The 71,819-nt window shown below is 43.9% G+C and overlaps 2 protein-coding genes, 2 long non-coding RNA genes and 1 pseudogene across 27 annotated transcripts; 3 read left to right on the top strand and 2 right to left on the bottom strand.

Moving 5' to 3' along the window:
• The first annotated feature begins 34,311 nt into the window (after positions 1-34,311).
• On the top strand, positions 34,312-44,474 carry LOC123077153 (cleavage stimulation factor subunit 77). The gene is made up of 23 exons (XM_044499366.1): positions 34,312-34,504; positions 34,623-34,695; positions 34,838-34,900; positions 34,990-35,099; positions 35,478-35,578; positions 35,849-35,910; positions 36,007-36,147; positions 36,416-36,544; positions 37,565-37,611; positions 37,956-38,019; positions 38,378-38,498; positions 39,567-39,625; positions 39,740-39,808; positions 39,891-40,031; positions 40,789-40,853; positions 41,319-41,415; positions 41,697-41,756; positions 42,142-42,294; positions 42,751-42,823; positions 42,921-43,031; positions 43,170-43,280; positions 43,577-43,753; positions 43,957-44,474. The coding sequence occupies exons 2-23, from the start codon at positions 34,645-34,647 to the stop codon at positions 44,127-44,129; spliced, it is 2,178 nt and encodes a 725-aa protein (XP_044355301.1). The 5' UTR covers positions 34,312-34,504; positions 34,623-34,644; the 3' UTR covers positions 44,130-44,474.
• Positions 44,475-46,114: 1,640 nt separating this feature from the next.
• LOC123077150 (putative disease resistance protein RGA3) lies at positions 46,115-52,327 on the top strand (annotated as a pseudogene).
• A 2,731-nt stretch (positions 52,328-55,058) lies between these two features.
• Positions 55,059-58,555, bottom strand: LOC123077152 (uncharacterized). 4 transcript variants are annotated; one of them, XR_006436461.1, is made up of 5 exons: positions 58,460-58,555; positions 57,726-57,931; positions 56,896-57,251; positions 56,641-56,778; positions 55,059-55,930 (listed from the first exon to the last, which is right to left on the bottom strand). It is a non-coding gene; the product is annotated as an uncharacterized lncRNA (long non-coding RNA). The 4 variants fall into 4 exon arrangements; XR_006436462.1 differs by lacking the exon at positions 56,896-57,251; XR_006436459.1 differs by lacking the exons at positions 56,641-56,778; positions 56,896-57,251.
• A 43-nt stretch (positions 58,556-58,598) lies between these two features.
• On the bottom strand, positions 58,599-61,785 carry LOC123077149 (uncharacterized). Of its 19 annotated transcripts, none has more exons than XR_006436449.1 (9): positions 61,176-61,785; positions 60,852-60,918; positions 60,679-60,783; positions 60,372-60,459; positions 60,220-60,288; positions 59,463-59,831; positions 59,240-59,309; positions 58,826-58,942; positions 58,599-58,633 (listed from the first exon to the last, which is right to left on the bottom strand). It is a non-coding gene; the product is annotated as an uncharacterized lncRNA (long non-coding RNA). The 19 variants fall into 19 exon arrangements; XR_006436457.1 differs by having other exon boundaries at positions 60,679-60,740; XR_006436455.1 differs by having other exon boundaries at positions 60,892-60,918; positions 61,176-61,784.
• A 2,017-nt stretch (positions 61,786-63,802) lies between these two features.
• On the top strand, positions 63,803-69,600 carry LOC123077148 (putative disease resistance protein RGA3). 3 transcript variants are annotated; one of them, XM_044499364.1, is made up of 8 exons: positions 63,803-64,118; positions 64,295-64,390; positions 64,485-64,591; positions 64,678-65,172; positions 65,310-65,655; positions 65,752-65,857; positions 66,042-69,143; positions 69,255-69,600. In XM_044499364.1, the coding sequence occupies exon 7, from the start codon at positions 66,170-66,172 to the stop codon at positions 69,137-69,139; it is 2,970 nt and encodes a 989-aa protein (XP_044355299.1). In that variant the 5' UTR covers positions 63,803-64,118; positions 64,295-64,390; positions 64,485-64,591; positions 64,678-65,172; positions 65,310-65,655; positions 65,752-65,857; positions 66,042-66,169; the 3' UTR covers positions 69,140-69,143; positions 69,255-69,600. The 3 variants fall into 3 exon arrangements, with proteins under 3 accessions (XP_044355299.1, XP_044355298.1, XP_044355300.1); XM_044499363.1 differs by having other exon boundaries at positions 64,295-64,591; XM_044499365.1 differs by having other exon boundaries at positions 63,803-64,591; positions 65,467-65,655.
• Positions 69,601-71,819: the final 2,219 nt, after the last annotated feature.

Here is a 71,819-nt window from a genome sequence, read left to right as displayed (position 1 = left end):
GTGTTGATCCTAAAAATATAAAAAATAAAAAAAACTGGGCTCGTGTCCTTCTGGTGGCGTGCATGGTACACACATTAGGCAACCCCAACCAGTCGAGCCTCCGCGTTTCGAGTCGAAATATCTGGCGGCCAGAATTCCAGCCCTAGGAAATTCCCCTCATGTCCTCGGTCCATAATGACTATCGATGAACAACGGAGGGATGCTTTAGTAACTAGACAACTTTGTGTTCAAAAAAAGTAACTAGACAACGTTACCTACCGTGCCGAGCACGGTTCAATTCCCTCGGTCGTCGCTCGCCAAGGTCACCCATCAACTGCATTGCCTAGTAGTACTACTACTACTACACCAGGATGAGCACAGAATTGAACCCGTTTGTTCGTGCCTACTACTTGAGTTAATATATCAGGCAATGTACTGGTACGGAGGGATTATCCTTTTGCTCTGCATATATAACTTGTCTGAAGTCTAACTAAGCAAAATGTTTGACCAAATCCTTTCTTAAGAAATACAACAGGACAGATGTATGGCTTGAAAATTTATTGCATGATGCAGGTTATGATATTGTTTCGAATCCTGGATCTTAAATTTTGGAAAATCTAAAAGTGACCATAAATTCTTGAAACTGAGCATGGTCACGTGATATGGCACAAATATTACTTCGTAATTTTTTTTCTTCAATTTGAGACAAGCTGCTTATGACAAGTTGCACAAATGAAGAGCCAAGGTATTTTGGAACAAAGACCTGTCACGTTAAGGCGAACGCTTTCACTATCAAAACCGTGGGCGTTTACGTGCCGCCACGAGTCCCGCTTCTCATCGGCAAGTGCCGTCCGAGCAAGCGTGTGAGTCGACGGGAGGCGTGCGAGCAGACCGCTGCACCGGCTGATAGGGAGGCGTACGAGCAGACCGCTGTGCGGGCTCACCGGGAGGTGAGCCCTTTGACCAGGCTCCGCCGCCCACCTTCGTCCCAACTGCTCCCACTTTTAATGTCGCCGGCGTCGTAGTTTAAAATCAACCCCGCACTACCCGGTATCGCTACAATCTTCTCTCTTCCTCTCCATTCTCCTGTCGTCTACCTCCAACCAGCCTGACCTAAACGTACGCCATGACGCATCACGATGGTCTGCCCTTAGTCTTCCAGTTTCCTGAAGAAAACACCCAGCCGGAGTCTCAAGAACATAAGGCGCTTTGGGGCGAGCTTGAACTGGCCTTGCGGGAAGGCGCCGCGCCTATCCCCGCTCCCGTTCCGGCTCCCGTCGCCCCGACTGCGCCAGCGCCCATCCCCGTGGCATTGATGGGCTGGGAGCCGCACATTGTCGCCGAGCTTGATGCCACGGGGTTCCACGAGGTCCCCGCTGACTTTCATGCGCCCGTGCACCTGCCAGCGCATGCGCCTCCACGTGCACTGACGTGCGTACCCGTGCCGGTGCCCGTGCACACGAATGTCTCCGCCGCGCCGTTGACAGCGCATGTCCCCGCGCGGGTGCCAGTGCCCCCCTCCGTGGCATGGATAGCCGCCGTCGACCGCTTCCTTGCACCAACGCTAGTCGCCTCCTCCCACCAGTTGACTCGCTCCTGGAGACCGAAGTCCAGAACATTGTGGCCTTCCTTGAAGCTAGGGCCAACATCCACGAGTATGCCAACAACGGCGCAAGACGCCGCCGTCGCCGTCGGTCAGTGGCTCGACGACACACAGAGCACGGCAGAGGAGCCGCTTCCCACCACAAGACGCCCCCGCGCCGCCGCGTAATCTAAATTTGCCATGAAAAACGTTCGGATTGCCATGCTTAAAATCCGAACGTTTATCATTTCCGTTTATTTTAGATCGATCGTCGTATAATTTCAAGTTGGAGTCAGACTGAACGAAATCTATGGTTTGATCGATTGAATGTTCTGCTAGAGCTGTATCAAATTAAATATAAAACGTCATCAAGCCACATGTATTCCTTGTCATCCAACGACCTAGACTGCTTCAATGTCGAGCGCTCAACACGTTTAGCGTGCAGTTAATTTCATGCCAAAAATAGTGCTAATCACATAATAACACACAAATAATATCCAACTTAATATCCGCATGCACATAATATACTTCCAAATTAACGTGCATTGCACGTACACACTGACTAGTGCTGCTAGCACGTGAAACTGGTGCCGTAACTTATGAATGCGTCCAGATATGGTCAACGGCAACATCGCCCGCGAGTTCTTCGTGTATCCCGTGCGTCTAAACGCAGAAGGGGAGGAGAGAGAGAGCACACATGGAACCCACCAGTAACTGAAGGCGAATAGTACTAAAAATAATATTACATGTTATCAATTAAATAGGTTGTGATAATATAAAAACATTATGTGAACAAAGGGAGGTACAAGAAACATTGTTGTTCCACGTATGTTGCCTATTGACGTGCGGCTTGAAGGCCCTGGTCGCATGTTCGATCCTCGTCCTTTATTTTTTAATTTGTATATGGGTCCAAATTTGTTTCATGACATGTGGACCCCTCGGTGTGTAGTTTGTAGCACTTTAATTTGTGGGTCCAAATTTGTTCCATTCCAAGTGGACTATCGGTGTGTAGTTTTGTAGCTTATTTATAATAATTAAAGAGAACAACAGAGTTTTTTGCAATAATACCATGGTGCGATGTTGAAGCCGAGAAAGGACGTGCGAGAGAGCGATGACCGAGCCAGAAGGAAATCAACTAGGGGAGTTGCGGGGGTTGCAATGGTGTTTCGAGTAGTTGTGGGCCGAATGCTACGAAAATATAATCTAAACCGACCGGAATAAATGCCTACACAAATTAATCCAAGGTTGGAGTGCCCCTCGCAATGTAAATAGCTCCGGCTTTGCGAGGGATGGAGAGGTAGCTTCAATGTGTGGAAGATACGGCGTGAGAAAGCGAGGTCAATCGAGAGACATATAGATAGAGAGACAAAGTGAGTGTGGTCCGACATTCATGGAACAAATATATATGCTCTGGAGAGATATTGTCCGATTGAGCTTTTGGCAAGGGTGAGGGCTATAAGATAGAGCTTGAGAGATGATCCAGTCACAGACGTGTAGATATATTTTGTGCGTGGGAGGAAGCAAGGTCGATCGATCACATAGGGTCGTCGTGCGATCGAAAGAGTGAGACGGGTTGGAGAGAGTGACCTAGATAGACAATGTGCGTGACAGAGTTTACAATGTGAATAAGTCGAATTGGGCTCAAACATGGTGATATATCGTTTTTGTCCGAGAAAGAGCGAGGTCAATCGAGACATACACACAGAGAGAGAGAGAGAGAGAGAGAGAGAGCGAGCGTGGCCCACCATGAGGTTGAAATAGTGGGGGCGTCTTCGATGGACTGACCTAGATAGACAATCTGTGTGAGAGAGTATAGAGTGTGTCGATCGAGGCCCGAACAGGGAGATATATCATTTGTGTGTGAAAGAAAACGAGGTTAAATGAGACTTAGATAAAGAGAGCGAGACTGAGCAAGTGTGGCCCGCCGTGCGGAAGAAAGAGTGAGACCGTCTCGAGGGAGTGACCTAGATAGACAACGTGTGTGCGTGCGCACGAGAGGTTGGGGGGCTAGATAGGCAATGCATGTATTTAGCGCGAGAGGGTGAGAGGGAGAGGGAGAGAGAGAGAGAGCTCGGCATGGGGTGCAATGGCGGGTGTGTGAGGTAAATACATTTCGTAACAGAGTGGGAAAAGGGGGTTGTGTAGTTGAGAGAGTTAGAGATCGAAACATGGAGAGAAAGAATGGATGTGTGTTGGAAACCGATAGCTTCCTAAGGTGGTTAGGAGAGGAAGATTGACCGATACAGGAAGTATGTAGCGTGTGTGCGGGGGGGGCTAAAAACAACATTTGAATGTAGCTAGTACCAGACTTAATATCGATGTTTCAATTCGGTGTACATTGTAAGATTTGAACTGAGGACCATGCATATGGGTAATTATTTCGAATTCGTGCCATACTAGGTTTCAAAAAGTTGACATTGACTCGATTTGTTGTGCTATTTTGTAGGTCATATGTTTGAATCCATCCAAAAGTTTTCTCACTACCATGGTGTTCATCATATACATATGAATTTGTATTAAAAAGTAGCGTGGATACAGTGAAATGCGAAATCCACGTTAGAATTGGAGATCGCTATGTGACACACACTAATTCAAATAACTAATTATGTGACACACACTCTAATCCACGTTAGCGTGGATACCGTTTCGATTTTTTTCAAATAACTCCTCATTAATTAATTTATAGTGTCTCGTTTCGAATGACTAATTATTGCAAGGAAAACACGGGCATGGTAATACATACAGATTCGTTTGCAAATGAAAGAAGATTCGTTTGCATTCTCAAATGTAGGCGCACCAGGGTCGTGTCGTGGTGGTCGCGTGTGTCGGGCGGACGCGTAGCACCCAGCCACCCACCCAAAAAAAGGACGACGACAAAATAAGTTTGCGCTTCCACGTTTCGGATTGAAATATCTGCCGGCCCCAATTCCAGCCCTGCAAAATCTCCCTTCCCACCATCCCCTTCCGCACCCAGATTGCTCAAATCCCTAATTCGCCGCCAACCCAAGCAAAGTTCGAATCGCCCCTCGTCTCGTCTCTTTCCCCACCTCTGTGCCGGACGACGACGACGAAGACGACGGTCGCGCTTCACCACCGCACCGGAGCTACCTCATCTACGCCCTCGTCCACCGCACCGGGTGGTCCACCGACAACATCAGCCACCGCAACCGACGTGCCTCACAGACACAGACTTCCATCGCATCAGGTGCGCTTCACCGACGCCGTCTCCCAGCTCACCGGGGCTACTTCACCGAGCACATCATCGCGCCTCCGCCCCCCGAGGCCGCTGGGGCTTCACCAACGGTCTCATCCACTGCATCGTAGCGCTCCGCTGCCACTCAAGATCTGCATCCGTGCACGGCCAGCCAACGCCACTGCATCACCCTCAACGGCTCTGAAGTGACCCGCACTCTAGCTAGGCGAGCATGCCCAAACGCCGGCCCGAACTAGGTATCCACACATCACTCCCTTCACTGTTCCGACGATGTTTGGATATCCTTTCACTGGTCTCTTAGCTTACACGCCTATCCAACTCTGACTTTAACTCTTATTTCTTCTAGAGATATCATCTGAAACAAGCAAATCCATTTTTTAGCGAAGCATGACGGCGCTATGGGATCTGGTACACATCCTGCACACCCGTATAACCTTGTAAGTATCTGTCCTCCGGTACAACAGCAAGGTCGATTCCTCTTATTTGATCAGCCATTCGCCGTGTCAAAAATGCAGAGGGGGATGCAAGGAGCACAAGGCCTGCACATCCAAGCAAGTGGTAGCATGGACTTGTACATGGAACATCCCAAGCGCAAGCAAAGCTGCAGTGAGCCTATACAACGAGCTAGCGTAAGTCCCTGCATTTCATTTAATTCATACTGGCATTCGTGTATGATTTTTATGCAGTGGCGGATCCACGAATTCAAGTTACCAGGGCGAACATTTAACTTAAAAAATACGAAGGCACTTGCACTCCGGAAATCAACATAACTTGAGAAATGTGAAGCTACATGCACTTTGAAAACCAGCTAATGATCCAAAGTAGTTCAGATTATAAACACTAAATGATGCAAGCACCAAAAAACACAAAATACAACATGGTGTAGAAGGACTACAAACATGGTCTGAACCTGCTTGAATTATTCGTTCTCTGGCTGAAAATAACGAAGTGTAATTGCACCTATAACCAGTGCGCAAACTGCATATCAATATATCTATCCTGCACAAGTATGCCAATAGTTTCAAACAACAGATTAGAAAAGTATTTATGCTACGTTGTCATGATACAGGGACTTTCTGGTAGATGGCCTCGACGTTTCCTCAAGCCATGAAAATGCACTATAATTTGCTTGTCATCAATGCCTGCAAATCTCTATGTCTCTCTCAACATAGCAGATCATCATTAGACACTAAATCCTTCAATGGGAGCTTGCAAAATGCTTGCATTAGATGACTCATTAGACACTATATGTTCATCACCAGGAGCATGTAAAATGTTTGCATCAAATCCTTCATTAGTAGTCTGTTCATTAGACACTTCAGGCTCAAGAACAACATGAGCTTGGATGTTTGCACTAGAAACTTGATTAGATACATCAGATTCAGTCAGTTCAGTATTGATTGGGGGAGTTATAAAATAAGTAGAAATTGGTTTCATTTTCTCATAGATTCCCTACATACAAGCAGTTTTACAACACCGTCAGGTTTAACTATTGGCCAGAAATTGAAGAGTTGAATTAGATATAATCAGGGCTATGATGTACCTGCTCGTTGCGCATGCTACTTTTGCAAGCTGCGACTGTCCGTTTGCGCAAGCTCGATGCCATGCCCGTGCTGCCGCCGCTGCCTCCCACGCAGGCTACACCCAGGGTTGGATCTTCATCTTCTTATCCTTCCGTTTGCTTGAAGCCCGGCGACTGCCCTCCAACAAGGGCGCGAGGAAGTGCTGTGTCGGTCTGTCCAGCGACGGCTAGGTTAGGAGCGAACCAGACTGGAGGCTGGAGCGGATGAATTGGGATTTTTCCTGGTGTCGATCGATATGGGAGGCGCTCGTTTGGGCCGCGAGCCTGCTATAGGGCCTGCCTTGCACTTATGTTATTGGCCTATCCAAATTGAAACATTTTTCTTCATTTTTTACATTGCCTGCTCATGCGTTGGGACGAACTAGCCTGGGCCAACCTAGACGACTCAAACTAGGTGCACACTTTCGAGCCACCCGAGGCGGCCACCCATACCAGCCCCTATATATGGTGGCGTCGCCCCTTTTTGCGTGTATGATAAGGGTAGTGAAAAAGAAGTTGCAGTGCGCCAATCCATACCAGCTCGTGCTTCACACTTTCGAGTGGCGCTTTTGATTTACCCATAGAATGGTTGAATTGCTTGTTTCTATGAACTGAGTTCGCCAATAATGTGAAGGATGCCAGTCTTTTCATCCTATTGTAGATTGCTTAGATCTCGATATGCCAAAAGTAATCGCATGAAATATACAGTAAAAGCCAGTGTGATGTGTGTGGCTACAACTAGTCTGACTACACGTCCTCATATAACATATCAAGGACGCACCATCTTACCAGATTAACCATTCAACTTACCAATGCAGTGTGGGAAGAAAGAAGTATTGGGACTGCGTATCCAAGGAATTGATGCCATGGACTCCTTTGTACAACCTTGTAAGCGAAAAAGAAGTTGCAGTGTGCCTGTACAAAGAACTAGCGTAAGTTCAGTTACCTGCTTCTCGGAATTTTAGCTAGCCACTTATTGCAAAATTGTTCAATTACGTTGCTTGGCTTAATTTAGTTTGCTACTGATTACATAATGCCACAGCCTGTTAATCCTATTATAGACTGCACCTATCTATGTGTTTGATACTTACTGTTAAGAATTACCTGTTTGCCTGAACTTAAATAGCTACTTGTTTGTTTAACTGCTTTGCTGCTGCAACAACGGGTTACAATGATGTTAATAACTACTTTTCAGCATCGAATTGAAACTCTTTAATTCCTTGTTTGTTTAATTGGTTTGCTGTTATAACTCCCAGTTGAGATGTTTTGCTAACTTCAACTTTTCTGAATCCAATCGGAACTTTAATGGCAAAACAGGTTAGCCCAAGATCAAAGAGCGAGGTCCCCATGGACGTTGTATCATCCCATAGAAGTGGCACCGGCCCAATCGTGCATTATGAATTGCCAACTGCTGATGCTCTAGAGGCTAAACTAGTGGTAGAAAGAGATTCTGCTTCTGCACTTAGAGATGAAGTTGACATGTTGAGGAAGCAAACAGAACAATCAGTAGCAGTACTCAAGACAACCATTAAATATTTGGTGGATTTCAAAACGAAGCAAGCTGAGACTGACCACATTGTTAAGGTCCGGAAGGAAAAAAGGAAATTAAATTCCCACTTGGTAAATCATAGGTGAAATGTTCTTTCCATCGTTGAATAACCTTTGTGTTGTTTGTTCATGTAATCAATCAAACCATTTGTTTTAGAGATCATGTAATATTTGTTTTTTGTTTTTTGGTTTGTAATTTTATTTGAGCACAAGTCTGTATTAATCGATAAGACTTGGAGACATTTCATTTTGATTGTTGTGCCAGACCTACAAGTATGCCAATCGGGCTGAATGTGCATTCAGCAATAATAGTAGTATAGATGGACCATAAGTGGCACGCATCGGAAAGGCCCAAGATGCTGTAGTAGCTTGGCTAAAAAAAGGATGTTGTTGTAGCAAAGGAAAGTATACAGCGGCCTGGCTTATGTATGTTAGTTGATATTATTGATCCATATACTCTATAAGTGTTTATATGTCTGTTAGTTCTGTACATTCTTGGTTGATTCACTCGGTATTTGAATCTTGATACATCGCTTGTGTATATCTAAATGGGAGTACACATTATGCTGCGTGTGACATTTGAGTTGGACATGAAGTATTTCGAATATTCGAATTCACCTTAAACTGGATTCTAGCTTCTGAATTTGAGTATCGGCATTTGTAAACCATATTCATATATGACAGTGGAATACATCTTTGTCATCCTTTTAAAGATATATAAAAACACATAGAATGATTTATAAAGATTCGTATAGGAATACAAAATGGATTCGAATTTAGTTACCAGGGTAAACGTGGATGCTTATTGTCCCAAAATTCGAAAGAAGCGGCAAAATGTACACTCCCACATCGGCTGCCCGAAGCCAAGTGTTTGGGAGATGGAAATTACTGTCTACCCATTACACGGACAATCCATCGGCCCGATTTCCACTTCTCTAAATAGGGGTAGGATAGTAACTTCAATAAGACGTGACACGACCGCCTCTGAGCCCATCCGACACGGTGGGTGCCAAACATGGGCGGCAAAACCCATTTGATTCAAGCCCGTCTGAAAGACCTCTGTTTCTCCCTCCATTTCCCCATTCATACAGGTGAGCGGCAAAACAAACTCGACTCGGCCGAAATCGATGTAGTCAAATATTTTCAATAGGGGCAGGTTTGTAACTTCACTCAGACGTGACACAACCGCCCTACCTGTCAGCCCTGTTCATACACCGTGGGCGCCAACCATGGGCGCCAACCACCCTCTCCTCGCCCGAAATCTCTTTGGGCAAATATTGGCGAGATGCGAGATTACCGTCGTATCCCCAACTGACGAGACGTCTAAATTTTAAACGGGGGCTAAGTTCGTAACTTTCCCATATTTCAGGCAGGCGCATCCCAAAAACATGGTTCCCCGTACCTCTCCCTCCATTTTCCCATTCATACACCGTTCGCGCTAGAACACCATCCCCACACCAGCCTCCGTCCGCCACCCCATCCATCGCTGTCGTCCTCCACCACATCCATCGCCGCCGTCCTCCACCACATCCATCGCCACCGTCCTCCACCATGCTGGAGAGCCTACCAAGACCGCATCGTCCACTGCTAGAGATGGACGTTTCTCATCCACGACGACGGACCAAGAGCCTTGCATCACGTCCTCTCGCTTCATCTGCGTCGTCGTCCTCTTTGCCGGGGCCACTCACATGACCTTCTCTTCCACCACAACGGGACTTATCCCCCGATGCACCCGTCTACCGTCGCAGATCTGCTTCAACGCCACCGACAGCCATCGCACCCCCGATGCCTACACGGCGCCGCAAGAGAGGTGGTACTTCATATCTCTTCAACTTTTTGATCTCAACCAGAAAATAGATCTTAACTTGGTTACTCTACTTTCTTTTCAGCTCTTAGAATTTAGTTCTTAGTTCGAAGCAAACAATGGCTGCTAAATATCATTTCTCCAGTTTCCCCCTTTTATGATCACTATACGATCAGAATACGTGCTTCGTGCCATAATAGCACTGCTCGACCCATCAAGCTAAACAAGCTTAGTTGTTCAAATACGAATCTGATATTATTAAAACAGATTCGTTAGTTGGTCAGCTAAATGTTCCTAAATTAGTTTCGAAAATGCATGTTCGTCGCTCGGGTGTGTATCTCTACAGGGTGCCCACGGTGGGCCGGCCCCCCTGGGATTTTGGGTCGTCCCAGGCCCCGATTCCCCTTTGTTCTGCTGCCCGCTTCCGATCTCTACTCGCCCCCAGCCGCCTGCCTCGCCGGCAACTTGCCGTCCCCAGACGGCATGACTCTAGGAGGAGACACCGGACTAACAGGAGGTCAGGAGCCGCTCGCCCAACAGCATCACCGCTGCCCGGGCACGCCGCCGTGCCTACCTTCCCAGTCCGTTCAGGGCTCAGGCATGCAGCACCCACTACGCCAACCCGATTTATCCTGAGATAAGTCCTCAACACTCAGTAGACACTCCTCATCACCCATTTTCTAATTGATTCATTACTCATTAGGCAGGACTGTCATTAGGGTTTGTTGTGTGCTCAGTGCTACCTACATTTAATGGTTCAGATGTATTTCGGTAATCTTTAGTACCTGTAAAGTTCACAGGGTTTTCAAAATTCCGGCCCTAGGAACAGACACTAGTCATTTTGGATTGTTGGTCGTAGTGACATTGACCCAGATTACTACTGCAAGCCAGGTTTGTTGAAAATTTTACTTGTCCTTCTTACTCATTTGATATAATATCCAATTATTCACGTCGATTAGTTGCAAACAATAAGTGCTAGACAAACTTCTTGATTCAGATTTTGGACGGTCTCTTACTGCAGTTACAATTCTGCATACTTGTCCTAGTGATCTCACAAGTAAATGATTGATTCACTACATCTATGCTTGCCTTGTCATATTTGTTGTCAATATTCTTTTAGGGTGGACCACCCTGTTTCTAAATACTGCAACCGTAGACATGAGTGAATGGTATTTCTCTATGTAATCTCTTCCATCATGTGTGGGCAACGAACACTGCATTGTATAGAAAGAAAGTGTCATTTCCAGCTTTTACATAGGCTTCGATCTTTCACAGGGAATACAATCTGCCTACTTGCTTTGTGTCGCACTACCAACACTCCACCCTTGAAGCTAAACATTATGCCACTCATAATTCCTTAGTTTATTTGTTCAAATACGAATTTCATATAATTCTAATGTTCCTACTTCAGTTTTGAAATGTGTGTCTGCCTGTTATAGAGACGTAAGGGGTTTGTATTTCTGTGTGTGGTCTGGTCAGCACGGTTGGGGGTGAACTTTGCATATGCAGGGGTTTATAGGGAGACACTCTTCGAGTTGAATCCGCAATGCATTCCATAGATAATTTGACTACTTTTTATGTTTTCATGAATCTCAGATTCTGAACAGCATCATAATGATTATGAGCTTGCGCGCATGAAAAGAATAAAGCAGGACAATGCCATGGCTGTCAAACTTGGCATTAAGGGACTGAAATCAAGTCTGGATGCAATGCAATGCAAACGCTCTCCACCTACAAATTCATGCTCAGAATATGATCCTAACAGTGATTCTGAGCTAGAGGGAGACCTAAGTCAATGTAGCTCCCTAGTGGAGGAGTCAGAGGAAGATGCCCTATCTTATTCACCCATCAAGGTGCTTGCTCTAACTTTCCAAGGTTATATTTGTCGCACATATCTTGCAACTGATGCTTTGCATTGCTTCTACTTTGTTGAACTGCCATTAGCTTAGTTTACACATCGTGTATAAGAATACGGCCTGCCTATCCATTTTCAGTACATATTCCATCTGTCATCATACCATATTTATCCATTCAAATGTTGTTCTTGTGTATCAGACGTTCAAAAGGAAGAGGGCGATTGCTGATCGTGGAGGAGCGCAAGCAAAGTATTTGGAAAAGGTAGTGGCACCTGATAAATCAAATAGCCCATTAGGTGTAGTTGCAATATCACCTGACCCACAAAACACCCCAACTCTAGCAGACTCTAGCCCTATTACACTGGTCATTTCTGATGCCCCAACTCAGCAGACCCCAACTGCAGCAAACATTATGATTATGCCAGTTGACATAGCACCAGCTCTACGACGCAAAACCCCCATTCCAGCAAAGAGTACACCAAATCCAGTTGCCAAATCCCTTTTCGAACCAGAGAGAGCCCCAATTGCAGCAAATAGGACCCCTGTTCCATTTATTCCCAGTTTAGAAGACAAAGCTTATATTGTTGTCAGGAACTTTGTGCGCATCTTTCCTTCATGGAAAGATTAAACCGCAAACACAGAACAATTTCCAGTCTTCCTCCGCAACTTACGCGTAAGTAATGTACTAATGTTATTCATGGTCATTACTGCATGTTTCTGCTGACAGAAGACACAAGATTTCATTCTTTTAAATAGGCGAGGACCAAACTGGATTGTGAAGACGAGCAAGGGTTGGTTGCGCTTTTCAAGCACTCGTTGATGAAGTATCGTTCCTACTTGAGGCAAGCGCACTTCGATGGCAAGCCTCTAAACGAAATTTCTGTGAAGTCTCCGGTGCTACATTTATCCGATGGTGACTAAAATAATCTTGTTACACATTGGTCTCGGCTGCAGCGTAAGGTACTATCTATGATATCACATCACAATTTGAACTACATTTCTGCATTTGCCTTAACGTCTCACTTGTACGAAAACTGTTAGCAGGAGAACATTCGTTCTCAAGGGACCATAGAATCTCGCAACTATACTGCACACTGCATTGCTCTTGTGAGTACCTCTTGCCCTGTATGACCATACTTACTTTCATAGTTGTTTGATTATGTAGCATCACTGCACATGTTAGCCTCGTTATCGTCCATTTGGTGGACATTATAAGATCCATATGGACTCTTACATAAATTTAGAATCAACCCAATGCTTTTGAAGAGGTTTAGCTCTGCAGTCCTCTTGTAAGGACTGAACGTCGTCTATGACTGTACTTACATTAACAGCTACTCCCTCTGTCCCATAATATAAGAACGTTTTGTACAGTACACCAGTGTTCAAAACACTCTTGTATTATGGGAAGAGGGATTGGTTCATTGTGTATCATTCTGCATCTTATCTCCCTCGCCCACCATTTACTAAAAAAGATCAGATCTATATTTAATCTTACCAAAAAGTAGAATACACAGACAATGCTAGTGCAGAAGTGTAGCCCATTGCTCTTGTCAGTACATTTTGTCCTGTAATGCTTGTACTTCCAGGGATTGGTAGTTGATTATGTAGCATCAATCTACATCTTATCTTCATTATCCTCTATCCCTTCCAATATTATCATATCTATAATTACTCTCTACAAAATGTAGAGTACAGGCAATGCTTATGAAGAAGATTCTGTGCTGAAATTCTTGAGTTATCCTTCCCTTGACATGGAGAAGGGCATTATAAAGCCGGTGTTAACTGTTAATGTAAGTCAGTCCTTCTAAAGCCTTTATCCTCAACTGTTGTTTAATTTGCTCATACTCCCTATCGTTTACTGCTGTTTAGTTTGATGTTTCTACCAAAATGCATGTTCGCAAGAACCGTAAGTTCTAAGTTTAACCTGTAAAACCAAATTCCTTATTCATACCATGCACATTACTCAATACTCCCTATATGTATGCTTGTTTTTTGTGGATCTATAATCCAGTGTGTGGTGAAGCAGCCCACGTTTGCACCTTGTCATCTCCTGTTTTATCTTACTGATGTGGCTGATGATATGAACAACATGCCATGCACATTAACCAAAATAGATATAATGATTTTCTTTGCCCTTCATCTATGCTTGTTATGTTGACATGGTAATCCAGTAGTGTGGTGAAGCTCCCCGCATTATGAACAATGCCAAATTATGCTATTGATATTTTGAACTTACTCTTTATTTTCTAATTTGAAATTGGATGGAATTGACAGCACAGTTATCATCTTTGTTTATACACGTGCAAAACCTGTCATCTCTCTGCTTTGTTTCAGGGTGATATGCATGATGGCATGCACAAGTCTGTTGAAGGCTGTGCCACAAACCCAACATATATTGCAGCAAAGAAGGCAAAACATCTTGAAGATAGCGAGACAACCCCAAAGTCTTGTCTTGATGCAGTGTTCAAGTTACTTGAGACTAGCAGTCAGACAAGCTCACGGAATTCGTTGTCTGAATCAGTTCGACTTCTTCAGTCCCAAGTTCTAGCAGAAAGGCATTCTGCAACTCAACTTCGACTTGAAGTCCTATCTCTAAGAAAGATTGCGGAGAACACCAATGAGAACCTCATCGCTAAACAGCTACACCTGGAAGCTATGACCGACATGCTAGGCCGGTCTCACAGCCTTGCTCAGCAGCTTGCGCAGCAGTTCCCGCGCAAGGCTAACCTTTCTTGAACTGTCTTGGAAGTGGTCTCGGTTCAATATTATTTTGTTACGCTACAATGGTGCCCAGTTTTTGTAATCTGCTTCTTCGTTGCGCTTTATGATCACTGGTGGCGAACTTCGATGCCCAGTGGATGTAATATACCATAAATCATTTATTGTATAGTGTAGGTTTATTCTTAGTTACTATGTCGTAATTTCTTTATTGTATAGAGTAGGTTTGTTCTTAATTCCTACTAGTTACTGCCATCATTTGCTATCTAAAAAAATCAGATGTAGTCGACCGGGCCGAAACATTCGCCTCTAACGGGCCTGGTGATTAGCGGGCCACAATTGGGCCGGCCTGCATCATTCTTGGGCCCGAATGATTGGGGCCTTCACACTTTACGCGAGGCCCACAACTTACACCGGCCTATATTTTAGTTGGGCCTTTTTATGGACCCAACGCTTAGTTTGGCCCAGGTAGCGTTGGGCCATTAACATGTTGAATATTGTATTGGCCTGTTACGGCCCAGATGAAACCATGGGCCTTTAGCAGGCCGAAATGCATATTGGGCCTCAATTTTCACTAGTCGTCGACGGGCCTTCAGCAGGCTGAAATGTAAACCGGGCCTTTTTGGGCCCAGTTATATCACGAGCAGTTACCAGGCCGAAACATATCTCGGGCCTTTAAGAGGCCGAAAGCTTAGTACAAACATCAACGGGCCGAATTATGGGACGGGCCTTTAACAGGCCCAAAGTCACGTTGGGCTTAACTGTTGCCACCTTTATCACGGGCCGTTAGTGGGCCCGATGTCCCGTCAGACCATATATGGCCCATGGGCAGCACGGGCCATTCCCAGGCCGAAAGTCACACCGGGCTGAAATGGGCCCATGTCTACATCGGGCCTCTAAGAGGCTGAAAGTCACTAGGCTGTAATTGGGCCCAAATATTCGGCGAACAATTAACGGGCCAGATCTGGCTTCGGGCCGTAAATGGGCCCAAATATTCGGCGAACAATTAACGGGACAGATCTGGCTTCAGGCCGTAAATGGGCCTTTATTAAGCAGGCCGTTATTGGGCTGGCCCACTAGTACCTGAGTAAGTACTACGGGCCTTTGACTGGGCCGGCCTTTTTAACCTATATGGGCCTCTGTTGGGCCGTGCCATGTGTCGACGTATCATAGGCGCTTTGGGTCCAATGAGTGGATGACATCTGTCCCAACGGTGAGCCGACACGTGTTTCCTCCAGCCAATGATGATTTTACACGTGGAAAATCCCCATTGGTCGGGGCTGTTAACGGGTTATCGGATCCAAAACCGGACCCGATAGCTTAACGGCATTCCGTTACAGTGGATGCCACGTGTCGGTCACCCTTGACGAAAGCACTTCTGTGACGTGCAATTTATCGTCATGGAAGTGGACACTTCCGTGATGATAATTTTGGTAATGTCATGGAACACTTCTACGACAGCACAGATATGACTATCTTGATTCTGTCATAAATTTGTCATGGATGTACATGCATGACAAAAAACATGACCTAGTGTGACAAACACGTATCATCACGGAAGTGTATTTTTTTGTAGTGCAAATCAGCCAACAAGTTCTCAATTAGCTTACTAACACCTTCTAGAATATCTCTAGATGAAGAGATTCTTCCGCGAGAAGCAATTTGACGGACAATTATAATCCTAAGATCTAGTAACACACAAGATGACAAGGTATCACCTACGAAAGCATTTCAGTGGCACCTATTGCCGAAAAAGTTATTTGGCCCCTACCAAAGGTATAATCCTAAGATCTATAATAAGTTATCTACCAAATCAAGGTACCACCTACCAAGACACATTTCATCTAATTTGGCCCCTATTGCCTAAGATAACTGAATAAAAAAACAAGTGGCAAATTTAATTGGGATTAACTTAGCACTTGCAAACTAAATACTTGTATCAAAACCAATATCTAGCAGATCATAGTACCACCTACCAAAGCATTTCAACTAAATTGGCACCTAAATTTTGCAAAAAAATAACTTATTATAGAAAAACAAAAGCATCTAGTTATCCATATGAAATTCGTAAGCCCTCGCTGCATCTAGGTAGGGCAGCCCTCGGGGGGTGCTGTCGAGGAGGGGATGGCATGGTGACATCGGCCGGGGGTGCTGACGAGGGGAAGGCCGGTGACTTTCCTACAAGAGGGGGCGACGACAGCGGCCGACAAGGGGATCGAGGGCGGTCGGCCAAAGGCGCCCGGCCAGAGCTCGCGGGCAGCGACAAAGAGGGCGGCGAGAGGATGGAGGAGCAGCGGAGGGGCGGCGAGAGGGGAGGAGCATTACCTGCGGCGGCAGTGGCGGAGGAGAAACCCTAACCGCAGTTGTCGGCGTCGGGCGGAGGGGGACGATTGAGAGATGAGCGTGCGGGGGGCCGGTCGGGCCGCGTGTTTTGTTTTGATTTAGCAGCAGCGAGTTTTGAAGAAAAACGCTGCTACTAAGTACTTTAGCAGTAGCGCATCTAGGGGAAGGGCGCTACTACTATATCTAGCCTGGAGGCAACGCCCTGGCAATTATAGTAGTAGCGCTTGTTTCACCTAGAGCGCTACTGCTACTGGGCTATTAGTAGCGCGGTTTCCTGAAGCTCGCTACTGCTAATTAGCAGTAGCGTTTGTTTTTAAACCACGTTGCTGCTAAGATTCTGTGTATAAGGTTTTCCCTAGTAGTGTATGGGTGTTAATCACATGACGATGTGAACTATTGGTGTTGAATCATATGGCGATGTGAACTAGATTATTGACTCTAGTGCAAGTGGGAGACTGAAGGAAATATGCCCTAGAGGCAATAATAAAGTTGTTATTTACATTTCCTTATGTCATGATAAATGTTTATTATTCATGCTAGAATTGTATTAACCACTGGTGCACGTCGGTCCTAAACAAACGGTTTTTTACCCCTTTTTGTGACGGCATTTGGAACCGTCGCCAAGTGAGTGTGTGCGATAGGGTGTCCTTCCCACACGACCCAGAAATCGTCGGGGATAGGCCCTCCTAGGACCCAAGCTGGGGCCGTGTGCGATCGGGCGAGGCATCGAAACCCAATCATTTCCGTAGGTATGTACATCCCACACGGTAATCCGAGGAAATCATTTCCGTAGGTATGTACACCCCACACGGTAATCCGAGAAAATCATTTCCATAGGTATGTACATCCCACATGGTAATCCGAGAAAATCATTTCCATAGGTATGTACATCCCACAAGGTGAATCCCAGAAAAACATTTTCGTTCGTATGTATATCACACACAGTCAATCCAAGGAATACATTTCCGTTCTTATGTACATCCCACACAGTCAATCCAGGGAAAACGTTTCCGTTCGGACATAAATCCCACACAGTTTTATGTGTAGGCTCGTGTGTGAAAGGTGTAACTATCACACACGGTCTTCCTTGGTTAACTGTTTGCTTATATCAACTATATCACACACGATCTGATGAAGAAAACTGTGTGGCATTGGGCTATCCATCGCAAGCGCTTTTACTGCTAGAACCGTTTGCAAAGGTCCATGACACATTTAGCAGGTTTATTAGTTTACAATTAATAATTCTAGTATTACGCAAATTCACATTTCATATCGAACAGTTGTTTGCCAATTTCATATCAGGCACATAAATATATTATAACATCACACTACGGTAGCTACATGAAAACAGCACAGTACAACATATAGCTAGTTCAACTTCATAAGAACAATATATTCATTTCCCTAATCAAGATCATCCAGGCTCATCTTATCCACCTCTGCTTTCAGTTCATTAAGAACCCATTTTGCACGAGCCAACTGGGAAAGTGCCTCCTCCTTCGCCAACACCATCTTAGCAAGTCTGATTTAAAAAATCTGAGCTCATTCTCCACCTTCAACTTTTTATCCTGCATCTTGAAATATGCTTCAGCGTTGACAAGATTTTCTCTAAGCCTACGTGTGTTCACTTCCTCATACATGCTCCAGAGCTTCATTAGGCACGTCTTCAAAGACTGTGGCCACTCTTGATCAACCCACTCCAAGTAAGAACACTTCCATTCATCCTACAATATTTAAAACTAGATCAGTAACAATTATAGGAGAAATAGGTTTATAGCAACATAGAAAATCACCAATTCTTATTTTGAAAAACTGAAGAAACATGTTAATTGTGACATATCTTCTCAAAAAGATCAATGTGCAAATGAAATAATTGGTACTGAGACAACAACCAAATTCTGGAACATCAGAAGCTATAATTAACTACAACGACGCTACAAGTTCTTACTCATGTACAATAAATAACAAATTGAACATTTTATGAGGAAGGTAAATATAACTGCAACAGCATAGCGACAGTGTTTGGATGACAACAAATTGATACTAACAGGTGTGTACATGCACAAATTTAGTAACATGGAACTAATAGCACTAAGGCCGTCCACTATGTATGCCAAAACTGGTGTAAAGACAACTGTTGCTACATCTCGCACCGGTGCCCTGAACTGGCGAGATGATGCAGCGGAAAAAAATCAGGGACCCGGACTCCAGAGCACGTAGTTGCTCCGATGCCCAGTTCCTTCATGCCATAAAGATTTAGTATTTTACTGCTTGGCTGCTCGGATGTGTGGACCAAAGTTGGCTTCACAAACTGCTGAAGCAGTGCCAAATAATTTTCTAATGGCACCGCTGATGAGATGGCAACAATTTAAGATACTAGGTACAAACTGTGACACTGTCTTAGGATGCGTTTGGTTGAAGGTGTGGTATGAATGGGTTGGGACCGTGACAGTGTCTGAATCACATCTAACAAATGATTTCTAACAACAGAAGAGGGTCTAACCTTCTCTGCACATGCCAGAAACTTTTTCCCAGTGTCCACAGAATCAAACGCATGTAGCTTCACGCATGGAGATTGATGGTGACAACGAGCAGATAGATCTTCAGCCACCCCGTTCCATTCGTTGCCACTGATGGTCTTAGGGAGCTACAAGAGGAAGAAACGACTCAAATCAACCTCCGGGTAAAAATCCTGCATTCCAAGTCATAGCCCGAGAGAGAGAAGAGAGGCATACCCGGGTGGTGAAGGAGTAGTCGCTGGAGGAGGAACCGCTGGAGATGTCTTTGAAGAAGATGATGGCGACCCCGGCGGTAGGATGCGAGACAGCGAGAGCGGGGAAGCGGCTATAGCTTAGCAAGGAAGGAAGGAGGGAGGAAACAGGGGAAATGTGACTTGTGGTCGCGGAGAAAAGGGGGTGGGGAAGGGGGCGGGGGTAGATATTTTGGCGATAGGCCAAAATTTTGGAAATGTGGAGGGAAACTTTGCGCGTGGTGCCGCCGGACCATTCACTTTGAACGATTGTGTGCATCGCAAACGATTCTTCTGCTTTACGCGCATGGGATGAGTTTGATAATTAAAATTTTGGTCTCAAGGCATGGGCACATTCACTTTGAACACGCGCGGTGCCGCCGGACCATTCACTTTGAACGATTGTGTGCATCGCAAACGATTCTTCTGCTTTACGCGCATGGGATGAGTTTGATAATTCAAATTTTGGTGGAAATTTCCCCGGGTACGTCATTGCATAATTTAACATCGCTTGCTAATTTAGGCACACAAAAGAGCGTACAGCAAACAGACCACGCTTACTGAATCGAGCAATTTTAGTAATTACACAGAGCCAGTTGACCTAAACATTGCTCTAACAAAAGACCAGCATTAAAAACAAAGCCTAAGTACGCATAATTAAAAATCAGCCGCCGCGCCGGCCTATGCATCGCCGGTGTGAGATGAGACGTCGATGACTTGTCCTGGTGACATGCCGCCGTTGGTGGACTCCGCGTCCTCCCTGCTGAAGTCGACCGCGTCCTCGTTCTTGTCCTCGTCCTCGTCCTCGGCGCCGCCCTCAAGGTTGTAGTACTCGTAGTAGTGGTTGTGCCAGAGCTCGCGTTGGTACTCCACTGCCGATTCCTCGACGGACAGACTCTTCTCTACCTCGACCTCGGCCACGCGCAACTCCTCCTCCCGGCGCTCCTCGATCTCCGCCGCCTCCTACCATCTCCAGCTCCTGCTCGGCGACCTCATGAGGAAGCAGGTGCTCCATGGCCACCGCCGCCTTTTCAGACGTGGGCTGCATGCTGGAGTCCAAGGTGGCCTGGAATATCTTGGCGTGTGCATCCTCGATCTTGGCGTGGATGGCCTCTACCCAAGCCAGGGCGACATCAGCGGCACGGACGGCAGCTCGAGCACTCTCGGCGTTTGCAGCCGCTGTCGCAGCAGCGGCTGCAACTGCCCTGTCGGCTGCCGCAGACGCCCTCTCAGCAGAAGCGGCCGCGCTCAATGCAGATGCGGCGGCACTCTCGGCGTAGGCGGCCGCGCTCTCGGCGTAGGCGGCCGCGCTCTCGGCGCAGGCGGCGGCGCTCGGGGAGACGCGGCCATCGTACGGGCCTTCATGAAGCGTTTCCATGGCGTCATCTTTGCAAGAAGGGGGTGCGGGAATGGGGATCGGGATTCGTGGATTCGGGGGTTGCCGGCACTAGAGCAGACGAGACGGCGAAGCTTAAGGAGGGAGACTTAAATAGACCTAGATATTTTTCATCGCGAACGGTTCCTAGAAAACAACTGTGTGTGATGTTGTAGATATTTTTATTAGCTATGAAAGACGAATTTGGAATAAAGTGCCAATGGATGGTGTTTTAAATGAACGAGAAATTTTGTAGTACTAATACAACTGTCATGTCAAATTTTGGAAAATTCCAGGGGTCATTTGACCTTCTAAGACATTTAAGTGATTTTCTAGCTATTTAATGACCGTAATTGAAATTTGAACTACATGTACATGCAAAAGCTAACCATAACGGTTTGAAAACTCATATTTTGTGTACTTGTGTGCGATTTAATTCCATGTGCAGTAAATTGGAAGGAATTTTCAAACATATTGGTCTAACGGCTATGACACAATTAAGCATGGAGTGACATGGCATTTTAATTCCAAAAAAATTTAAAAAAACAGAAACACATGAAACCTTGGTTGATGTAATGTCATGTCACCAAGATGATGTAGTAAAAAATTGGCATGTTTGACCAAAGTTTGGACACACACCCCTCACAAACTGGAGCAACTCACTAGAAGGCTCGTGGTTCCGAGAGGGAACAATGCATGTTTGATGACGAATGGGAGATAGCTTCCTCTTACGGCCTTCAATTTTTTTCTACATCTAATGTGTAATACTACAACTGTAATGTGAAATTTTTGAAAATTCTCGGGGTCATTTGACCTTTTAAAGACATTTAAGTGATTTTCTAGCCATTTAATGACCGTAATTCAAATTTGAACTACATCTACATGCAACGCGTAACCAAAACGGTTTGAAAAATCATATTTTGTCTACTTGTGTGCAAGTTAATTCCATGTGCAGTAAAATAGAAGGAATTTTCAAACATATCTGTATCACGACATGGACACATATGCATGAATACGTATGCATGGAGTGGCATGGCATATTAATTCCAAAAAAATCAGAGACACATGAAACCTTGGTTGATGCAATGTCATGCCACCAAGATGATGTGGTAAAGAAATTGGCATGTTTAACGAACGTTTGGACACACACACCCCTCACAAACCGGAGCAACTCGCTAGAAGGTTCATGGTTCCGAGAGGGAACAATACATGTTTGATGACGAACGGGAGATAGCTTCCTCTTACGGCCTTCAAATTTTTTCCTACGTTTAACGTGCACTAATACAACTCATGTGAAAATTTGGTAAATTTCAGTGGTCATTTGACCTTTTAAAAACATTTAAGTGATTTTCTAACCATTTAATGACCATAATTCAAATTTGAACTACATCTACATGCAACGCCTAACCATAACGGTTTGAAAAATAATATTTTTGTGTACTTGTGTGCGAATTAATTCCATGTACAGTAAACTAGAAGGAATTTTCAAACATATTGGTGTCAAGGCGTGGGCACATGCATCAAGTGCATGCCATGGCATTTTAATTCCAAAAAATTAAAAAATGATCAGAAAAACATGAAACCTTGCTTGATTTAATGTCATGCCACCAAGATGATGTGGTAAAGAAAATGACATGTTTGACGAAAGTTTGGACACACACCCCTCACAAACCGGAGCAACTCGCTAGAAGGTTCGTGGTTCCGAGAGGGAACAATGCATGTTTGATGACAAACGGGAGATAGCTTCCTCTTACGGCCTTCAAATTTTTTCTACGTCTAACATGCACTACTACAACTGTAATGTGAAATTTTGGAAAATTCTAGGGGTCATTTGACCTTTCAAAGACATTTAAGTGATTTTCTAACCATTTAATGACCGTAATTCAAATTTGAACTACATCTACATGCAACGCCTAACCAAAACAGTTTGAAAAATTATATCTGTGTACTTGTGTGCGAGTTAATTCCATGTGCAGTAAATTATAAGGAATTTTCAAACATATTGGTCTCACGACATGGACACATGCATACGTATGCATGGAGGGACATGGCATTTTAATTCAGAAAAATAGAAAAAATGATCAGAAACACATGAAACCTTGGTTAATGTAATGTCATGCCACCAAGATGATGTGGTAAAGAAATTGGCATGTTTGACGAACGTTTGGACACACGCCCCTCACAAAGTGGAGCAACTCGCTAGAAGGTTCGTGGTCCCGGGAGGAAACAATGCATGTTTGATGACGAACGGGAGATAGCTTCCTCTTACAGCCTTCAAATTTTTTCCTATGTTTAACGTGCAACTGTCATGTGAAAATTAGGTAAATTCCAGGGGCCATTTGACCTTCTAAAGACATTTAAGTGATTTTCTAACCATTTAATGACCGTAATTCAAATTTGAACTACATCTACATGCAACGCCTAACCAAAACTGTTTGAAAAAACATAGTTTTGTGTACTTGTGTGCGAGTTAATACCATGTGCAGTAAATTCCAAGGAATTTTCGAACATATTGGTGTCAAGGTATGGGCACATGCATGGAGTGCATGCCATGGCATTTTAATTCCAAAAAATAAAAAAATGATCAGAAAAACATGAAACCTTGCATGCTTTAATGTCATGCCATCAAGATGATGTGGTAAAAAAATTGGCTTGTTTGACGAAAGTTTGGACACACACCCCTCACAAACCGGAGCAACTCATTAGAAGGCTCGTGGTTCCAAGAAGGAACAATGCATGTTTGCTGACGGACGGGAGATAGCTTCCTCTTACGGCCTTCAAATTTTTTCCTGTGTTTAACGTGCACTAATAGAACTGTCATGTGAAAATTTGGAAATTTTCAGGGGTTATTTGACCTTTTAAAGACATTTAAGTGATTTTCTAACCATTTAATGACCGTAATTCAAATTTGAACTACATCTACATGCAACGCCTAACCAAAACGGTTTGAAAAAACATATTTTTGTGTACTTGTGTGCGAGTTAAAAAAATCATCACACGATGTAAATATCTGGTGTTCAAAAAAGAAAATATAAAGATCTGGCAAGACAACCGGCCCCCACATGATTGGCACTCTATCTAGTAGCTCGAGGTTTGGTAGGTGATTGGCGGGTATTAATCAGACACGGTTCTGTATTGGAAATCGTCAGCTATTATGTTCGCACACGGATTTGCTGCGGGAATTGTGTGTAATTCAAACTACAATACTCATAAAATTCGGCGATCGGCGTGTGTACTGTCCCCGTCGATCTAGATTCCGACCGCCAATAAATACTACATTGCTCACGTCGTCCCGCCTGCATTCTCATCTACATCCTCCCCTCGCTCGCCCTCTCTCTCTCTCTCTCTCTCTCTCTGTCTCTCTCTCTCTCTCAAATCCCTGCCATGGCGCCGCCGGTCTGCCCACGCACCGATGAGGAGTCGCCGCCCCCCGAGGACGCTCACTCGATTAGCAGCGACGAGGACCCCTACGCGCCGCCTGACGAGGTTGCGCCGGACCACCCAACTTTCGATTGGTTTTGGGGCCAGTACAATCTTTGTCTATGGAAGTCGCTGTCGCCGGCTGAGAAAGCCAGGCAAGTGGCGTTCAAGAAGGAGATGGCGGAGGAGGAAGTGAGGTACCAGGTGGCCTATGAAGCCCGTGATGCCACCTGGAAAAAGGAGGCGGCAGAGCTTTGGGGGCGGGCGCGTTGTCGTGTCGAGGAGGTGTACGAAGACGGGTACTTCACGAGGAAGGTCATAGGCGTTGGGCGCCTCGTCGCTGCGTGGAGGTGAGCCGATAAGCTCCAGTGTGCCACTGACGAGGAGCTCCGGTGGGCGCCCAACGAAATGGCAAGATCGGTCGTGCGCGTCCGCCAGCAAAAGGCAGATCGGTACGTCAAGCGCTGCGAGGCGGAGGAGTCGGAGTACTGCCTCCGCACTGGGAAGACGCCGCGCACCAGGGAGCTGCTGGCGAGGGGCTGCCGGAATACTGGCCCCAGGAGGGATTATTAGTTTTAGTATTGTTCGTTTTCAATTTTATGCATTGTACCTAGTAGTTAAGTATCATCACGTATATGTGATGATATTATATATATATATATATTATGAATTCCATTTTCTATCTGTTTTTGTATACTAATTTGAATCTAGTTGTTATCATCCACATATACAGAATGGAAAGCATATATACACACATTGAAACAGAACATATAAGAATGGAAAACAGAGTACACACATTGAAACAGAGCAATAAACATAGCAATAATATGATTGCTGTGAATACATAGCTATCCATGTCTAAACGACTTTCCAAAATAAAATGTGTCCATGAGACCATGACCAGCAGCCCTTGCCTAGGGTAGCTCTTGGCTCTGCCTGAACTCATGCAGGCGTTTGTCTAAGCGGTCGACATGCTCGCGGTACATCTGGAGCGCGATCTCGAGCTCCAAGTTGGCTATTTCATCGGAGATCACCAGCTCGAGGATGCGACGGCCATGCTCCTCTATTGCGCCCAGGTGGACACCTGGGCCAAGGAGGCGGTCGAGTCTACGGACCAGCGCGTTGGCATTCAACGGGCCGTGGACAAGGCGAACGGCGGCACCCACGCAAACGGCGCGGCGGGCGTCCGGTGCAAGTACGGCGCGGCCGACCTCTGGTGCAAGTACGGCGCTGAGGGCCTCTGCCCACTCCTGGCGAGGAATGGGGGTACTGACGGGACGTGTACCCAATTGCGACGCCGTGCCGACAGTAGGCAAGCGCCGATGGATCCGCTGTTGTTGTGCGGTGCGCCGCACCTCTCGCTCTGCGGCGCTCCAACGGTCTCGCCGTGCGGCGAGCCGCAACCTATCGGCGCGGACACGCCTAGCTTGCTCTGCGGCGCGCCATCGATCATGTTGTGCGGCGAGCTGCAGCCTGTCGGCGCTGACATGCCTATCTCGATCTGCGGCGCTCAAGCGCCATGCACCAAAGGTCTGCTCAACCCTGGCGATGACCCGCATCACAGCGTCGTCCATCGCGTTGCCGGGGAGCGCCTCGGCCTCGACGGGCAGTGGCGCCTGCTCGTTTTTCTCGTCGACGAGGTTGATGGCAGAGGCGGCGCTTTGGCGGGTTGGCATGCTTGGAAAAGGTGGATGTGCTACAGGCTGCATTGTCGCCTCCATGCGTCGTGCGCCCCCTATGCGCAATATAGCAGGGTGGCGGGAAACAGGTGAGGAAATGGCGGGAAACGATGGCATGTTCATAAAACGCCATCAATTAATGGAAACTTAGCATCGAGCTAGCACAAGTCGTAGATGATGATCAGATGAACACGGACCACACTAGGGAACCCGTCAGTGATGAATTCATCAATCCCAAACGGTTGAATACTAGCAAGCGTTTGCCCACAACACACACGGCCTATTCCATCACAAATAGGTCGGATGGATCAACTGTATGCCACTTATCGCACATTGTCAAAAAGTAATGCGGTAGACCTTCTTTAATTAACATGTGTTTAAAAATAAAAAACAAGGACCTCGATGTTAAATTAGCTGAGGGAATGGGGCATTTCGGTCATTTGACCGAAATGACCCATCCCATCAGGTAATTTAAAATCGACACAACTTCCCATCCAGTCACCCATCCGATGGCTGCTCCAGCCTGAGCACACTTAACTTGGTAGTTTTCTTACATGAGCTACTGGTGGAACAGCTAGTCCTTGCTGATAGGAATGCCTCTTCACATCCTTATGGCGTATCCGGATGACCTCCCATCCCACAGTGGCCAATAGATGTTGTGTAGACAGAGCATATCACATACGTCTTATTAGAAGCAGTCGTCTGCGTTATTATCGGTCTTCGCACACATTTCTGATTACAGACCTGTTTGCCACGTATCACACGCATCTTGTTATATTGAACCGTTTCTGTTCTCTTGCCTAATCACAAACAATTCATCCGAGTGAACCGTATGTTGTATATCGCACACATTTTCATCTGGCTGCCCGTTTCTTTTGTGTTGCCTAATCACAAATAGTTCATCCGAGTGAACCGTATGTTGTGTATCGCACACGCCTTCATCTGGCTGCCCGTTTCTTTTGTTCCTCCTCATCGCAAACAGTTAGTTGAACTGAACCGTATGCCCTTCATCGCACACGCAACTAAAACCTGAACCGTGTTTGATGCATCCGCCATCGCAAACGTTTTATACATTTCTGACGGTTTTTCGTACACCACCGTTTGAGATTATGGCATCGCACACAGTTTCTCGAGGGGTCTCTGATTGTAGTGTCGCGTTAGCAGCATCCTGCAGTAGTGAACCGGAAACTTAGTACATTTGTGAATACATAGACAAACAGAGTGTCCCTAGTATGCCTCTACTTGACTACCTCGTTAACAAAGATGGTTATGTTTCCTAGCCATAGACATGTGTTGTCATTTGATGAACGGGATCACATCATTAGAGAATGATGTGATGGACTAGACCCATCCGTTAGTTTAGCACTATGATCGTTTAAGTTTATTGCTATTGCTTCCTTCATGACTTATACATGTTCCTCTGACTATGAGATTATGCAACTCCCGAATACCGGAGGAACACCTTGTGTGCTATCAAATGTCACAACGTAACTGGGTGATTATAAAGATGCTCTACAGGTGTCTCCGAAGGTGTTTGTTGGGTTGGCATAGATCAAGATTAGGATTTGTCACTCCGTGTATCGGAGAGGTATCTTTGGGACCTCTCAGTAATGCACATCACTATAAGCCTTGCAAGCAATGTGACTAATGAGTTAGTTATGGGATGATGCATTACAGAACGAGTAAAGAGACTTGCCGGTAACGAGATTGAACTAGGTATGTGGATACCGACGATCGAATCTCGGGCAAGTAACATACCGATGAGAAAGGGAACAACGTATGTTGTTATGCGGTTTGACCAATAAAGATCTTCGTAGAATATGTAGGAGCCAATATGAGCATCCAGGTTCCGCTATTGGTTATTGACCAGAGATGTGTCTCGGTCATGTCTACATAGTTCTCGAGCCCGTAGGGTCCGCACGCTTAACATTCGATGACGATTTGTATTATGAGTTATGTGATTTCATGTACCAAAGTTTGTTCAGAGTCCTGGATGAGATCACGGACATGACGAGGAGTCTCGAAATGGTCGAGAGGTAAAGATTCATATATTGGAAGGTTGCATTTGGACATCGGAATGATTCCGAGTGGTTCGGGCATTTTTCCGGAGTACCAGGAGGTTACCGGAACCCCCCGGGAGAAGTAATGGGCCTATTGGGCCTTATTGGAGGAGAGGAGAGAGTCCATAAGGAAGGGGCGCGCCCTCCCCTTGCCCAAACTGAATTGGAGTAGGGGAGGGGGCCGGCCCCCCTCTTTCCTTCTCCCTCTCTCTCCCTTCCCTTTCCCTCCGGCGGAAGAAAGGAAAAGAGGGGGAGCGAATCCTACTTGGACTAGGAGTCCAAGTAGGACTCCCCCCTAGCACGCCCAACCTGGCTGGCCTCCTCTCTCCCTCCCTCCTTTATATACGTGGCTAGGGGGCACCCCAATAGCACAACAGACAATCTCTTAGCCGTGTGCGGTGCCCCCCGCCACAGTTACACACCTCGGTCATATCGTCGTAGTGCTTAGCTGAGGCCCTATGCTTGTAACTTCATCATCATCGTCGCCACACCGTCGTGCTGATGAAACTCTCCCTCGACCTCAACTGGATCAAGAGTTCGTGGGACTTCATCGAGCTGAACGTGTGCTGAACACGGAGGTGCCGTACGTTCGGTGCTTGGAGTGGTCGGATCGTGAAGACGTTCGACTACTTCATCCGCGTTAGTAAACGCTCCTGCTTTCGGTCTACGAGGGTACGTGGACACACTCTCCCTGCTCATTGTCATGCTTCTCCTAGATAGATCTTGCGTGATCGTAGGATTTTTTTTTGAAATACTACGTTCCCCAACACACCGCCTTCGCCGGATGACAACCATCTCCACTGTCTTAAAAAGACATATGAAGATGCACGACAGTGAGGAACTACTTCAAGTGACAAAAGGTTAGCAGATCGAAGAAGTGGAAAAAAATTCCCCAGCTCAGAGAACAGGAGAACCAATCGTGCCCCCCGCTCAAGGTGTCTAGCGACATCGTCGCAAATCTGCGGGGGATGTTGCCCGGTACCAATCCTGGTGATTACCTGCCCGACGATGTACATTTTGATACAATGGAGGTGGACGAATTCAAATACCAGTACGGGAAGCCTCTCTTCAAAGATGGAAGTCCTCCTCTAACAACGATGATGCGAAGATTCCATCAATGGTACATGAAAACCTGTAGGGAGTTTGGGAAGGATGCTTTGTCGATGAGAATTAAAGAGGACCACGACTTCATTGGACAAGAACTGTTAACTGTTGATTTTGACGAGTTTTTCCAGTTCTACAATCTAAAGGCCCTCGACAAATCACTCGTGGCTTGCTACTGTCTGTAAGTACTACTTTCTGTAATTAAGTCTCTCTATATATAGCTCAGCTCTTTCATTGCATGTATATATAATTATCCTCACTATATTATGCAGATTGAAGATCGTCGAATGCAGAAAAGCACAAATCTATGACGTTGGGTTCATTAACCCAAATATCATACATGAATGGACGGTTAAAAACAGAGTCGCAGATACCAAGGACAACTTGCTGCAATCGTTGCTCAAAAATCAAAGCAAAGATAAAATACTCTTTCCTTACAACTTCAAGTGAGTGTTACTGTCTTGTGCACATTTGGTTTCCCTTATTACTCGAGGTTATAATAATGTAACTGATTAGTTATGCATGCGTGTGCAGCTACCACTTTATTCTCCTAGATATTAAGCTTGAGCAGGGACTAGTAACCGTCTTAGACTCGAGACGAAAAGATCATGAGGACTATGCGGACATGACTAAGATGCTCCATAAGTAAGTTCAATCGATCATTATCGCACCATATCGGCAACTTTGTTCATTTCCTGATATCAAGTAATTATTTTATTTGTCTGGCAGGGTTTGGAAAGAGTTCACCGCAATTTCTCCGGGACTGCCGACCGAGCTGAAATTTAAACACCCGAAATTAAGTACTACTACCTAGTTCCGCGCATCTCCCCTTGATTCTAGCTAGTTTCATCAATACCATTTAGCATGCTTGCTTATTACTTTGATTGACCTCTATTTCTCGTAAAGTGCTTGTGGCAGGATTCCGGGAATGATTTTGGTGGATACTACGTTTGCGAGTTCATCTACAACGAGACGACCAAGAATAAGCGGGGCTACTCTGAAAAACAATATGAAGTGCGTAAGCAAAATTATTCACAATTTTATTTTATTACCATCATTTGTGTTGAGTCTCATTCATACACATGTATCGACCCTCTTCTTCGATATAGATCTGGCAGATGCGGGATGATCTCCTACCACAAGATCGCATAAAAGCAATTCAAGAGGAAATCGCGGGATTCTTTCTTGACCGTGTCATCAATAAATCCGGAGAATACCATGTGGAACTTGACTTCAGATGTTAGGGATTGTAAGATATCTTATATTGTATATATGTAGCTAGTAGCGTCGGACAAATATAGGGAAACTTGTTGTTCGATCAATCTCTATTGTATATATGTAGCTAGTAGCGTCGGATAGATATACGAAAACTTGTTGTTCGATCAATCTCTCGGAGGAGGAGGAGGTCGATCACTTCTATCTGTATATGTTCATGACGATCTTGTGTACTTAATGGTTTCCTTCATTTGCTTACTAGCTAGCGTGTCGCGAGTTCTCTCTATACGTATAGTACGTAGCGTCGACCAAGCACGAAGATAAGAGAGGTCACTTCTCTTTATTAGCTAGCTAACACAATATATGAAACCCCTAAATTAACCCTACAAAAACCCCAACCCCCCCCCCCTTTTAAAAAAACAAACACTCCAGCCCCTGAACTGCTGACGTGTGGATGCTTTTTGGTCCCGGTTGGTGTTACCAACCGGGACAAAGGCCCTCCTGCCTGGGCTAGCCACAGCGACCACGTGGAGCCCCATTTGTCCCGGTTCGTAGGTGAACCGGGACTAAAGGTATTGGGCTTTAGTCCCGACCCTTTAGTCCCGGTTCCAGAACCAGGACAGATGGGCCTTTGGAACCGGGACAAATGGGCCTTTTTCTATTAGTGGTATGACCAAGATACTTATCATAAATTGCCTCTGTCATGATATTCAGTTCCCCACAAACTTGAGCTTTTACTTGCACATCAACATTAGGACTAAAAAGAATGTTACTTTTACCTTCAGTAATCAGCTGTCCAAATCTTGCACAATATTCATCCAACACCTATCACAACGAGGTTGCATTAATCAAATCTGCTTTCATAAGGATTAGGGAATCATTAGTAAAAAGTAAATGGGAAACTGATGGTGCATTCATGCATACCCGAACACCTTCAATGCCACGAAACTCCTCTTTTTGAGCCAAAGCACTAGATAAACCCTCTGCACAAATTAGGAACAAATATGGAGAAAGAGGGTCCGATCCCCCTGACGGAGTCCCCTAGTAGGAATGAAATCTTCAGTCTCTTGATTATTGAACCTCACCTTGTATTTAACTGGTATAACACAAGCCATAAGCAAATCAACAATGCTTATGTGGAATCCAAGTTGTATCAGCATTCTCTCTAGGAATTTCCATTTTACATGCATGTTCATACGCCTTATGTATATACAATTTCACTGCACAATAACCCAACTTTCCTTTCTTTTTATTCGTTATTGTGTGCAAACTTTCATAGGGCAAAAGAATGTTATTTGTGATCAACCTCCCAGGAACAAAGGCACTTTGAACTACAAAAAATATTTCGTCAAGAAAGGATCTCAGTCTAAATGCAAACATTTTGGAGATTACTTTGTACATCACATTAAACAAACTAATTGGTCTATATTTGGGTGATCCTTTCTGGTTCATCAGTTTTTGGAATCAGAACGTTAACGGTATCATTCCATCCTTCTGGATTGTTTTATCATTGATGGCATTAAGGACTTCACTTAAAACATCATCAAGTATGTGCCAATATTTTCTAAAAAAGATAGCATGAAGACCATCCCTACCTGCCGCCTTCATATCCCCAATGAAGAAAAGAGCTTTTCTTTACCTCTTCCGCCGTGTATGGTCTCATCATCCTCTCATTCATCTCTGATGTTACTGAAGGAAATATGCCCTAGAGGCAATAATAAAGTGATTATTTATATTTCCTTATATCATGATAAATGTTTATTATTCATGCTAGAATTGTATTAATCGGAAACTTGATACATGTGTGGATACATAGACAAAACAATGTGTCACTAGTATGCCTCTACTTGACTAGCTCGTTGAATCAAAGATGGTTAAGTTTCCAACCATAGACATGAGTTGTCATTTGATTAACGGGATCACATCATTAGAGAATCATGTGATTGACTTGACCCATTCCGTTAGCTTAGCACTTGGTCGTTTAGTATATTGCTATTGCTTTCTTCATGACTTATACGTGTTCCTATGACTATGAGATTATGCAACTCCCGAATACCGGAGGATCATTTTGTGTGCTACCAAACGTCACAACGTAACTGGGTGATTATAAAGGTGCTCTACAGGTGTCTCCGACGGTACTTGTTGAGTTGGCATAGATCAAGATTAGGATTTGTCACTCCGATTGTCGGAGAGGTATCTCTGGGCCCTCTCGGTAATGCACATCACTATAAGCCTTGCAAGCATTGTAACTAATGAGTTAGTTGCGGGATGATGCATTACGGAACGAGTAAAGAGACTTGCCGGTAATGAGATTGAACTAGGTATTGAGATACCGACGATCGAATCTCGGGCAAGTAACATACCGATGACAAAGGAAACAACGTATAGTGTTGTGCGGTTTGACCGATAAAGATCTTCGTAGAATTTGTAGGAGCCAATATGAGCATCCAGGTTTCGCTATTGGTTATTGACCGGAGATGAGTCTCGATCATGTCTACATAGTTCTCGAACCCGTAGGGTCCGCACGCTTAACGTTCTGTGAGATCGCTATTATGAGTTTACGTGTTTTGATGTACCGAAGGTAGTTCGGAGTCCCAGATATGATCACGGATAAGACGATGAGTCTCAAAATGGTTGAGACATAAAGATCGATATATTGGATGACTATGTTTGGACTTCGGAAGGGTTCCGGGCAAGTTCGGGCAAAAACCAAAGTACTGGGGGGTTACCGGAACCCCCCGGGGAGACTAATGGGCCTATTGGGCCTTAGTGGGAGAAGAGGAGGGGTGGCCAGGGCAGCCGCGCGCCCCCTCCCCCTCCAGTCCGAATTGGACAAGGAGGGGGGCGGCGCCCCCTTTCCTTTCCCCCTCTCTCTCCTTCCCTCTCCTCTCCTACTCCTACTTGGAAGGGGGGAGTCCTACTCCCGGTGGGAGTAGGACTCCTCATTGGGTGCGCCATAGGAGGCCGGCCCCCTCCCCCTCCTCCACTCCTTTATATACGGGGAGGGGGGCACCCCTTGGAGACACAACAATTGATCTTTTAGCCGTGTGCGGTGCCCCCTCCACCATAATCCACCTCGATCATATCGTAGCGGTGCTTAGGCGAAGCCCTGCGTCGGTAACTTCATCATCACCGTCATCACGCCGTCGTGCTGACGGAACTCTCCCGCGAAGCTCTACTGGATCGTGAGTTCGTGGGACGTCACCGAGCTGAACGTGTGCAGATCGCGGAGGTGTCGTACGTTCGGTACTAGGATCGGTCGGGCCGTGAAGACGTACGACTACATCAACCGCGCTGTCATAACGCTTCCGCTTACGGTCTATGAGGGTACGTGGACGACACTCTCCCCTCTCGTTGCTATGCATCACCATGATCTTGCGTGTGCGTAGGAATTTTTTTGAAATTACTGCGTTCCCCAACAGTTACCTGAGGTATAACCTTCTGAATTAATGCTGGATCCGGCTCATCAATCTCCGTAGAGAAGGAGTCACGGACTCCGGCGAGGAGGAGTAGAGCATGGGAGACGGCGGGGCATTGTGTCCCAAGTGGGTCGGTCTGTCTTGCATGTCCTACTTTTCTTCACCGACGACGACACCTTCACTTCGCGGGTCTTATCCCGGTTGCTCATGGAGACGACAGATGAAGGATGTGGTCGCCGAAAGGGAACAACAAGGATTTGGACGATGGACGTCGCTCTAGGCTAGGTTTAGGTTCACCCCCACCCCTTTTAACGAAAACTGTTCGAAATGTAATGAATATGCTCTGGTTTGTATGAAAGTTATCCGGCTTGCATGCAGTTTGTTGAGATCCAATTTAAATGTACGTGGATGATTGGTTCCCACATCAGTGTCCTCGGACCAGCCCCCTGTCTGCGGACGGATGCGGTGTCCGGTTGTGGGTCGATGTTGGAGGTGCCTTAAAAATTCCTGTGAGATTCAAACCTATAAATCAACAATCAACATAAGAAAAATTATGAATCAAACAATCCATATATAAGAAAAATTATGAATCAAACAATCAACATTAGAAAAATTCCTAGGGATTCTAATCTTTCAATGCTCCTACAAAATTCCTTTGAATCAAAGGAACCCTAAATCTTTGTGGATTATCATCCGTACACCTCGAAAACACCCTCTAGTTTGCTCGTTTTTACAGATTGCCACTGCGCCCGCAATCCCTCCCTTGCTCCTCTCGCTTCGCCGTCGCCGTCGCCGTCGCCGCCCGCGTCCCCGCCGAAGGACGCATCCCAGCGCAGGGAGCAACGACCCAACCCCTCCTCCCAGCGATTTCTTCCGGGGTTAAGCCCTACCCCTCCTCCCCTCGCCTGGATTCCCCCACTGCATCCCGCGAGCACTCGAATCCAAACCCTCTCGCTCGTTCGCCGCCACCAATCCTAACCTGGTTTTGTCGCGCAGGGATTCGGCCGCCGTGGCGGCGATGGACATCTACAACGTGGAGGCCGCCGAGATCCTCGCCCACGAGACCCTCGTGAGCTCACTCACCACCCATATTGTTTCCCTTCTTCTCCGCCCCGGTGTCTATTCCCCCCACATCCCCGGATCCCCTGTTTCGAGATGATTCGAGCTGGTGAGTCAACTTGCTGATTGTTTGTGCCCATTCTTTCCTGCAGAATCTCCCCATCGGCGAGGCCGCCCCCATCTACGAGAAGCTGCTCGCCACCTTCCCGACAGCGGTGAGCCAGTTGAATTTTCCATCAAATGCTTGTATTTTCTCGGTTCATGTTGCCGATCTTCTGGGGCTGAGGCTTTAATGTGCATGCAGGCTAAGTACTGGAAGCAGTATGTGGAATCATACATTGTCACGAACGACGAGGAGACCGCCAAGCAGATATTCAGCAGATGCTTGCTCACCTGCCCTCATATTAATCTCTGGTGAGGGGATTCCACATTTTTTTATGATCGATGGCCACATGCCCTAGTTTGTGTTTTGGGGTAGATGAAAAATTCTCCTTCACTGTCACTGCACAAATTATTAGAGTCACTGTTTCTACCAACACGTTCCTCCATTGACGCCCGCGTGAGGTGTCAGTTTTCTTTCATTCTGCCTGATCTTGTCACCAGTCAACGGTGCCCTGCTTGTCTGATCAAAATTGCTGTGAACTTGTGGTCACCTCATTGTTTTGTAAATACACAATTGATGTGTCTGAACCTTATACAGCTCTTAGTTACGACTGTCATATTCTTTTCAACATAAATTTTCCAGTTTGTTTGCAACTGCAGTATTGACATCGGGTTGGGTGTAACTTGCAGGCGTTGTTACATCAACTTTATTAAAAAAGTAAACAGCAAAAGGGGCTCTGAGGGTCTGGAAGAGACAAAAAAGGCTTTTGATTTCATGCTTAACTATGTCGGTAGGTACAAAGTACTTCTATTAAGTGTTGACCTTAGATAATAGGCAGTGCGTTGTTATTAAACCACTTTTGCAATAGATTTTTGAACTCTGGTTCACTTTTTATTGTAAAAAGAGAGCTTTTCATTCTCTTATGGAAGCCCCCAATCAACATGGGGAGCTTGCGGTACACGTGGGTCATTCGGCTACCCCTCCCGCTCTTCTGCTTCATAGCTTTCTTCTCTTCTCCATGCATCTTCATACATGAATCTAAGAAGCTTAATTGTGACAGGCAATGATGTGGCATCTGGCCCCGTTTGGATGGAGTACATTGCATTCTTGAAGTCAATGCCGGTTTGTGTTTCTTCATTTTCCTGTCCTAACATTATTATGCCCTTTTACTTATGTTTGAGTTATTTCATTTGTGATTCCTTGTTTGAAACTCTTCAGGTTATGACGCCCCAGGAAGAGTCACACCGCATGACTACTATACGTAAAGTATATCAGAAGGCAATTTTAGTTCCAACTAGTCATGTCGAGCAGCTATGGAAGGATTATGATAACTTCGAAAATTCAGTTAGCCGCACCTTGGTAGGTAGAGTTTCTGTTTGGATCACTAATCATTATGGAAAAAGCAGCCAGCATATAACTCCATTCATTCAATTGGCAAAAAGACCAGTCTTTAGTCCTTTAGTAGTGTGAAGTTGTTCGTTTTCAGTTCATTCTGGTATGTCAGTAGTGTTCACTGCACTCGACCGTTTAATACGGTTACTATTTTATTTTATTAAATCTAAAGACAATGCAAACCTGTCTTGTGTGCATTTCATATGGAGATCACTGTAACCTATCCATGTTCCAGGCAAAAGGCTTGCTATCTGAGTATCAACCGAAGTTTAACAGTGCTAAGGCTGTATATAGAGAGCGTAAGAAGTATATCGATGATATTGATTGGGGCATGCTGGCCACCCCCTCTACAGGCTCCTACAAGGTAAGCAGTTGATCAGGTCATAATGTTGATTTACACTAGGCGCGACACAGTCTACAATTGTTGACTTTACAAAACGGTTATGTTTTGTGGATAATTATTTTGGTAGCGTGGTTAGGAAAAATCTCATAATTATAATTTCCTTCAAAGTTTCTCTATCCATTTTCTCAATGCCATACATTTCTGTGCCACTCTTGTTTTCTTAGGGAAAACTGTATGGTAAAACAGTACTAGTGTCACTTTTGATTGCGAACATAACAATTTGAGTGTGTTCTAGAAAAGCTAGATAACAGAGTTTTACCTATTATTATCAATATATTTTGTTAATTCCACTTTTCAAGATTACCTACCTGAAGTTCCAACACCCTTAACCCACCACCTTTTTTTTTGTAAATCTCAATATTTTCCCGCAACAGAAATTTAGTTATTGTATACCCCCTCCATTCTTGGATAGACGACGTTGTCGATATGGACACGGTCTCCAGTATACAACTTTAACGTTACTTTTTCTATGAATGTGTTAGTAAAATCCTATTTAGTTACTTTATACTCTCTCCATTCATAGATAGATGATGTTGTTGATATGGACATGGTCTCCAGTATACAACTCCGTTACTTTTTCTATGAATATTTTAGTAAAATTCATGAATATATGTTTAGTGATAAATCTAATGGTACCATTTCCACCCAACCAACCTAAATAATTTTTATATGTTGTCAAAGAAAGAGAAGTTTGACTGCATGCTTTCCAAAAACACCCGTCAATTTCTGAATCGAGATAGTATTTGAGAAGATATATGCTTACTGTTAAGAACCACTCTTTTTATCATTTGAAATGCACATAATTGAATTCAGACTATTGTCCTTGTCTTTCCCTATATGTCTTTATTCTCTTGTCTATGGTTTGCTGGTAAATCTTCCGACACATTGAATAGTTTTCTGACATCCTTTCTGGTAGAGTAGTAGATGCATGACCAGTATTTAACTGGCAGGTAACTCAGAACTCATTAATCTGTTTCACAGGAAGAGCAACAGTGTTTGGCATGGAAAAGACTTCTGACATTCGAGAAGTGAGTAAACATCTGCGTCAAATTAGCTAAGTGTAATCATGATTCCAATTTTTTCGGTTGATGCAAGTCTTCAAGGCAATTTTATTTCTTTGTTGTATATAGATATTTTTCATTTTTCTTCTCCTCTGCCCCAGTCAATGGATTTTGTTTCTGATCTCGAAAATTTGTCTGCAACCTATCTTTGAGTTCTTTATTTCCTGGATGAGATTCAGTGAGGAAGATTATCGAGTATGCTGTGTTTCTTTATTCTAACTTGACATATCAGTTTGTCACCTTTGTCACTCACTTCTTTCCGAGGTTACTCCCTACATTTCTGCTAACACTAAGTATTCTGTTTACTGTAGGGGGAATCCTCAAAGAATTGATGTTACAGCTGCTAATAGGCGTATTACCTTTACTTATGAGCAAGTAAGCTAACTTCTGTATGTGAACATAGATGCACACTGGTGTTAAATCTGTAGTCAAATAATAATGCTTTGCATAAATATTCTAATTAGGCACTCTTATTCATTGTGGTCAACTGATGATATGGTGGCATGTGTAAACCGCATGTACTCAATGGCATGCATATTTTTTTCCTTTTATAGTTGCAGTTTTTGAGCTCTCTTGCCCCATGATATTGGAAAGAAGTCATATAGCTAATGACCCCATTATTCCCTATACTTCTGTTAGAATAAACTGTTCAGTCATTAGACCTCACCTTTACCATGCTTACCATTATAAGCGGGGACATTAATGAATTGTATCAACCTGTTTTTATTTTCAGTGCCTAATGTATCTATACCATCATCCTGATGTATGGTATGATTATGCTACATGGCATGCAAAGAATGGTTCTACGGATTCTGCAATCAAAATATTTCAGCGTGCTGTAAAAGCACTCCCTGGTAATTGAATATCCTGCGAAGTTCTCTTGGTCAATTCGATTATGGTAGCCAGTCCTGTAGTCATCCTTTTGGAATTTAGCGCCTTATACTTGGTTTGCCAGAAGATTAAGAGCAGAGTGCGGAAATATCTGTGGGAAAACAAACTGGATATTCTAGGGCCTCCCAGCCATTGAGAAAGACATATTACTATCTTACTGCCTTAGCCCTTGTTTGGATGGGCCAGGGTCCCATGAGCATGAAAGTTACTAAGTTGTATTGGCATCAGGCCCAATCCCAGTCCACCTAAAAAAGTCAACTGGCCGGAACTAAATAACTGGTTGACGAATTGGTATATACTCTGGGGGACAGACAATACCTCCATAGGATGCCATCAAGGAACGCCAAATATATCTTCCAGGAAGGCTGAACACATTTCTAAGGAGGATACTAAATTAAAACCCACAGGACCAACTGTGTGAATGCGATGAGAGCCCACATGTTAGAACTTTTTAGCACAGTTCAGTTCACATCTTAGATCAAGATGAGATACCCTCATATTAATATATGAATCTTTATAATTCAATCATATGGATGTGCCGCAGGCTATTAAGGACGTGTTATCTCTAGCTTGGCATGTGCAATCCTTTTACACGTGCATCAGTATTAGGATCTCTCACTGACCGATCCTTACCGTTTATTGGATGCCTGCATGCGTGCGAGCATGCAGTGGTGATACTCACTTAAGTATTTTTTTTAATGTGAGACTTATTTAATCCATTTTGCGATAGGATGTTAAATATGGATTGGTAGCAGCTGCTCCTAGTTACTGGTTTATCTTTTGTGGCCACTTATTCTGTATTTTTTATTCGTTATTCTGTGAACATAAGTACATAACAACTCTCCAGCTTAATTCTATCACACTGAGCGTGTGACAGGTATGCAAAGATGACAAGGCATTCTTAATGCTAATCCAATTGCATGCTTGAACTGAGCAGTAGACTAGAATGATGGTTTAACTGAAATACACTGTATCATTTCCTGACCTGTTCTTTCAACTCCTGAAATTATTTTGCCTATTGCTTTTCATAGGTTCTGAAGTACTAAAATACGCCTTTGCTGAACTGGAAGAGTCTGTAGGGGCGATTCAGGTCCATTTTCTTTCTCTGATAATTTTTCTACTATGCGTAGCTTCCCTAGCACTCACATACTGCTACAAGCACTCTTAAGATCATTATTTCCTCGCATGTGCTTTCCCATTGCAGCCTGCTAAGACAATATACGAGTCTCTTGTAGCTGAAAATGCAAGCATGTCATCACTTGCACACATTCAGGTTTGTTCCCATTACTACTTTAAAGTACTTATGGTTATGGCTACATTCTGTGGTATCTTTACCATTCTGTTTTGTACTGCAGTTTATTCGGTTTCTAAGGAGAACAGAAGGCATTGAAGCAGCTCGCAAGTACTTTTTGGAAGTTCGGAAGTTGCCAAGCTGCACTTATCATGTCTATGTTGCATATGCTACAATGTCGTTTTGCCTCGACAAAGATGCGAAGGTTGTTAAAGTGATGACATGTATGCAAACATTTTTTCCGTTACGGACTGCCAGCTATCTTTCTGCGGTTCTTTATCTGTTTGATTACAGTACGAAGAGTATAATTTGCAAAAGTAGGTTCAATAGGATCCAAGGCATAGCTTTAAGCTCAAACGTCACAGGATATCCAATATCTGTGCATAAATCACCATCATTATGCACTGTTGGTTTTCACCTTTGAGCCTTGTACCAGGTAACCTGTCATCCTAGCTAGTACAATGCTTTCAGGTCCAGTCTATGATGGTACTTAGAGGACATCTGTTTGAGGTCTGGCCATCCCAGCTAGTTGTTTGTCTCAGCAGAGAGGATCGAGTAGGCATGGCATACCTTTCTTTGTGCTATGCAGTACCTTACCAACCATTGAAAATTGCACAGATTTGGTAAAGATTATCAGAGGGTTGAAGTGGACATTTAGACCTGATTAGAATTGTGGCCTGTGGCTGCAAGCCTGTGAGAACGCACCGGCATGCTAGTTTTTGCTGGCATTGCCCTCGGTTTATATGTATCCGTGCCTGCAAATAGCCTGGAGTATAGGTTGGCCATAAAGGTGCAAGTGGTACCTAAACTGCCAGTTGACATCGTAATAGTAAGAGCTTAAATGACTGAATAATAAGGGATTATGTAGTATCTTAGGTTTCACCTTTTCACTATGTATTCAATGTTTCTTCCGGTTGCAGTTATTCACATATGTGCAGTATCTGCTAAATACTCTCTTGTAGGTGGCTCAAAATGTTTTTGAAGTTGGTTTAAAGCGATTTATGCAAGAACCAGGATATGTCCTCGAGTAAGTATCCATTTGAGTATCATTGAACCTTAACGTTAATCTTTGTATTTTGGTCCATCAATGTCCCAACTCATGAACCAAATGTCTCCATTATTATTTAGTAATGTTAAAAATCCGACGTCAGATTTTTAAGCATGGCAAATCGAACGCTTTTTATGGCAATTTATGTTGGTGCAAGGATGGCAAATTTAGTTTGCAAGCATGGCAATTTCTTGGTAAAAAAATGAACTGAGGCGGATTTGCCATGCTTGCCAACTAAACTTGCCATCCTCGGCAAACATAAATTGCCACAAAAAACATTCGATTTGCCATGGTAAAAAATCTGATGTCAGATTTGTAGTTGAGTCATTATTTTATGCTACTTATTTTGTGTTCATCTATTGGCAGTCGAAAAGTGTTCATTTCACTGTCCCATTATTGGCAAATCAAATTTGTTGATTTTTTGAGACTCTTGCTATGATTCAGATATGCAGACTTCCTGTGTCGCTTAAACGACGATAGAAATGTACGTGCATTGTTTGAGCGAGCTCTGAGCTTACTTCCTCCCGAGGAATCCGTAGAGGTAAATATTTTCTTTTATTTGCTCCGAGTTACTCAACATTTCTATATTATGAGGAGATACCCTTTCAGCTGTGCATTTTTTCACAACTATCTTAATTGGCATTAATGCCTTGTGAGCACCAGCAATAGCAATAATATCATTTCCACCTTTTGGTGGTGTACCACATAGCCTTGGGAGCTCATGTTGTGGGTTATTTGTTATAGAGGTGCAACATGCAAATAGATATAGATTTGTTTGTCTGTCTGTTCTCTGAATTAATATGTGTTGCTATTCTTCTGCAGGTATGGAAACGATTTGCTCAATTTGAGCAGATTTATGGGGATTTGTCAAGCATGTTAAAGGTATGAAGCTCTAAGCAAAGTGTAGATATAGGTTATCATTGATTGTCATGTTCGGCCCATTAGGTGTGGTCCTCTTCACACATGCACTGTAGGCGAAGCCATGAGCAATATCCAGTATCCATAATTGTGCAGCACTTGTATTTTTATGTCAGTTTGCATTAGTCTCAAGGTCTATGAGTTATTTATTGGATAGACTTAGAGATTCGTTGTCAAGTGCTTCTTATATTTAGATGGCTTATCTCTGACTAGATATAAATATAATTTGTTAGGGTGTTCATTATAAGTTGGATCTTTTGTCAGTTTATATTGTTCTCTGCTTTTTATGTGCCCAAGTCCTTTTACCCCCTCTAAAGCATAAGTGTGCTCATAAATTTTGTTTCCTCAGGTGGAACAAAGAAGGAAGGAAGCTTTATCTAGGACATCAGAAGATGTCGTATCGTCCTTAGAGAACACACTTTATGACGTTGTTTCTAGATATAATTATATGGATCTCTGGCCATGCTCATCAAAAGAATTGGATTATCTGTCAAGACAGGAGGTACATTGACTATGCATAACTATCATTGCAAGATAAACTATTCTTTATCAAATGCAAATATATAGCATGGCATGCTGTCTTAATACCCCTAATCACTGAATGACATCTTGATGATTGAACTATGGACTTTATGTTAGTTGAATCATCAAGTTTACATACATGATACATTTGCATTTGATACATGGCGTTGGTGCGCAACTTCCAGCAACAAGTGGCGTTGATTGTGAAACTTTGAAGCATACCCATAAATAAAAAGTTGGACTCATTATCTAGTAATGATACAATATCAAAATTGGATGTAGCCCTCAAATTCTCTGCTGATTTGGCTAAAGAATGCATTCTTCACCATCAATTTATGTCGGATGCGGGCTGTATTTTGTGACACTTCAGAGAGTCCATGCTTGGTTTCCATTGACAAATTTCACTTGTAATGCTTTCTCGATTTCGATATTGCAGTGGCTTGCAAAGAACATGTGTAAGAAGGCTGACAGGTCAGTTATGCTAACTAGTGGTGGCGGTTCTACCTTAGGTAAGCTGGCAAGCTGCTCTCTGTTATAAACTTAATTGTGTCGTCATGTTATTAAAAGTGTTTGCTGATTATAATATGCCTATGAATTTCGGCTCAGATAAAGGCACTGTTGGAGTTGGTGCCAATGCAAAGTTATTGCCGCAGTCTACAAAAGTTGTCCGCCCTGAGACTTCTCGAATGGTTATTTATGATCCTAGACAGATGAAAGGTATTTATATTGATGAGTAGGCACATTGTTTAATGAGAAAGAACTGGATGCATGGCGGTTCCAGTTGTAAATGCACCAATTGTTCAGTTGCAATTGCCTATCTATCTCACTCATGAGGCAGCATTGTTAATTTGTCAGGACCAGTGATTTCAGCCACATCCAGTGGGTACACAAAGGAGGTTGACGAAATATTCAAAATGCTTTCTCCACCACTCATGTCTTTCATCACAAATTTGCCTGCTATTGAAGGTACTGCCGAGTTACTGATGCATAGCTTGTAGAATGTTTGCCAGATGCTATTATATTTAGAGCACGTAACCGGTCTGTTTAAAACCAGACACTAACATAGGCTTGGCGCATGTTATTCATTGGTTGAGAAATGTTCACAAATTTTGACTATTTCTTGTGGGCATGCTCCTTTTGTAATTGAAAGCATGGTTATGAACAAAATACTAGAGTGCATAGTCACAGCATAGCCTTATTTCTAAGTTGGTTTGATTTGCATAATGCCTTTGCATATATTCATTGTATTCTTGTCTTTTCAGGTCCATCACCAGATATAGACATTGTGCTTAGCGTTCTACTGCAAAGCACACTGCCAACAGGACATGATGTTGGCAAACCGTCTGCTCCAGTTCCTGGCCCTGCCACAAGTGATATCTCGGGTCCCCGCAACCAAAATGGATCAGTTCGTAGACCTCCAAAAAGGAAGGCTGTTGAAAGTACTCTCCTTCCCTCTCCAATCTTTATCGGTCGAGAATGCCAGTGTTGTGTTCGTTTAAGATTATGTGCTCTGGCATTTGTTGAACAAATTTTTTTTGTTACGATTGATTCAAGTTGAAGTTGTCTTATGGTTTAATACAGGCGGTCTAACAAACACAAAATGGGAAAGCTTATGTAATATGTGTTGACTTGCTGTGTGCAGGGCAAGAGGAAGAAGACGCAGCAGCAGCTGCGCAGAGTCGAGCCATGCCAGATATATTCAGGCTCAGGCAGATCCAGAGGAGCCGCGGTGGGGGCCCTGCTCAGTCTGGATCGGCGGCGATGTCCAGTGGAAGCATGTTTTCCGGGGAACAATCAGCCAACAGTTCAAGCTAGTTCACCAATCTGTAGCTAGTTCTCTGGATTCACGTAGTTCGTTCAGTAGATATGTAGTTTGGCCGCTCATGGGGAAAGTTATGCATGTACAAATGTAACAGCAGGACTGATAAACCTGTAGGCATGGCAAGTGCATTGCGCAAGAATATGAACCGAAAGTCCAAAAAACGACAGGAGAGTGCAGAATCAGTGTCATCTGGATGAGTAAAGTCCAGATCATGGAGAATAGCATGATGTGACTAGTATGAAGAAGAAAACATGTGTATGTATTGTGATTACTGGAAAGCATGAATCTGAATCCTGCGAAATAATAGTTGTGTCAATTCATCAACATGTTTATCAAAATTTGTGTTGTGGCCTGTACTACAGGCATTGCGTTGATTATCTATGACATTTAACAAGAGGAAGAGATGACATCGATAATCTCCAGAGAAGATATATGGCTTCAGTAGATCTTAGTAAACATTAACATCCTTCAGGAATAAGGAAAGTCAAGCTTCTGAAGTAATCATTCCAGTACAAACAATAGTAATCAAAATATTAAGTCCAAACCATGAACATTGTTGAAAAAATAAAACAATGCACTTAATCAAATGCATAAGGGCATCTCCAACGTGGACCCCCCCCCCCCCCCCCCCCCCCCCCCCCCAAAAAAAACGCCCCCAAATGTTCGGACATATGTGTCCGAGCGCTACAAGCCATTTAACGCAGTGCCCCATCGGTCCGTGGACATGCCCGGTTGTCTGAAATCCCGCAAATTGTATGTAAAGCAGGGGAGGTTTGTGGGAGTTCGGACATCTACAATGTATGCGCCTGACCGGTCGGTCCCACCCAAAACCTCTCTCCGCCCGAAAAACCCTCTCTATGTGAAGCGGTTGTCGCGCATTCTTGCCGGTCAGCCCGCTCCAGAGTGGTCATGACTCCAGATGGCAGTGATGCCGGTCAGAGCGATGCGAACGACCGAGCGGGCGGTGCTGCTTCAATGCCGACGTGGCGACCGATAAGCCTATTTCAGCTGGTGCGCCGCATTAAGGCTGACTAGGAGTACATTCGACTGGCCGCACCTATTTAAGCACGGCTTCGGCGCCATCCACACCACATCACACATCCCCTCCGCCTCTTCGCTCACCTCCGTCCACAATGCCGAAGTCGTGGTTCTCTATGCCGGCAGATGACGGCCGGATCTCCTTCAAGATCTGGATCTTGGCACCGCCGCCGTCACTCTCTGGGGTCATTGACCTCCACAGCAGATGGATCCTTTGAGAAGGAGGGTATCATCATCTCGGCCGCACAGGAGAAAGAAACGGAGTGCCACACAATGACACAAACAAGATTGATTTTATTCCAAAGATCCCATACTAGAAAAATTAAAAAAATTCCAATTTTTTTTTGTGTGGTAGACAATTTGATGCGTGAGGAGCTCCCAGCAAAAAAGACAAATTGAGAGTCTGTAAAAAAATTACTGTTCACGTACTGTTTTGGCCCGATTTGTCTTTTTTTGCTAAGAGCTGCTCAGATGTCCAAATGACTTAAAATTTGGAGCGGGTCTCACGTATCAAATTGTCTACCGTATAATTTTTTTTTTGAATTTTTTAAGATTTTTTTCTAACCGGGTGCAGATGAGCCTGGGCACCGAAACACCCTACTCGGAGAGGGAGATCATGCATATGCGGAGAGAGAGAAGAGAGGAGAACCATGCAGAGTGTTTTGATTAGTCAAGTGGATGTCTGGACTCTGGTATAGCTTTAATGTTTGTCTGCATTTCGCCAAAAAACAGACTTCCGGATCACTTTAGAAACTGATGCAAAATCGCATTGAATTGCAAAAGTGAACAAAAGTGTCGGGTCGGATATATACCGTAGTTTTGATGGTCTCTTCAGAGCTGCACTAACATTGTTATGTGGTGTATTGTTGTCCAAACTGAGTTCATCCCATCAGACATCATTAGAGACAGATACAGTAGAACATGGCTCGTGTTACCCCTCAAAAAAAAAAAAAAAAAAGAACATGGCTCGTGTTTGCAATCAGAGTTGCAGGACGACACACGCCAAGCGCGGCATGTCGCCGCGGTGGATTCTCGGCGTCGGCGTCCCCGGTCCCCCGCCCCAAACTGCTCTCGTCGCCGCCCATCTCCCGGTGCCGCATCAATCCGATCGAGTACGAGCAGCTCGCTGCCTCGACTAGCTGGCTCATTGTTCCGGGCCAGCTGCTCTGCTCGTTCGTTCGGCGTCCGGTTCAAGGGAGAGGGATCAACTGCCATGTGATTGTGGGAGTTAAGCGGCGGCGGACGCCGATCTGCAAATCGCGACCTCCCTCCTTGAAGTTGATCGTTCTCGCCGGCTGGTTTGCCCGCCGCCCGGTGGTTCCTGACTACTGTAAGCCCCGTTCTAGTATCACTCGTCTCCCATCGTTTTGTGTTGACTAACTTAGACCGCCTCCCTGATTGCTTTGGCGACTCGTCAGCCTTGAGGCACAGGGAGAGAGCATCATCGAAAATGGCAGGCGTTCCATTGAATGTTTGTTTGAGAATCAGTGGATGCATACGAGCTGTTCGGCGAAATGCTCATGCGCGCTTCCTGACCTCTCCTCTGTTTCTGGGTTGAAAAATCCGCTATCCTAATCACAATCTTGCAACTTCGCAGGAGACAAGCCAAGTTGGCACTTGCTATGTAATGATTCTACACCTAACCGAGGTCTTGCCGGTGCAAGGTAGATGGGGACAAGTGGACAACCATACTATACGGCTGAAATGTTATTGGCTGATTAAGATGAACGGACTGAAAGACTTCAAGTGCATCAATGACTGTCCTTTTCTGGACAATTTCATGGTAAACGAATCTGATGCAAATATTACAAGAAATTGATTAGGTAGCCATTCTGCATTTGTCTTTGGAGGATTCGTAGGTTCTCTTCTTCCAGCTGCTGGGTTGACGAATTACTGTGTAGGCAGAAGGAGTGGCTTAGCTTGTGACTCTATGAGCAACCATCCAACAAGAGCTAGTTTGATCTCACCTAAGCAAGAGATTCCTCCTCTACCACCTCCCAGCAGGAGCAGGCTCGCCGCTGCTCGTCTACACCGAGGCATGGTGACCAATTCCTTTCTTGTCAGCTGGTTTTTCTTTCTCGCGAGCCTGAATTGCATATGCTACATTTGGGCTCCTGGCTTGCGGAGAATCCTTTCGTTGTCTATCCCAGCAAGAGACCACCACTGGACCGCCGCCTTTGTCTCTACTCCTTCTTGCATCTGCCGTTAAAATCGAAAGGTATGGCGTTATTCCTTTAAAATTGAGTATCATATCTTGGTTCCATGCTCTTTAGTTTTGCTTATGGATTGTTTGATGATTTTATAGTTAAAAAAAATTGTTTGATGAAATGCCCAAATAATCATCTGTGCACTTTTTACAATATATCTGCTCCTAGTTAGTGGGAATTTACAATGAGGAAGAAAAGGGGCATATATCTGCTCCTAGGCATGTGGTTCCTGTAGCTGGTTGTCGTAAGAAGAAAGTGCTTCGAACTTGCATGTCTGGAATCTGACTAGAATCAAGAAAAGGGGCATCATTGTTCATATATTTTACTAGCAAGTGGATGTATGGAAAAGGATAATTACTGAAAGGGCCTTCACCTTGTAATTCTGCAACAACACTTGTCCATTTTTTATTTCGTCATTAGTGGGAATTTACAATGAGGAAGGTGGGAAGAAAAATGCGAACAAGGACGTGTTTGATGACAAGAAAGGTGTGCTTGATTGTGTGGCTGTGACAGGGACGGACAGGTCCTATGGCTTGACAAGAAAACAGTCAGCTGGTCTTCCTACCTTCCATGTAATGAAGTAACCATGAGGTGTGAGCAAGCATCCAACAGGCTAGTTTGTGTAGCCAAGCTAAATCTCGCCTAGGCAGGAGATTTTCCTTCTGGAGCACAGGAGTATGGCGAAAGCCGCTCGTCTATACAGTGGTATGGCTGCTTCTTCTATCCCCCGTGCTTGAATTGCACATATGCCTCATAGTTATATGATCCTGGAATTGGGTAACCATTCATCAGTTATTGATGCAGATGTCTCAGCATTCACTGATCATGGCTTCAACCACTAAATCCTAGACAGTGCTGCCGCCACTTCCTTGACTCCTTCTTTCATTATCAAAGAGTAGAAAGGTACATCCTTTAGTTTCTTGTCATTCTCTGTCACTGCAAGCTCATGTGTTGCTGCTCTAAGATCCTGACTTTTTCAAATTTGATATCTTATTTATTAGTGGTCTGGAAACATAAGTTTCACTTTGTAGATTACACAGGATTTGTTTGGAATGCGACCAGGGTATTTTATTCATAAAAAAAGTAAAGAGTATCCCACAGTTTTTCCTGTAGGAATTTAAGTCTCGAAGGTTCTTGACCTTGTTGTAATGAAATAAAAATAAATTATCACTCACTTATGCAGAGAAAAGAATTCTGTGGACAATTTGCACAGCACAAGGCCCACAAAACATCAAGGCAGGCGCACTTGCATCGAAGTCATAGTCCATTAGTTTGCCCACTATGGGCACAATTTTGGATGCTCTCACTTCGAAATTTTTGACAAAGCTGGGTCAGCTTATCGAAGATGAGGTTGTGATGACACTAAGCGTGAAAAAGGATATCAAGAGGCTGAAGAAAAATCTGGAATACTTCAGCGCTGTTCGTGAGGACATGGAAGCTCTGGCCATGAAAGATAGACGGATAGAGGCATGGTGGAAGAGCATGACTGATGTTATGTTTGATGTTGATGTCATCATAGATCTTGTTATGGTTCATTCACAGAAGCTTCTGCTACCACCTAGATCGGTATGTTGCAATCAGTCTATGGTTTCTTGTTTTGGAAAGCTTTCATTTGATCATAAGGTGGCTAGAAGAATTAAGGACATAAATGAAAAGCTTGATGAGATTAAAACGAACACACAGATGTTCAGCTTGGATAGAACCATTCGTCAACAGTTCCAGGTAACAACCGTGGATAGAAATCAGACATCCCCTATAGATGAACTAGAGGTTGTTGGAAGAGAGATCAAACAATCTGTTGGTAACATAGTACAAATGATTGTCAGTGGCTGCCATGAGAATAGTAGAAGTGTTCTGGGGATTCAAGGAATGGGAGGCATTGGTAAGACAACGTTAGCCCAGAAGATATATAATGAGCAGATGATAAGAGAGAAATTCCAAGTTCATATATGGTTGTGCGTTTCGCAGAGCTACACAGAGACCGGGTTGATAAAGCAGGCAATAGGATGGCTGGAGAAAAGTGTGATCAACTAGAGACCAAGACCGAGCTTCTTCCACTTTTAGTGGACACTATCAAAGGAAAGAGTGTTTTTCTTGTCCTGGATGATGTGTGGAAATCTGATGTCTGGATTGATCTTCTTCTATCGCCTTTCATGAGAGCCTTTAATTTCCATGTCCTTGTCACCACAAGAGACATGGATGTTTTGTCAGAAATGCATGCAATATATACCCACCGAGTAAACAAAATGAATTACAATGATGGCTTAGAACTGCTTATGAAGAAGTCCTTTCAGTTGTCCGAGCAAATAAGTGAATTCAAGAATATGGGGTATGAAATTGTAAAGAAATGTGATGGCCTTCCTCTTGCCATAAAGGTCGTTGCAGGTGTCCTATCTACCAAAAAAACAGTTGCCGAATGGAAGAGCATCCGAGATAGCAAATGGTCCATTCATGGACTCCCAAAAGAACTTGGAGGCCCACTGTATTTAAGTTACAACAATTTACCCCCTCGACTCAAGCAGTGCTTTCTCTGGTGTGCTTTGTTGCCTCCTAATTTTGAAATCCACCGTGATGCTGTAGCTTACTGGTGGTTTGCCGAAGGTTTTGTGAGGAAAGAGCATGAGTTCTCAGTACATGAAATTGCTGAAGAGTATTATCTTGAGCTAGTTCGGAGGAATCTTATTCAACCAATACCAAAGTATGTAGACAAGGCTGTGTCAACAATGCATGATCTATTGAGGTCACTTGGACAATATCTGACAAAGGATCACTCCCTATTCATGAATGCGGAAAATAACAATGCCATGTCGAATCTGCGCCGCATAGGCATCAGCCATGCTGTAGAAAAAATACCCGCTCTAGAAGAGCATAAGTGTTTGAGGAGCCTCCTACTGTTTAATAACAAGAACTTCAAGTCGATTCACAAGGAAATTTTCAGAAAGCTCGAGCATATCCGTATTTTAGTTCTCAGCGGAACAAGCATCCAAAATATACCAGAGTCACTGGGGAACTTGGTGCTATTGAGGTTGCTAGATCTGAGCTATACTGAAATTAACAAGCTTCCAGAGTCCACAGGAAGCCTCATCAGCCTTGAATACCTCTCTTTGCTTGGTTGCCATCATCTGGATAGCCTGCCAGCTGGTCTCATGAGACTGTCCAACATAAGTTTTTTGCAATTAGAACAGACTGCAGTTGATCATGTTCCAAAAGGGATTGCAAAGTTTCAGCAGCTCTACAACCTAAGAGGAGTTTTCGAGAGTGGTACTGGATTCAGATTAGATGAATTGAGACGCCTCCCCAATATCCAACGTCTGTGGGTTGAGAAGCTAGAGACAGCGGCACCAGGGGCTGAACTTGTACTGAAGAACAGTCATAATCTTAGAGAACTGGGACTGCGCTGCACAGTGGCCAGTACACAAGAGAGAACTCGTTACCAGACTGATGAGGTTGAGAGAATTCAGCAAGTCTATGATATGCTTATTCCATCACCAAGCCTTGTATATATTTTTCTGGAAGGGTTCCTGGGTATAAGGTTCCCAGAATGGCTACTCTCAGAACCGGAGCTTAGTATGCCAAGTTTGTGTCATATGCACCTCAATGAGTGTGTATCATGTTCAGAGCTTCCACCAGCAGGTCAGATGCCAGAATTGCTAGTTCTTCAGATTAAAGATGCAGATGAAGTTGTAACTATTGGCACAGAACTCCTGGGGAAAGGTGTGAGAAGTGCAGCGGCTTTTTTCCCAAAACTCAAACTGCTTCACATCATTGGCATGTGCAATTTGGAAAAATGGTCACTGAACAGAAATATGTGTGATGACATGGAGGACAACTCTCAACAGCTCTCTCTGATGCCTTGCCTTAAGCGTCTGCTGCTTCTTGATTGCCCCAAACTGAGAGCTCTGCCTCAAGACATGTCCATGATTGTTAATTTGAAGAGAATCCACATTGAAGGTGCTCACAAGCTTCAAGAAGTTGTCAATCTTCCTGCCGTTCTGTGGCTCAAGGTGAAGAACAACGCATGTTTGAGGAGGATTTCTAACCTCTGTAAGTTGCAGCACCTGTTTGTACAGGACTGCCCAATGCTGGATCAGGCAGAGAACCTGTGCTCGCTGAATAGGGTGTACATGATTGACTGCCCACATGTCCAAGAGTTCAGGAATTGTCTCGCGGAAGAAGAGCAAGGCATCCTAGTCCATGTTGCAGCAGATGGACGTAATATCTTCCCGGATGAATCTCTCTATAATTAGATAGGTGAGTGAAATAGCTAAGAAAAACTTGCTCTAGTTCTACTACTTCATTATTCTAATTTTTTGGTTCCGAAACTGTGGACACTCACTTGAAATTATTTTTATTATTTTCCTTCTTACAGGCTTACAAGATTGGTTCGTATTGAAGACATGATGGTTAGTTGTAAATACTCAAAATTTTGTGAAGCCTTGAAGTGCAAGGAGCTCTTTGATCGGAGACAGGCAATGGGAGGTCTCTGTTTATCAAATGCTGGAGTGCAGTGTTGTTGCCTTTTCTCTGTTTTACATGGCCGCTCAAAATATCAGATTGGTTACAGATATGGCCTTTTGCAGGGAGCTGCTGCTCGGGGATTCCTCAGAATCCTTCATCATATCTTCCGAGCCTTGAAGTGCTATGGAGCTCTTCGATTGGAGGCGGACGATGGGAGGTCCCTGTTTGTTGAGTTCTGGAGTGAAATGTTGTTGCTTTTTCTCTGTAACATTTGTTCTTCTATTGTGTTCTTGTGGAGTTCAGGTGAGTATTTCACCTGGGCTGCCTACAAAAACGGCGTCAGAAGCTCATTAGTTTTTGGATTGATTGAATAATGATAATGGTGTACCTATGGTTGATTTTCAAATGGCTTTTGTACTAGCACTTTGAGGAACGTGACTATATGGTATCAAGGAAAGTTAAACAGATGTCTGCTTAGCTTAACTGCTTAAGCATGGAGCTGCACCTTTGTTATGCTTGTCAATGTGTGCATGAAATTAGGCAGGCACTCATCTGGTATATGTTTGGAGTTGTGGTTCTTCTCTTGGGAGTGAAAATTTAAGGCGATCTAAACTACTAGTAATAACTAGTATAATGCCCGTGCGTTGCCACGGGCTTTTAAAATATTTTGCTGAAGTTATATAAATATAACACAAGTTAAATTTCACATGTAGAGAAAAGATAGCGTGGGCATAATTGGGTAATAATTGAAGTCCACTTCACTCGCAATGTAAATTGATTAAAAAACAATTTAACGATGTATGCATATAGAGCGATTATCTAACTAAAAATATGTTACAAATTAAAATTTACTTGATGCACTTAAGAAATTATCTCACAATCAAGAATGTTGTCTATCCAGTTTTTTTAGCTTACCTGCCTAGCCTTATTCTGACCTCAGCCACTCTCTCACCACAACCAGCCCTCTCACTCTTTCACTCCACGCACCCCTCACTCTATGTGTTCCTGTGCCGACAAAGCTGACAATATGTAGACGATGAAAATGACTGTCATGAACTACATTATTCCTCATCTCTTCACCCAAATAGATCTTTCTAACATAGTTCCACCAATTTCTCTATTTTCCGTGATTGTTCGGGATGGATGGTGCAAACGAAATGCTGTAACATGATGTGTCGGCTATCCCTCTAAACACCACCACCATCTCCGCCACCTGAGATATCCTGTACCCCGCCTTCAAATCCGTTAATCCCCTGCCCCTTCTCATCCAACGATGACCCGCCTCTAATTCTTCGTTTTCCTCCCGTAGCCGCAGATTTTTTATTCGACCACTTTGTCAACCCGCCCGCCTCTCCCTGCCTAAGCACCTGCCACCGCCACCCTACAGCCGGCGAGTGTTGCCACACGTCGCCACTTGCTCAAGTCACCACCTCTGTCAACGCTGACGCCAGTCGTTCCTCTAAAACCTACCACCATTTTGGTGCCCACGACCTCCCGCACCCCGCACTCGAGACCGCTAACCCCTTGCCTCTCCTCCGCCGCCAACACCCGCTGCTACTACTACTCTTCTTCCTCCCTCTGCATACCTTTTTCTCCGTCCAGTCTATTGACCCGCCCACCTCTACCTACGAAACCACTTGCCACCACCATCAACAGTCAGCAAATGTTGTCACGCACTACCTCCCTCTACCTGAGTTGCCGCCCAACCCTCTAAATAGTGCCACAATCTCTAGCGCTCACGACCTTCCGCACCACAATAATCAATGGTTGGCCATATATGAAGAAAAAAGAAGGATCAAGATGGTTCTCTGAAGAAGTCATACCATCTCTTGTCACACATCATGTTCATAGATCCTAGGCATACTCTCTTCTCTCAACTTCATTATCATCTTTTTGGACTACAAAATCTAACACTCATGTTCTGAATAATCAGTAGAATAAATTAATTTCAAGACATGTCATGGATGAATTATTTGGGTGCCATACTTAAAAATAATAACCATTTATGCCTGGGAGATATTTGGTAGGTTACACTGAATGCCATGTAGAAGCGATGCCCAATTTGAATGGATGCATCGTCTTTCGAGTCCGATAAATATCATTGGCATGCAAACTTGAGATATTTTGCCATCACCTGCGTTAAGTATGGCGCCTCTCCGCCGCAAGAAAGAGGTAGGCTTCAGAATCAGATCAATAAAAATAAGTGGGATCCGGGATTTCTGGATTCAATGTATTCCCTTGTGTTGCTACGGGCCTTTTAACTTTTTTTTCTGATGACTTTTTGTATTGTTGTATAAGACTTGGTGACTTTTTTACCCCTTCCAACGACGTCGTTGGGACCCTTCTTGATGGATTCATTTGAACTTCGACATAATTCATCTCCATCGCTATCGTAATCTACAAAAAAGAATATATATATATATATATATATATATATATATATATATATAGAGAGAGAGAGAGAGAGAGAGAGAGAGAAATACACCTTTTGTATTATTGTGTGTAGTTTATATACAAAGAAGAACCATAATTTGTATACATCTCTTCTGATTTTGTAAAGTTTGATGAGTTTTCAGTCTGGTCAATCATAACTACGTCAGTGACTTTGTCGATCAACAGTAGCATCATCCGCATCCATTGACTTTTATCTCTGATGTACAAAAGTGAACATATACATATCTTAAAAAAGCTCATATATAATACTCCCTCCGTCCCAAAATTCTTGATACATCCGTATCTAGACAAATCTAAGACAAGAATTTTGGGACGGAAGGAGTATATATTTATTCGGTCAGCTGCTACATGCAAGCAGGTGACCGCTTTTAGTAGGGTGAGTCGCATCCCAATTTTAATAACATGTAGACTCATCTGTAAATCACTTGTTAGTAATTATTCTCAAGAAATAACTTGTTAGGGTTTGTGATATTTTTTACTATATAAAGAAGTATGTGACATTTCTCTCATAGCAAACCATCGTTTTTTCCAAAAAAAAGTAATCACCTTTTATTCTTATCTTAAAAATGCAATTCACCATCTTACTCTCTCGCCACATGACATAGTGCTGACACTCACATCTCGTCTCCCGGCTTGCTATCCCCGCCGCGGCTTCTTACAGCCCCCCCCTCTACACCACGACATTCAGCCCACACCTTACTCTCACAGTCATCCCCCCCCGGCCCCTTCGACAACATTGCCCGCCCCCCTTCTCTCTTCCTCCACGGCGTCCCAAGCCAATTCCTGGTGCCAAGGTGTGCACACCATCGTGGTCGAGGGCGACCACCATGACGATGCAACCTGCTGCTCACCGTAGCTCCGCACCTTCTTGAAGTACAGCGGCCACAATCATGTCCCAAGCTTATGTGTCCATCCTTTTATCTAGAGTATATTATCACTGCTGAAATCATAATTCAAGATATGGTACAAACTTCAGTATCAATACATCATAATAAACCAAATGCATCGGGGATCTGGGTGTACTATCCTAACAGAGGCATTGTTTCGCTACGAAGCCTGAATATTTTCTCTACCACATTCGATTTTGCTGCAACGCATAACCGATTTTGTTACCTTGAAAATTCAGTATTGTACAAGCTACCTGCCACCGGTGAACTCAAAGTGGATGCTTAAAAAAGGGCTCTGATAACTTCCACATTATAAGAAATATCAGGATGGATACATTGGCAAAAGCATGTGCAGATTTGCAGGTTATATCTTCTATGTGCAAAAGAATAGATAGACAACACAATTAAGCAAACAATTAATTAACAATTTGAACTATTTTTATGGATAGTTTAAGAAGGTTACCTTCAGCTCAGATAAACCAAAATATATGGACAAAGGTAATAATCCAAGGAGTAGTGGAGCAAGGAGATCTGAGAACATCCACACAATATTTTCTCAATCAATCGATCAGCTCAATTTGTCCACACTCATGGAATAATTCCTCTCATTCAATGGTATATACAGTCCATTGGAAACTTCAAGCAAATGACCATGCTCCATACAACTCAAGATTTAGCCTTTTTGATTTCTCGGGCAACCAGCCAACATATAATTTTTGCCTTCCAAAGTGAATATATATAATGGAACCGCTGAAAAAATATGAAAGAAATAGATTGTAACACACAGATGAGTGCAACAAAAAATCTATTGTGTATTTAGGATTTAGAGGACCATTTACGAATAATAATAGAGGAATGGCTGATTGTAAAAGAGCTATGAAGGAAACATCACAAGCACCATACTGAATAATTCCACTCACGAGCTTTTCCTCGCATAATCACAACTTCATAAGACATCCTTAAAAATCAGCCATCAGTAAATAGCTTGTTGAATCCAGACATGGTATCCAAACATTTCACTACATCTGGTTCCATATTCTGTATAGAAATCAAGTAGACATGGAAGTATACTCATATATCGCTGAATCTTGTAAAACATTTAAAAGGTAATCAGACACATTTTAACAACACTCTCTCGGCTCTTAAATAAGTGATATTTTTACTTGCCGAGTTTGCAAGGTACAAATTAAATCATAAATTATAGTAAAAACATAATCCACAGGTTTGATAATAACTAATCGATGAGCAGAACTTGTTTAACACATGAATAATCCATGACTATAAAAGAAGCTCATTGTACTCGGCCACTCGTCTATTGTGTGCACTATTTTTCCGTCTTTATTGATCATAGCAAGATGCTTCCTGATCAAATAGATGAATGATTTAAAGAGAGCGAATGTAAAGTGGTAGGATATTTGGCATGCATCATCGACTTGAGAAAACGAGAACAAGGAATTCACCTTGATAATTTTGGGTAAACAAATTAATCTGGCTATTGCCGTACATGGATAATTAGATTCTCTGCAGATTCACAAAACAATCATTTGTGACTGTTATGCAGTTGTGCAGATGTATGCACGCTATTCATATATAAGTGCCTACATGAAACAAGAATAAAATCAGAGTCCGTAACTAAGTTACTGAAAAAGAGCATTTGCACACAAATTGATAATATCAAGGGAAGAACAGGAAGCGAAGGGAGTCAGATGGGTTACATATCCAGTGGGAGCAGTAGTAGATGCTTGGCGGCTGGTTGGATAGGATGGTGATAGTGTGGGGGGGGGGGGATGCTCCCCATCAGGTCGACAAGCTGGAGGTTGTCCCAGCAGGACCCTTGTCGGATAGCGCCTGGGTGAACCTGTTGCCGGCTATGCTCAGGTACTGGACAGACAGTAGCGCCAACAGGAACGGCCCGACGAAGGGCTTCCGTGACACGTCCATATGCTCCAGCAGGTAGAAGGAGAGCCAGTGAACTTGTTCTGGCTCAGCACCACCGACGCCACTTTCCTCCCAAGACGCCCGAGCTATGATGTCATTACTCCTATCGTCTCTTACATAATTAACGTGTTTCCTATGCAATCATGGTACCGAGACACACATGAGTAATCTGCATGTATAGTTCTCTAATAATTAATCGTACATTCTGATTTCCAACTAATCCAATGTGCTAGTGCATCAGGCTCAACCAACCTTAATGCTAGGTTGAGCGGCATTCTAATTTCTAACTAATCTGATGGAATCCTCCTATGACACATCCTCTCTGCTTCCCACCTTCCAGCGGCTCGATGATGGTGATGAAGGACTATAGATAAAAATTTAACGACCCTTACTCTGTACACATTTGAATCTATTTTCAGATGCAAAACACTGAACTATGATAAAATAAATAATAATCAACGACCCTGGCTGGGGAATAATATCAGTCCTTCCTTGTACTAAACAAGGTATTGAGGGAAAATAAATCTAAGAACAGAATGTACAGATTGGCAGAAGCCAAACATCGAATGCTCTATTAGCAAGTCTAAATAATTTTGAGAAGTATTACCAAAGAGATGACTCTCCAGGCTGCCGAAGGGCATGTACTCGTACAACAGCAGCGCTTGTCCCCTGCGCGCAGAAGCCGATCAGGCTGACGAAGTTAGGGTGGCTGAGCACCGCCAGTATCAGCACCTCCACCAGGAACTCCTTCCTCCCCTGCACGCTCTCTCGGGCCTGCTGCTTCACCGCCACCATTTGTGCATCGGAAGCGCCCTGCAAGAAGAAGAAGAATCACATTGTGCTGATGATATAATACATATATCATATATAGTCCAGACCAAAGAATGATCAGAAAATCAACATGGTAGTTGGATGTGTCAAACATCTGCGACAAAAGTGATTAAGAAATGTACTGTGTGAACTAAGGAAGCAGCATCGAGGACGACACGCAAGGAAATATGCTTGTCACTTGTCAGTACATTCCCCTAATCTCACCAAATGCGCATACACTTTTATTGCTTTGAAGAATATAAAGATAGCAAATGAAGAAATCAGTTGCTGCCTGCCCGACTCAGGTTTGCAACATACAAATGATATACACAGACCATGAATGTATTATAACTTTAGAAGAATATACATTAATCTTTCACAAGTATAGCGAAACTTATCATGGGACGGAGGGAGTACTATAGTTTAGCACATTTTTCTATCACAAGTATAGTTGTTGAATAATGACGAGCAATCTGAAATCATCCACTTACAAAGAAAGAGGGAAGACATAACACGGGCTTGTTAGCTCACCCATACAAAGTTGAGTCAGTGATTAACTGGATTGCCAAAAAGAACATAGGGGAGACCATCATATCCATGTGTGGTGTACTCAGCTCCACCCTTTCTCGTCACTATATTTGTTCATGTTCTCTGCTGGTTGGTTTTCTCAGAATCTGCCGGGGCAGAGGAAGCTCTGTTCAACTCCTGCTCAACAAAGAACCTTTGTGAGGCCAAACAACCAAAAATCCTTGTTCATACAAACATAAAAATGATGAACTATCCAATAATTTCTTCGTGATCATGCAATAAGCTGTGCCTTCCAAAACTTTCATATGGCTGCGGTAGATTCGGCTCACATGAAACATAAATAAAATAATATGTATATAATGATTTTACCTTATAATAGATGTTTTAGAAACTCATAATATATATTTGATAGCTCCACTCCAAAAGTATAAAATTCCTCACGTTGAATACCTATAAACAAAGGTGAAATAAGGATCTCTTTTGGACCTATCAATGAAAAGAGGAAAGGTTATGTCAGCGACCAATCGGAACCGTCGAAAGTTCAGCACATCCGTCTTTTAGCAAATGTACATGCAAAGCAATTCTTTCTCGGAGTGAACTCTGAACTATTCTGTGCCACATGTAAATAAATCATCAAATTACAGTAGGGAGACATGGTTTTTACATGTGTGGTTGGTGACCCTATAAGAATCAGCAGAAAGAAATCGAGTCAACAGAGATACTTTTGTAAGGGCCTGAGAGGTTATATAATGAATAGAAGATTCATGGAAAGACGTTACTTACATGATACATGTAGCTAGAGAATCACAGTGCCCTCAATTGAAGTTTTATGTTCTCCCCATTAGTGATCGCACTGAATCAAAAAGCAAAATGTCAGACAAACAGATTACCTGGAGTGAAGGCATCAGGTAAACAAATTATCTGAATCAAGCTCACTAAAAACAGAATCAAAAAGCTAAATGCCAAACAGATTGAGTACTTTGCCTGGTATACATACTTGTCCCACCTTGCATCAACCCCATGCATGGTGGTGGCATCAACAACGTCATGAGCTCCTGCTGCCCTTGCGTCGATAGAAAGGTTGTCATCGTCGGCGCCGCGCGCCTCCGAACCAAGGATCCGTTTGGCATGGAGGAGAGCGCCATCAGATTGATGCGTCCATCCCCAAACAACGAGCCAAGATAAAGAATATTATGACTGGGAGTTGTGTGTCCCCACTTTGTGTCTGCAACCACTTCCTTTCTACAGCTCCAAATCAGGGGAGCATCTCTTCGTTCCCAGCGATACGGTCTATGCAGGTGCCGCCGGCGGCGGCGACGCCCCACCACAAAAGATTGTCTTCGAGCCGCGAGTTGCCGCATCCAACCCCAAGGACCTGCAGTTGGTAGATATTTATTGGGGAAAAACGACCAATAAAGCATGACTGAAGTTTAAACTTTGCATAACTAAAAAGTAATCAATGTATCAAAGGATTTGATCTATGGGCATTTTCCTTTTTCCCAAGTAACAACGTCAAACTTTTCAGGGGAAGGGTATATACAATATTTACTAAACTGAATGCTTTCCACGTGTTTTTAAATCAATGGATCCTCCTACAAATTCTTTAAAGAGTATAACTGGAAAACCATTGCGTGGGCAGCTGCTTTTCCCTCTCCTAAAGCATCGACTCTACAAATATAACACATTTTGTCACCGGAAACTCATGAATCATAAGGTACAGGGGTGGAGCACGCGACGCAACAGAGCAGAAGAGAATGTTGTACCTGAAACTTAAAGGCCACATTAAGGTTCGTGGGATTCTTGTCCGAGTGAAACAAATTGGTCTGTACAAACTGAAATATAGCCAGCGCAGCTATATCAGAACCCATGAGGCCATGAGCACACATATAGTCAGAAGCACAGCTAAATCACGTACCTTGTGAGCATACACCATTCCCTCCAGCCACTTGGTCGGGTACCACGGGGTTCACCTTGAGACACCTCGTGGATGACCTTCATCCCTTCTACACAATTAAGCACAAAAAAAACAAATTGAGTTCACCTTGCAAGACTATTGAGAGGGATTTAGGTCCTTATGAAGTACAGAGTATAGTACGGAAAAGGGGTTCTCTCCTAAAGAAAATAATGCAGCCTCCATCCAGAAACAAATGGCGAATTAAGCACCCTCCAGTTCAATTTCACTCTCATCTAAATTCTATTTTCATGAGAAATTAATCAATTACCTAGGGTTAGTCCAGTTCATCCAAAACAGTGGAGCTCCAAGGAAGAAAGAAGAACGGTTGATCTAAAACAGGGAAGAAACAGGGCTATCACCTTCAAGATTAGTTCTGTATCAAAGCAAGAGCTCACGATTAGTTCTGGGAATTTTGAGTGATGAAGATAAGAAATGCAGTACCGGTACTCTTGCTCCCCTTGCTCTGAGAAGGTTTGCATACCTCAAAGTGCCCAACACCTGCCGCTGGCTAAAATAGTGTGCATAAAAAGATTAAGAATATAAGCTACATTCAGATTAGGCTAGATAAGGAGCTATGCGCTTGTACACATCAAGCCTATATCGTTATTTTCATACACCAAGGCAATTCGAATGCATTAGATTAGTCCAATGTGGCTGACGAACTACTGTTAGGAAGAGAATGAACGGAGTTACAACCAGTTAGGATCTGCACAAGTAGGAAATATAGTGACCACACCTACGAAGGAGACTCAGGGAAGTAGTTACCTGCAGCTGCATGCGATGGGGTGCCGTGCTTGAACGCTTTGTTGTGCCTCCACCATGTAGTTTCTCCGGTCCACATCCCTGTCCCCTCCGCTGCCGCCTCCACCCCTATCCCCTTCTGGAAGCCTGGATCTAAGCGCCTAGAGAGGCGGTGGCGCACGACCGGATCACAGGATACATGGAGGGGGAGGTCACTGCTGGCGAGGCGCCGACCGATGGGAATCGTGGGGCGGAGTCATCACCGGGGTGCAGCGTCGTTGGTTGAGGCCGCATTGGGGAAGAAGAGGCACTCGAGGCCACCGCCCAGCCGAGGTAGGAGGCGCCAGACGGGAAGAGGTGCGATGCTAGGGATTGGGGAGGGGGTAGGTCAGCGTGCGGCGTCTCCCGTCATCGGCGGCGGCTCCTCAACGGGATAGGCGGCGTCTCCCGTCATCGGCGGCGGCTCCTCGATGGGATCGGCGGCGGCTCCCGTAGTAGCGCAGGGATCGACGGCGGCTTGATGTGCGAGGGCGGCGGCGAAGGATGCGGGTGCGAGGGCGGCGACCAAGGGATCTCGTGCGAGTCGTTCTCGCTCGAGGGCATGTGACGTCGCTTGTACGTGCGAGTTTTTTTTCGCTGGTTAATTTTCGTAGGTTTTTTTATCGCTGGTTAATCGTCGTAGATTTTTTCTTCGACGCTTGTCTCGGGCGCGATCGGCTGTTACGACCTGAAGAACGCGGGGGCTGGTGGAGGACTCGATACGTGGTTTTTTCGGTTCGTGGCGGGTCAGCCTGAGGTGGGAGTAGGTACCCAAAAAAACCGGGTGAGGTGGGACGAAAATAAACCTGGAACGGAGACTACCAACTGAGACATTAGGAATAGAGATAGTATTTTTGGCTTTGTAGCTACTTAGACCTCTTTGATTCAAAAGATCGAATAGGAATTCTAGGAAGAAGAAAATAAATTATTTTGGTTGTTGGATCTGTTGGAATGAACCTTGGAAAAAAAAAGTCTTCGGATTTATTGGCACTACATTTCAAAAGTATTATTTTCAAGAGTTTCAAAGTTTTCCTATGAAATATAGTCTAAAAAAACTTAGGAAAATTTCCTACATGACATAATCGTACAAATTAAACAACTAACATAAAAAATCCAAAAAAGGTCCTATTCTTCAAATATTTCTATAAAAATCCTTTGTATAAACCTATTTGTACTGTTGGAACAACGAAACCCTCATTAAAAAAACGTTCATGAAGAGAATCTCTAACTGATCTCTTAAAAACCTTTGACCGCACCTAGCCGACCTCTCAAACCCTTGGAGGAGTAAATATTATAAGAGTCGGACCCAAAAAGCAGCCCAACTCTCTCAAATATACTCAAGCGACGGCTCCTAGAGTAAAAAAAAAATGTCAGGCCTCCCGTCCCACTCGACCGACCACCACTTCTCGCCGCCGCCCATTCTCGTCACCGCTGCCCCCGATTCCTTCTGGAATGTAACCTCAAAGCCCCTTCCACAACCTTCTGCCAGGGCCGCCACTGCTAGCGCGACGCCACCGCACGCACGAAGGAAGAGGTTGGGGAGCAAAAACTTGCTTCGGGCCGCCACATCGTCAACCAAGGCTGGAAGCAAGGGCGGTGGCAAGGCCACAGCAGCCCCGGCGACGACAGGCCACATTCACCTTGATCCGGTCGGTGGCAAGCAGGCGATGAAGCCAACGACGGTCATGAAGGTGCTCGCCGGGGCGGAGGCAAAGAAGAAGGCGAGTTCGGCACCTCGTCCTTGTCCGGCTGCTCGTACCCCCCCCCCTTCCGGCGCGTTCGACCGCTGCAGGCGTCGCTGAGGTTTGTGGCCGCCAAGTGGTCAATGAAATGTCGAAGAGGTAAAATATTTGTGCCTTTTCTTTTCAGCCGATGCATTGGTGATTGCTTGCGCCCGTAGGATGATGAGTTTGTTGTTGTAGTAGTGTGGAGCAACTGAATACTGCCGGATGACGACCCTTTGAGATATGTTTTGGACTGCATGAAGTTCCTTTCTTTTCTACACCTGTTACGATGTGGTCACGACGCGATGAAGTGGGGGATCTGGACGCACGCTCTGTCCGCGGATCCGGGGAAGGGAGGAGAGGCCCTCCGCCGCCGCCATCGCATGCATGGGCTTTGCCTTGCGCTGACCGCTGGCAGCGGCGGAGGGGGAGGTGAGCGCTGGGGGAGGACTAGACGGCAGCTGAGACCTCCGGTGTCGCCCGTGATGGGGGCGACGCGAGAGGCGGTCCTGCTCCTATTACTGCCCGAAAACAAAAAGACTTGTCTCTTTTTTTCCTACATAAACATATTAAACAAAGGTTTTCACAATTTCTTATATTCATTAGTGATTAGTGGTAATATCGAAGTAATCCTTACAAATTTTTCAGAATTATCCGGTTTAAACAATGGTGGGATGAGTGCAAAAATATGACTCATCAACCTTTCTAAGCTTAAACTTTGATCCTCCTTGAGCAAGAAACAAAAATCAGCCGTAAGAAACTCGGTCGTTTAAGCCAAAATAATAATAAGATTTTGTGATTCACTAACGAATGATATGCCAATACGGCCATCCGCGAGAACTTTGTATAGCGGTAGCGTTTTCTTGTCACATCTTTGTGGCAGAAGTTTTTACTGTTTCTCCAAGAAAGTATATTGCGGTAGCAGGGTTACTTAGTTAATCAACACAAATTTTTTGGCAGGGCTAAACCTCGCCGCGGTGGGTTGTCGGCGTCGGCATCCCCGGTCCCCGGCTGGCCGGCTCCAAACTGCTCTCGCCGCCTCCCATCTGCTCTGCTCTGCCCTGCCCGTTCGTTCATGGGAGAAGGACCAACCGCCATGTGATTGTGGGAGTTTAAGCGGCTGCGGAGGCGGATTCGGAACCCCCTCCTTGGTCGGTGTCGTCGGCTGGCTTGCCCACCGCCCGGTGGTTGCTGCTTTAACAATGTACAAGCCCCTTCTACCATTCATTCCACTGAATACAAATGCTCGGGACAACAAATGAGCGGATGCATACGAGCTGTTCGACGAAATGCTCACCTGCGCTTCCTAATCTCACTAGCTAGCTGCTCCTCTGTTTCTTGGTTTAAACAAAATTCGCTGTGCTAATCAAAATCTTGCAGCTTCGTACGAAGATATGATCGCACATCACAATTTCCAATCCTTGACCGGCCTCGCCGGCTTGCTTGCCCTTGCCCGCCGCCCGGTGGTTGCTGACTGTAAGCCCCTTCTAGCATATTACTTCCATCGTTTTCTTATGACTAACTTTGATTGCCTCCCTGATTGCTTTGGTGACTCGTGAGAGAGACACAGGGAGAGCAGGAACGGAAATGGTTGGATACCAGCATTCCGTTGAATATTTGCTTGAGACAAAAACTCAGTGGATGCATGCGATGCGAGCTGTTCGACAAAATGCTCAGGTGTGTTTCCTAATCTCACCCGCCGCTACGTGTTTGCTGCGTTAAAAAGTCGTCGTCCTAATCAAAATCTTGCAACCTTGTGCTAGGAGACAAGCCAAGTTGGCACTTGCTATATAATGATTCTACACCTAAACTGAAGCCTTGCCAGTGCAAGTAGATGAGGACAACCATACTATATTATGGATCAATAAAATAAACGGACTGAACGACTTCAAGTGCAGCAATGATTGTCCTTTCCTGGCTAATTTCATATTAAATGAATCCGATGCAAATATTGTAAGAAATTGATTAGGTGACCGATTCTGCATTTGACGTTCTGATGAGCGACCATCCAACAAGAGCTGTTTGATCTCACCTGAGCAAGAGACCCCCTCTACCACTTCCCAGCTGGAGCAGGGCCGCCGCCACCGCTTGTCTACACCGAGGCCGGATCTTCTTTCTTACCCTGAATTTCATATGCTACATCGTCCTGGGCTCCTGACTTGCAAGAATCCTTTGGCTGTTCATCCCAGCAAGAGACCACCACTGCGCTGCCGCCTTTTCCTCTGCTCCTTCTCACATCTTGTTGTTACAATCGAAAGGTATGACCTTCTTTCATTAAAAATGCAGTACTATATCTGGGTTCCACGCTTTCTATGCCTTTGCTTATGAATTGTTTGCTGAAATGTCCAAGTAAACATGTGTGAATTTTTTGCAACATATTTGCTCCTGGTTGAAGTCTCTGGCGTATGGTTCAGAGAAAGAGCTTCAAACTTGCAGATATGGAACCTCAATAAAATCAAGAAAAGGATAGATACTGAAAAGGTCTTCACCTTGCAAGTGGGACGGCGGGATGGAAAATGAAACAAAGATGTTTTTGATTGTGGCTATGACAGGGACGGATCGGTCCTAAGACAAGCTTGACAAGAGACTGACCGGCTGGTCTTCCCACCTTCCAAATAAATGAAGCAGCCATGAGGTGGGAGCAAGCATCCAAGAAGCTAGTGTGTGCAGCCAAGCAAGATCTCAGCTAGGCAGGAGATTCTCCTTCTGGAGCAGGGTCAAAGCTGCTCCTCTATACTGAGGTATGACTGCTTCTTTTATCCCCCGTGCTTGAATTGTACATATGGCCTCTTTTATGGTCCTGGCTTGGGGCAACCATTCATCATTTATTTATCCAGATGTCTACACAAGACCACAACTGATCGTGGCTTCAACCACAAAATCCCAGGAAGTGCCGCCGTCATGTGCTGTGCTCCTTTGTTCATCTGTCAATAGAGGAGAAAGGTACAATCTTAAGTTTACCTTCATTTTCTGTCACTGCAAACTTCTGTGTTGCTTCTTTGAACATCCTGATTTTTCAACTAGAGTATTGCCCATTGTTTTTCTTGTACGAATTTATGTCTTCGCTGGGGGGGAGGGGGGTTCTTGAGCTTGTTGTGCTGACATAAATTATCACTGACTTATGCAGAGAAGAGCATTGTTTGGACAATAATCCTGTGATGAACGGAGGAGGGTAGAACTTACACAGCACAAGGCCCGCAAAACATCAAAGCAGGCACACTTGCATCAAAGTCAGAAACCACTGGTTTGGGCACCATGGGCACAGTTTTGGATGCTCTCACTTCGAAATTTGTGACAAGGCTGGGTCGGCTTATTGAAGATGAGATTGTCATGACACTAAGCGTGAAAAAGGACATCAAAAGGCTGAAGAAAAATCTGGAACACTTCAGCGCAGTTCGTGAGGATGCGGAAGCTCTGGCCATGGAAGATAGACGCATAGAGGCATGGTGGAAGAACATGAGTGATGTTATGTTTGATGTTGATGTCATCATAGATCTTGTTATGGTTCATTCACAGAAATTTTTGCTGCCAGCTAGATCGCTCTGTTTCAATCAGCCTATGGTCTCTTGTTTTGAAAAGATTTTATTTGATAACAAGGTGGCTAGAAGAATTAAGGACATAAATGAAAAGCTTGATGAGATTAAAATGAACACAGAGATGTTCAGCTTGGATAGATCCCTTCGTCAACAGTTCCAGGTAACAAGTGTGGACAGAAATCAGACATCTCCTATAGATGAACTAGAGGTTGTTGGAAGAGAGATCAAGCAATCGGTTGATGACATGGTACAAATAATTGTCAGTGGCTGCCATGAGAATAATACAAGTGTTCTGGGGATTCAAGGAATGGGAGGCATTGGTAAGACAACGTTAGCTCAGAAGATGTATAATCATCAGATGATAAGAGAGAAATTTCAAGTTCATATATGGCTGTGCATTTCGCAGAGCTACACAGAGACCGGGTTGATAAAGCAGGCAATACGGATGGCTGGAGAAAAGTGTGATCAGCTAGAGACCAAAACCGAGCTTCTACCACTTTTAGTGGACACTATCAAAGGAAAGAGTGTTTTTCTTGTGCTGGATGATGTGTGGAAGTCTGATGTCTGGATTGATCTTCTTCTATCACCTTTCATGAGAGCTTCGAACTTCCAGATCCTTGTCACCACAAGAGACCTGGATGTTTTGTCAGAAATGCATGCAACATATATCCACCGAGTAAACAAAATGAATTACAGTGATGGCTTAGAATTGCTTATGAAGAAGTCCTTTCAATCATCCGAGCAAATATGTGAATTCAAGAATATTGGCCATGACATTGTAAAGAAATGTGATGGTCTTCCTCTTGCCATCAAGGTTGTTGCTGGTGTCCTATCCACCAGAAGAACAGTTGCCGAATGGAAGAGCATCCGAGATAGTAAATGGTCCATTCATGGACTCCCCAAAGAACTTGGAGGTCCCCTGTATTTAAGTTACAGCAACTTACCCCCTCAACTCAAGCAGTGCTTTCTCTGGTGTGCTTTGTTGCCTCCTAATTTTGCAATAGGTCGTGATGATGTTGCTTACTGGTGGGTTGCCGAAGGTTTTGTGAGGAAAGAGCATGACCACTCAATACATGAAACTGCTGAAGAGTATTACCTTGAGCTAATCAGGAGGAATCTTCTGCAACCGATACCTCTGTTTGTAGATAAAGGTGAGTCAACAATGCATGATTTATTGAGGTCACTTGGGCAATATCTGACAAAGGATCACTCCCTATTCATGAATGTGGAAAGTAACAATTCCATGCCGAATCTGCGCCGCTTAGGTATCAGCCATGCTATAGAAGAAATCCCCCCTCTAGAAGAACACAAGTGCTTGAGGAGCCTCCTACTTTTTAATAACAAGAACTTCAAGTCAATTCGCAAAGATATTTTCAGAAAGCTTGAGCATATCCGCGTCTTGGTTCTCAGTGGGACAAGCATCAAGGACATACCAGACTCAGTGGGAAACTTGGTGTTGTTGAGGTTGCTAGATCTGAGCTATACCGAGATTAACAAACTTCCGGAGTCCATGGGAAGGCTCATCAGCCTTGAATACCTCTCTTTGCTTGGTTGCAATCAATTAGATAGCCTGCCAGCTGGTCTCATGAGACTGTCCAATATAAGTTTTTTGCAGCTAGAGCAGACTGCAGTTGATCATGTTCCAAAAGGAATTGCAAAGTTTCAGCAGCTCTATAACCTAAAAGGAGTTTTCGAGAGTGGGACTGGATTCAGATTAGACGAATTGCGATGCCTCCCCAATATCCAACGTCTGTGGGTTGAGAAGCTAGAGAAAGCGGCACCAGTGGGTGAACTTGTACTGAAGAACAGTCATAATCTTAGGGAACTGAGACTGCGTTGCACAATGGCCAGTACCAAAGAGAGAACTCGTTACCAGACTGGTGTGGTTGAGAGAATTCAGCAAGTCTATGACATGCTTATTCCATCACCAAGCCTAGTATATATTTATCTTGATGGATTCCCGGGCGTAAGGTTCCCAGAATGGCTATGCTCAGAACCAGAGCTTAATATGCCAAGTTTGTGTCATATGCACCTCAATGACTGCATATCATGTTCAGAGCTTCCACCAGCAGGTCAGATGCCAGAATTGCTAGTTCTTCAGATTAAAGGAGCAGATAAAGTTGTAACTATTGGCACAGAACTCCTGGGGAAAGGTGTGAGAAGTGCAGCGGCTTTCTTCCCAAAACTTGAACTGCTTCACATCATTGGCATGTGTAATTTGGAAAAATGGTCACTGTACATAAGAAATATGTGCGATGACATGGAGGACAACTCTCAGCAGTTCTCTCTGATGCCTTGCCTTAAGCGTGTGCTGCTTCTTGATTGCCCCAAACTGAGAGCTCTGCCTCGAGACATGTACATGATTTTCAATTTGAAGAGAATCCACATTGAAGGTGCTCACGAGCTTCATGAAGTTGTCAATCTTCCTGCTGTTGTGTGGCTCAAGGTGAAGAACAACGCGTGTTTAAGGAGGATTTCTAACCTTTGTAAGCTGCAGGACCTGTTTGCACAGGACTGCCCAATGCTGGATCAGGCAGAGAACCTGTACGCACTGAATAGGGTGTACATGATTGACTGCCAACACGCCCAAGAGTTCAGGAATTGTCTCGCAGAAGAAGAACAAGGCATCCTAGTCCATGTTGCAGCAGATGGGCGTAATATCTTCCCGGATGAAACTCTCTATAACTAGACAGGTCAGTGAAATAGCTAAGAAAAACTTGCCCTGTTTCTACTGCTTTATTATTCTGAAATTCATTTCATTAATACCAACCAAAGTGACCTTCAACATGTTGCTCTTCTCACAGGCTTACAGTACAAGAGCGGGGTGTAATGAAGACGTGATGGTTAGCTGAAAATACTCGAAGATTTTGTTGAAGCGCAATGGAGCTCTTTGATCGGAGCAGGGCAATGGGAGGTATCTGTTCGTCAAATGCTGGAGTGTAATGTTGTTGCTTTTTCTACCTTTTCTCCTTTTGGTGTGGTTGACAGCAAAAACGGCATGACAAACTTGAAGCAGATTATAGCCAACTGTCATTGCTGCATTGTTATTACTATAGCAAGTTGTGCTCTGAAGGACAATTTCATTGTTTTTTTAAATTCTTTTGGTTCATTGGTTTCTGGATTGATCGAGTAATAATAATGGTGTAACTATGGTTGGTTCTCGTGTGTTTTTTGTACTGTTACTTTGAGGAACGTGAGTATAAAATGTCATGGAAAGTTGGATAGATGTCTGCTTAACCTGTTTGCTTAAGCCTGGAGCTGCACCTTTTTAATTCTTGTTTTTGGGCAGGCACTCATCTGAATTTTGTTTGGGACTTGTGGTTATTATCTTTGGAGTGAAAATTTATCATGATCCAAAATACTACTGGTATTATTTTGATTTTGTAGCTACTTAGACCTCTTCGATTCAAAAACAAGTTGTATGAATTTTAGTGGATTTGAATTCTAAAGAAAAACAAATTTTACATTGTTTGTCTGTTTTTTGGATTGAACCTTCTAGAATTTTTTTTCTCAAGATTCATTTGCACTACATTTTAAAAATTCTTCCAAGAGGTTCCTGTGATAGAAGTTCTATTTTGAAATATAGTCTAAATAACCCCTTGGTAAAAATTCCTACATGATTCAATTGTATAAATCAAATGACTAACATAAGAAAAAAAACAAATACTGTAATTCTTCAATATTTCTATAAAAAACACTTTTGTATCAGAGAAAACATCTTTTATAGGGATGTTTGTCTCAGTTTCGCGCATATCATGATGATCTTCATGTTTACACAATACTAAATATTGGAAATTTGGCTCATACGGAATAGAAAATGAGCTAGATATTGATTATAAAGAAGATGTGCATTCTAATGTTTCATAGTAACAAGTAAACCACTACTACAAAACAGGCTAACAGTGTCTTTGATACCGCACTCCCGGCAAGGCTCCTCAGGCGACGTTGTTCTGCGCAATGCATTTGTATTTATTTAATGGACAAGAATCAAATCTAAATTTACATTAAAAAAATGCCTAAATTTTGGTGAAACGTACCGTTAAAGTTCTTGAGTATTTATTTATTAGGTCATATATGCTAGTTTCATAGGTTTTAGACACCATTAATCTTTTCTGAAAATTCAAAAACAATTTTACATAATTAAGTATGTGTATTTGATTTCACATATACATATTTGAAAGTACCAGAGTTTTGTTTCATAAGACCTAAATATACGAAAATACAAAGGTGAACATGGGTGCGCGCGCACCCATGTGAATAGTAAATTCATAAAAAATACTAGAAAAAATAAAAAAAATTCTGAAATTTCGCGGTATGAATCTTAGTCGATCATTCTACTCATCGTGTGAAGTTTCATGATGTATTAACAACCATGGTATTCTTAGTGAAGAAAATACAAATGCGATTATACTATTCATTAAACAGTGCTTTTTAATATAGCTTCGATTAGCTTTGATTTTGTCATTTTTGCCCAGATTACCACGGATGTGATTTTTTTATGAAACTTCATATGCGAGTATACCGGTTGACTATGTATATTTCAAAAATAAATTCAGATTTTTTTGATTTTTTCTAGCATTTTTTTGAAATTACTATTTATAAAGGGTGCGCGCGCACCCATGTTCACCAAATCCGCGTCCCTAAATATATGCTAACTAACTTATTAGGATCTTTTTTCCAATATTACAAAATTTTAAACATATTTATAGTTCAAATTTGATTTTTTTAATTAAATATAAAGTTATTAATTAAATGTCTAAAGCATAGCAAATAATGAAATCTATAAACTTCAAACCATTTTTCATAGAATACCATGGTCATAAAAACATAATACACTAAAATATAAAAGGACAGAAAACCAAAATACCAACATAATTGAGGAGTGTCAGGGACCACTAAAGCCCACTATTGTTGTAACCGAGAGTGGTGAGCACATGTTTTGACCCATGGCTAACTTGGGCCCATATAATAGTAAGTCGCGGGTAGTTGTATTGTCCCTCAACTATGGCGGCTTCCCGAGCATGCCTAATCTCACATATAAGCAATTTCTTAATTAAGTAACACTGAATTCAAACACGATGTGCTAGGTGACTACATGCTGAGAGAAATATGTTAGTGCAGCATCACCTGCAATCCATCACCACCAGATTAAAGGCTGGAGAAACTGGATCATGCCACAAAACAACATGAAAGGATATGTCAAAGTCGCTACACAAATTGTCAACGAATAGCTCTCCTTAAAAACACACCAACTTTCAAGATCTGAAGGGAAACGATAGATCTGGGACACAAACTCTCATAGGCCCTTCGTCAGCGTCGGGCCAGACCTCGTCGACATGGGGAGAGACTGAAGAGACCTAATTCTATCA

This window comes from Triticum aestivum, chromosome 3D (assembly GCF_018294505.1).
Source record: "Triticum aestivum cultivar Chinese Spring chromosome 3D, IWGSC CS RefSeq v2.1, whole genome shotgun sequence".
Taxonomy (NCBI): Eukaryota; Viridiplantae; Streptophyta; class Magnoliopsida; order Poales; family Poaceae; genus Triticum; species Triticum aestivum.
This window is presented reverse-complemented; position numbering and strand designations above follow the sequence as displayed.

Coding starts and splice junctions, on each gene's coding strand:
- LOC123077153 (XM_044499366.1), top strand. CDS start 34,645: ATGGACATCTACAACGTGGAGGCCGCCGAGATCCTCGCCCACGAGACC. Junction 35,579..35,848: donor TTTCATGCTTAACTATGTCG/GTAGGTACAAAG, acceptor TAATTGTGACAG/GCAATGATGTGGCATCTGGC. Junction 43,754..43,956: donor AAAAAGGAAGGCTGTTGAAA/GTACTCTCCTTC, acceptor TGCTGTGTGCAG/GGCAAGAGGAAGAAGACGCA.
- LOC123077148 (XM_044499364.1), top strand. CDS start 66,170: ATGGGCACAGTTTTGGATGCTCTCACTTCGAAATTTGTGACAAGGCTG.